This window comes from Zea mays, chromosome 6 (genome assembly GCF_902167145.1).
Source record: "Zea mays cultivar B73 chromosome 6, Zm-B73-REFERENCE-NAM-5.0, whole genome shotgun sequence".
NCBI classification, from domain to species: domain Eukaryota; kingdom Viridiplantae; phylum Streptophyta; class Magnoliopsida; order Poales; family Poaceae; genus Zea; species Zea mays.
Window position 1 is genome coordinate 161,054,228 of NC_050101.1, and position 70,977 is coordinate 161,125,204.

Here is a 70,977-nt window from a genome sequence, read left to right on the forward strand (position 1 = left end):
CACCAAATCGAACTCAGCAGTGGAGGCGACGAACTCAGCAGTGGAGGCAGAGGTCGAAGGGAGGGGGAGACGCCATCTAGCCATGGAGACGCCATCTAGCTTGACCTTCTCGACTTGTTCTTCGGAGGTGGCTTTTGCGAAGGAAGAAATTAGAACCATTAAGTAGATTGAAGGGCGAGGAAAACAATGAAGCAAGAAGAGACGGTCGTACAGTACCTGGGGGCGGAGACGGTGGCGGATTGGGGCTAGGGTTAGGGTTTTGGGCGGGGCGCTGGAGGCTGCGGGTGAAGCGGAGGAGGTGGTCGTTGAGGCCGTTCGACATAGGGGCGGCGGCAGGGAGACGACGATCCTTGGGGACGGGTTCATCGATGTCGTCGTCGTCGAGATCGCCGCAGAGGTCGAAGGGAGGGGAGACGCCATCTAGCCACGGAGACGCCAAAGAGGCAAGAGGCAAGGGGACAGAATCAAATCGAGGATGCACAGTGGGGATGGGTGCTCTTCCTCGTCAGTTCACACCTCTCTCACTTGCCGAGGAGAGGAAGGAGAGGGCGAGAGGCAGCAGCGAGCGTGTGTGACCCATGCTCCTTAGGCGCTAGACATGCGGGGGTGGCAGCGAGGATCCCGCATGGTTGTTGGGATGGAGGCGGCTACGCGCATGGAGGGGATGGGGGAGGCTGTGTGCATGGCGGTGATGGGGATGGCTGCGCGTATGGCGGGGAAGGGGGCGGCTGCGCGCATGGCGTGGAAGGAGGCGGTTGCACGCATGGCGCGGGTGGAAGGGGCTGCGGGAGCGGGAGCGGATTCGGCGCTGGGCGTGACTCGCAAGCGAGGATGGCATCGCAATCGGACGGTGGGGATGGACGCAATCGGACGGTCGGGATAGAGGCGGGGGCACGGTTGTGCCTGGTCTACACTATCGTCTTAAGGATTAGTAGAGATAAAATTTAGAGACCATTGTCACCCATATAGCTCGGTACTTAGAACCCCGTGGAAGGAATTTCGACTCTCGGCAACACTCGCAAAATCATGTGAAGAGTTTTAAAATCCGTACATGCTAGGGTAATATTAAATTTGTGCCCGCATTCGTCATCTACGACGTGCATAGTCGCACAGTATGACGTCTACATCCACATTAATGACGCACTTGTCATAAACTCATGGACACACCCATGTCCGAAAAATATACTCAGCCAAAACACTAAATCATATTTAACAAAGGCACACTTAACTACTTAAGCCAAATTCAACATTACACACTCATGCATTAATTCAACATAATACAATTAACAAGTGACAAGGCATGGTGCAAAAATAGTCCAAGAGATAAGGTTCCATATATGACAACAACTAAATTAAGAACAAGTTCAGTTTCTATGAAAATAATAAGTTGCGAATAACAAAGCTAGTCATCTGAGGTGATATAAGGTTCCTCCATTTCTTCAAGGCATGATGAGAAGCTATAAATATCCACATCATTTGCACAACAATAAATCATAATACATATTATTAACTAGCCTAGACTAGAGAACACATATTGTATATAACCATTTATTTACCTCTAAGAGAATGGTTAAACCAATTTTGATGCACTGTTCATTGTCTGGTGTGTGCCACATTAGCCGACCGTTGGGGTTTGGAGCTGTTGACCGTTGAAGTCGTTTGTCCTTGTGGTGCACCAGATAGTCCAGTGCGACCTGACATCGCAGACTGTCTCCGACCTTCTGACGCTTCAGACTGCGGTGCAGTCGACCGTTGCTTCGTGGGCTCACCGGACAGTCCGATGATTTTTAGCCGAGGATCGCTGAGAATTCCAGAGAGTGACCATTTCGCTGGGCGCGCCAGCCTGGGCACCGGACATTATCCGGTGCACACCGGACAGTCCGGTGTACCACAGGCTGGTGCAAATCTGTTTGCTCTAACGTTGTAGAATTGCCCCAAGGTCTTTTTCCTTGTATGTGTATATGAACTTTGTGCACCTGAGAAAAGAACAACTAGGCAAACTAGTTAGTCCATAAGGTTTGTGATGGTCGTCAAACACTAAAATCGATTATAGTAAATATTTGAGGTCATTTTTTGTTCAAGGTACGAAAGTATTATTTTTGAAGCATCGTTTGAGTACCTTCAAAACTTTCATAAAACTGGTCTCTAGTTTCATTTTTTTTTTTAAAAAAACTAGAGCTCGTGAAGCTCCTGTTTAGATAGAAAAAGCTATAACTAAGCTGAATTTTTTTGAAGTGAAGCCATGTCAAACATAGTCTTAATTCTAAAAATAATAAGTCTATGGTTGAAAGTAATTGTCTTTGACTCTTTAGGATAAACTCTTAAAATCACGATAGAAAATTACTTCACAGAATCAGAAAATGTTACTTTTTTAGTTCTGCCTCTTAGTTTATATCAAGATCACTTCACATAATCAGCAGAAAATTACTCCTCACTAGAAACCGTTTGCTTCTACCGGATTTAACAAAAGTCTGGATTTAACAAAAGCATATTTACTTAACTTTAATAAAATTTAATAAGTACTGGTTTCTACTGATTTTAGAATGTATGTTGCATCTTCAGGCCTCAGCAGTCCAAACAGCTGGTTTAAATCCAAAACGAATAGGTAGTTACCAGGTCGGCCAAACAGGAGTTATTGTCTCAAGGACCCCCTACCACTCGGGAGCCTATGGAGCACCACTAGAGGTGCCCTAAAGTTTTAAGTGTACAAATACAATATAAAATTGACTTATATATTACAGTGGTTTAGTTTAGTAATTTTTTTTAAAAAAAAATCTGCCTCTGTCCCTGTCTGGCTGCCCGTGACTTCCATCGTGCTTCTGCTAAAGGATCTGTGGTTTGCCAATGTTGGAACTTGCTCTCAGCAGCAAGAAGACCAACAAGGGTGAACAGTGGTGACAACAGGGTTACGTGCTCGGGGGCAATAGCTCTGTTAATCTAGCCTTTCACGGGCACTGTGCGGGGGTATTTATAGGTATCTGAGTGCCCAACGCCTTGTGTTAAGGACGCATGTGCCCTCAGACACCTAGTTTATCCCCAGAATATTCCCATAAAGCAGGGTTACAAGCTGTAATTACAAGTATGCCTTTACAAGTTAGGCCCGTAATACAGAGGCGGCCACGCGGGGCCCGTTACAATGGGCCAGATCACACGTGGGCCTTGGGACTGAACGAGGCCGCGCCGCGGGAAGACGTCGCCGCAGGCCTTCGTCAAAGTGCCGAGTCCTGCGAAGGGTGTCCCTGCCCGTTTTGTCTCTGTCAGACCAGCGGCTGCAGCGAAGGCCTCGAGCGAAGGGTGGCGTCTTTGCCTTCGCCCCAACATTTGCCCTCCGAGGGACCAGTTCGACAAAGTCACCTGGTGCCGAAGACGTCGCTAGATGGCGGAGACGCTGCCCTCGCTCGAAGTGGTTCCGCGGGGGTTTTTGATGTGACCGTTGATGGACGGCGTACTGTTGGATTGCGGGTTTCCCGAAGCGTCGCGGCCTGTCGGATTGCGGGTTTCCCGAAGAGCCGCGCCCTGCCTATAAAAGGGGGCGGGGGCGGCGCTGTTTGAACTTTGCCTTCCGCGCTCCGTAAAACCCTAGCCGCCCGCCGTCTTGCTGCTCCTCTTCCTCCGCTGCTCCTTTTGCTCGCCGGCGTTCTGGCTCGAGTGAAGCAGACCGCCCGCCGCCGCCGACGGTACGTAGCAATGCCATCCTCTTCTTCTTCCGCCGACGCCACGCCGCCGGCCGCCGCCTCGTCTGAGGAGACGTTGAGTAGCGTGATGGTGGAGGAGTTGCGCGCCGGCGACTCTGTTGATTTTGGTGTGTCACGGATGACGTCAGCCCGCATTGAAGATATGCAGCGGTTGGGCTACTTTGGCGGCGGAGTCGCTCGTGCTCCGGGGACGGAGGAAGTCCCCGAGCCGGAGGGCGAGTTGGTTGTTTTCGAGGCGTTCTTCGTCGCCGGACTCCGCTTGCCTGCGCACCAGTTTGTTGGCGAAGTCCTGCGTAGATTCAGCGTTCAAATACATCAGCTGACACCGAACGCCATAGTGGCGCTGGCGAAGTATGTCTGGGCGACGACTTCGTACGGCGGACAGCCGTCAGTTGAAGTTTTTGCGAAGAATTATTGTTTGCATTGGCAGAAAAGGATGGTTGAGGACGGAGTTGCCCAGTTCGGGTCATGCACATTCACGCCGAAGACCGGCAAGACCACAATGCCAGTAGTGGAGTTGGTCCCGTGCGCCCGCAACAAGTGGGGCAATTGGAATGAATTTTGGTTTTACGTTGCTGAGGCTACTGTCGAAGGCCATGAAGGACTACCCGTGTCTGAAATGTGCTCTCACTATTACTCTGCGTATCCGCCTTTTGAAGTGGCAGAAGAGGATGCAGACGAAGGGGCCCTTCGGTGCGCCGCCGGTCAGAGCAGCGGTCGCGATTTAGTTGAAGAGTTCGTGGCGTACGGGGTCTGGCCCTTGGCGCACGGCTGGGCGCTGGGCGAAGTATGCCCTCGCCAGATGCCTTTTCACGGAGGAAGGGTGGTGCGAAGTCCGGCCTTTGCACTGAATTTGCGAAACCGTGACCCGACCGCCTTTGTGCGTGATGCGGAGGACTTGGCGGTGCGGCTCGTGGGGCTCTACGTGCCGAGGACGGAAGGCCAGCGCAACTTTGATATCCGCGGGTCAAATGAACGTTTGAACAGGGTCTTCGAATTAAATAATTTGCCGTACGACGGCTACCCTGGCCAAGACGAAGCGGACCGCCGTGGGAAGAAACCGGCGGTGGAGACTGGAGGCGACCCTGCGCTGGTGGCCGCCGCCTCCTCGAAAAAGAGAAAATTAGGTACTGCGATGGGAGGACTTGGGGTATCTGATAGTTTTGCTAGAGAGTTAATGAGGACGTGTGCGGCCCCGGGGGAAAGGATGTCTTCGCCCGAGCTCCGGGAGTCTTCGGCTCGGATGCTGAGGGTTACCGGGGGTTGTTGGCCTAAAGACGTTCCTATCCCCTGCGCGGCTGAGGAGGACTGCTTTACATCTCGTATGGTTCATCGGTGGAGAGTTTTTCCTTACGGGCAAAATATCGGTGCTGCTGTGTGGGCAGTGATGGACAAGGATCGCCAAGGTGCGGCGCAAAAACGCCAGGCGACTGTCAGGGTTCACGAAGCTCGGCCGAAAAGGCAGCGGGGACCGGCGAAGGCTGCGGCCCCCGGCGGAGGCAAACCGCCGCTTCCGGCGAAGGCGGGCGCCTCTGCACCTGGCAAGGCGCCGGAGGCGACGGTGGGCGCCGGAGGCCCCAGACTGACGAAGGTGGTGTCGCCGGCCGGCGGAGTGGCGGAGGCTGCGAAGGCGGCTCGGGCGTTGCCACTGCCGGGCAAACGCGTTGCCGACTTCGGCACCGAGATTAATGTGGATGATTATCTTGGGGGTAAGCCTATATTGTTTTTTTTAATCTGTTGACGCGTTGCAGGGTCGGACGAGGGCCAGCTTGCTCTTGCTGCGCCTGGCGCGGCGATCGTGACAGCTGCGCTAGCGCCGAAGGCAAGGGTTGAGACCCTCGGCGCCGGAGGCGAGGTGTCGGCCCTCGCGCTGGTCAGGGACGAGGCGGGCGTAGCGACCCGCCGGCTGAAAGGAGTGACGGAGGCGCTGAGTCGGGCGACGGAGGCGCTGAGTCAGGTCCGCTGAGTTTTTTTTAAAACAACGGCCTTACGTGTGCTCTGCAGGTGGCTGACTTCACCAGCCGCACTGCGTCGGGGGCCCTTACGGCAGCTTTGTCTGTCGAGGTCGAGAGACTTCGGACGCAACATGCTGACGCTGTCCGTGAGAAGTCGGCCTCCGACAGCAAGTGCCGCAAACTGGCGGACAAGGTGGCCGCCCTGGAGAAGGAGAAGGCTGACCTCCGGCGCCAGCTGGCGGGGGAGAGGAGGGAGGCCAACGAAGCCATCGCCAAAGAGCAGGCTGCGCAGGCGGAGGCCAGGCTGGCGCGGGCGGAGGGCAATATCGCCAAGGAGCTCGCCGGAGAGCTGCAGGGGCGGCTTACTTCCCTGGAGAGCCGCGCGGAGGGGGCCGAGGCCGCGATGCGAGCGGAGGCTGAACGGACGCGCACGCAGCTCATGACTGCATATCGTGAGCTGGGTGTGCGGACCGGCGACTTCGAGGTGCCGGAGCGAGAGGCCGGGCTTCGCTGTCTGGAATGGGTGCAGGAGGAACTGCAGGAGCTCCCCACTGTCTTGGCGGGGTTAATGTCGTTCACCTCCCTGGTCACCTGCGAGGCAGCGATGAACGCACTCTCTCGCGAAGGGTGCTGGCACTTTGAGGCCCTCGACCAGGCAGATGAGGATTTTGGGCGAGATATCTTTGAGGTCGAAGACCCCGTGGTGAAGGAATCCGTCGGGGCCCTCTATGACCGGATGTGGGGTTCGCACGGTCGAGAGGTGGTCAGGGCGCGGGCCGAGGCTGCGAGGGCTCAGGTAACTGAGAGTACCTAGAGGGGGGGTGAATAGGTGATCCTGGGAAACTTAAACTTATAGCCACAAAACTTGGTTAAGAGTGTTAGCACAATTATTGCCAAGTGGCTAGAGAGGAGCCAGAACACAATAACCACAAGAATTCAAGCACAGAGATGACACGGTGGTTATCCCGTGGTTCGGCCAAGTACAAAACTTGCCTACTCCACGTTGTGGCGTCCCAACGGACGAGAGTTGCACTCAACTCCTCTCAAGTGATCCAATGATCAACTTGAATACCACGGTGTTCTTCTTTCCTTTGATCTTTTCCCGTTTGCGAGGAATCTCCACAACTTGGAGTCTCTCGCCCTTACAATTGAGTTTCACAAAGAAGCACGGAGTAAGGGAGGGAAGCAACACACACAAAACCACAGCAAAATGCGCACACACACGGCCAAGAATCGAGCTCAAAAGACTATCTCGAAGTTCTCACTAGAACAGAGCTCGAATCACTTAGAATGACAAACAAATGCGCAAAGACTGAGTGTGGATGATCAAGATTGCTCTAAGGTTGCTTGGTGTCATCCTCCATGCGCCAAGGGGTTCCTTTTATAGGCCCAAGGCAGCTAGGAGCCGTTGGGAACAAATCTGGAAGGCCATCTTTGCCTTCTGTCTCGTGGCGCACCGGACAGTCCGGTGCACACCGGACACTGTCCGGTGCCCGATTTGTTTCCATAAAAAACTCATCCGACCGTTGCTTTCTGATGCAGATCTGCGCACAGTTGGCGCACCGGACATGTCCGATGCACACCGGACAGTCCGGTGCCCCTTTCCGACCGTTGGCTCGGCCACGTGTCGCGCGCGGATCGCGCGGCCGACCGTTGGCCCGGCCGACCGTTGGCTCACCGGACAGTCCGGTGCACACCGGACAGTCCGGTGAATTTTAGCCGAAGTCGCCGGAGAAAACCCGAGAGCGGCTGGTTTGCCCCGCGCTGGTCTGGCGCACCGGACACTGTCCGGTGCACACCGGACAGTCCGGTGCCCCAGCCCGAAGCAGCCTTTGGCTGTACACAGCCACTCTCCACTTCTTTTTCTTTTTCCTGTTTCTAACACTTAGACAAGAATATTAGTATTCAAAACTAATGTACTAAGGCTTAGAAACATACCTTTACTTGTGATTTGCACTTTGTTCACCCATGAGCATATTTTCATATTTAAGCACTTGTGTTTGCACCCAATCACCAAAATACTTAGAAATGGCCCAAGGGCACATTTCCCTTTCAATCTCCCCCTTTTTGGTGATTTATGCCAACACAACATAAAGCAACTAGAACAAGTGCAAAATCACTTCAAATAAAAACTAACTTTGAGTTTTATTCAACTTTGGCATATATGGATCATTTTTTGCCACCACTTGGTTTGTTTTTGCAAATCAAACTCAAATCTCTATCTCTAAGTCAAACACACATGTTGAAGCATAAAGAGAGTCATTCCAAAAGAGATTGATCAAAGATTTCAAAAACTCCCCCTAATTCCCATAATCAATACTTCTCCCCACAAGAAGCCGACTTTTGACGAAAGAGACAATGCAAGAGTTTTGAACAAACCAAATACTCTATTATACTATTTTCAAAATCTCTCAAGTGGTAGCTGATCCATTTATTGCTTTGGCCTTTATTTTCTCCCCCTTTGGCATCAAGCACCAAAACGGGATCAATCTTGGCCCTTGAACCCCATTGCCTCACCAAAATCTTCAATTAAGAGCTAATGACAATAAGAGTTCATGAGATGAACTTGGAATAAGTTACCCTCTCATCGGAGTGCAGTGGAAGTCTTTCGTGGTCCAAGTCCACCTTTTCCCTTTCAATTCTCCTTCGAGACTAAATCAAGCAAACTCAAGCATATGGTTAGTCTCAAAGGGTCAAGTTGTAACACATCTCCCCCTAAACATGTGCATCACTTTGCAACGGACTTGTGAGGTCCAGGGAGTGTTTGTACAACTTGAGCACCACAATAAGCAACAAAATGCAGAATGAACATGATCAAAGGTATAAACACATGTATGCTACAATTCAATCCAAGTTCCGCGAATCTAAGACATTTAGCTCACTACGCAGCCTGCAAAAGGTCTTCTCATCTAGAGGCTTGGTAAAGATATCGGCTAGCTGGTTCTCGGTGCTAACATGAAACACTTCGATATCCCCCTTTTGCTGGTGGTCTCTCAAAAAGTGATGCCGGATGTCTATGTGCTTTGTGCGGCTGTGTTCAACAGGATTTTCCGCCATGCGGATAGCACTCTCATTATCACATAGGAGTGGGACTTTGCTCAGATTGTAGCCAAAGTCCCTGAGGGTTTGCCTCATCCAAAGTAGTTGCGCGCAACACTGTCCTGCGGCAACATACTCGGCCTCAGCGGTGGATAGGGCAACGGAAGTTTGTTTCTTAGAGTTCCACGACACCAGGGACCTTCCTAAGAATTGGCACGTCCCAGATGTACTCTTTCTATCGACCTTACATCCAGCATAGTCGGAGTCTGAGTAACCAACCAAGTCAAAGGTAGACCCCTTTGGATACCAGAGCCCGAAGCAAGGCGTAGCAACCAGATATCTAAGAATCCGCTTCACCGCCACTAAGTGACACTCCTTAGGATCGGATTGAAATCTAGCACACATGCATACGCTAAGCATAATATCCGGTCTACTAGCACATAAATAAAGTAAAGACCCTATCATTGACCGGTATGCTTTTTGATCAACGGACTTACCTCCTTTGTTGAGGTCGGTGTGTCCGTCGGTTCCCATCGGAGTCTTTGCGGGCTTGGCGTCCTTCATCCCAAACCGCTTCAGCAGATCTTGCGTGTACTTCGTTTGGGAGATGAAGGTGCCTTCCTTGAGTTGCTTCACTTGGAACCCAAGGAAGTAGTTCAACTCGCCCATCATCGACATCTCGAATTTCTGCGACATCACCCTGCTAAACTCTTCACAAGACTTTTGATTAGTAGAACCAAATATTATGTCATCGACATAAATTTGGCATACAAACAAATCACCATCACATGTCTTAGTGAAAAGAGTTGGATCGGCTTTCCCAACCTTGAACGCATTAGCAATTAAGAAATCTCTAAGGCATTCATACCATGCTCTTGGGGCTTGCTTAAGTCCATAGAGCGCCTTAGAGAGCTTACACACGTGGTCAGGGTACCGTTCATCCTCGAAGCCAGGGGGTTGCTCCACGTACACCTCCTCCTTTATAGGCCCGTTGAGGAAAGCGCTCTTCACATCCATTTGGTACAACCTGAAAGAATGGTGAGCGGCATATGCTAGCAAGATACGAATTGATTCTAACCTAGCCACAGGAGCAAAAGTCTCCTCGAAATCCAAACCTGCGACTTGGGCATAACCTTTTGCCACAAGTCGAGCCTTGTTTCTCGTCACCACCCCATGCTCGTCTTGTTTGTTGCGAAACACCCACTTGGTTCCCACAACATTTTGCTTCGGACGAGGCACCAGTGTCCAAACTTCATTCCTCTTGAAGTTGTTGAGCTCCTCCTGCATGGCCAACACCCAGTCCGGATCTAGCAAGGCCTCCTCTACCCTGAAAGGCTCAATAGAAGAGACAAAAGAGTAATGCTCACAAAAATTAACTAATCGAGATCGAGTTGTTACTCCCTTGCTGATGTCACCCAAAATTTGGTCGACGGGATGATCCCTTTGAATCATCGCTCGAACTTGGGTTGGAGGTGCCGGTTGCGCTTCTTCCTCCATCACATGATCATCTTGTGCTCCCCCTTGATCACACGCCTCCTGTTGATGAACCTGTTCATCGTCTTGTGTTGGGGGATGCACCATAGTTGAGGAAGAAGGTTGATCTTGCTCCAAGTGTTCCTGTGGTCGCACATCACCAATCGCCATGGTGCGCATAGCGGCCGTTGGAACATCTTCTTCATCTACATCATCAAGATCAACAGCTTGCTCGCTTGGAGAGCCATTAGTCTCATCAAATACAACGTCGCTAGAGACTTCAACCAAACCCGATGATTTGTTGAAGACTCTATACGCCTTTGTATTTGAGTCATAACCTAACAAAAACCCTTCTACTGCTTTGGGAGCAAACTTAGAATTTCTACCTTTCTTCACTAGAATGTAGCACTTGCTCCCAAATACACGAAAGTAAGATACATTGGGTTTGTTACCGGTTAGCAGCTCATACGAAGTCTTCTTGAGGAGGCGGTGAAGATAGACCCTGTTGATGGCATGGCAAGCCGTGTTCACAGCTTCCGACCAAAAACGCTCGGGGGTCTTGAATTCTCCAAGCATCGTCCTTGCCATGTCGATTAGCGTCCTGTTCTTCCTCTCTACCACACCATTTTGCTGTGGTGTGTAGGGAGCGGAGAACTCGTGCTTGATCCCTTCCTCCTCAAGGAACTCCTCCACTTGAAGGTTCTTGAACTCGGACCCGTTGTCGCTCCTTATCTTCTTCACCTTGAGCTCAAACTCATTTTGAGCTCTCCTGAGGAAGCGCTTGAGGGTCCCTTGGGTTTCAGACTTATCCTGCAGAAAGAACACCCAAGTGAAGCGGGAAAAGTCATCAACAATAACTAGACCATACTTACTCCCTCCTATGCTCAGATAGGTGACGGGTCCGAAGAGGTCCATATGCAGCATCTCCAGGGGTCTTGAAGTGGTCATCACATTCTTGCTGTGATGTGCTCCTCCCACTTGTTTACCTGCTTGACAAGCTGCACAAGGTCTATCTTTTTCGAATTGAACGTTAGTCAGACCTATCACGTGTTCTCCCTTTAGAAGCTTGTGAAGGTTCTTCATCCCCACATGTGCTAAGCGGCGATGCCACAACCAGCCCATGCTAGTCTTAGCAATTAAGCATGCATCTAGACCAGCCTCCTCTTTTGCAAAATCAACTAAGTAAAGTTTGCCGTCTAATACACCCTTAAATGCTAGTGAACCATCACACCTTCTAAAGACAGACACATCTATATTTGTGAATAGACAGTTATACCCCATATTGCATAATTGACTAACAGATAGCAAGTTATATCCAAGAGACTCTACTAAAAACACATTAGAAATAGAGTGCTCATTTGAAATTGCAATTTTACCTAAACCTTTTACCTTGCCTTGATTCCCATCACCGAATATAATTGAATCTTGGGAATCTTTATTCTTGACGTAGGAGGTGAACATCTTCTTCTCCCCCGTCATATGGTTTGTGCATCCGCTGTCGATAATCCAGCTTGAACCCCCGGATGCATAAACCTGCAAGGCAAATTTAGGCTTGGGTCTTAGGTACCCAACTCATGTTGGGTCCTACAAGGTTAGCACATATATTCTTAGGGACCCAAATGCAAGTTTTATCTCCCTTGCATCTTGCCCCTAACTTCCTTGCAATTACCTTCTTGCCCTTTCTACAAATAGCAAAGGGAGCATTGCAAGTATAATAAATGGTAGAAAGTTCATTTGCTACTTTCCTAGGAGCATGAATAACATTCTTTTTAGGAACAACATTTTTCCTAGTAACATTTCTATCATACACATAAGAAGAACTAGGAGCAAACATGTCATGAGAATCATAAACATATGAATCAAAAGCATCATAACTTCTATTTGCATTTCTAGTGTGTCTTCTATCATGATACAAAAAGGCATGGTTCCTTTTAGCACTAGTAGCCATAGGGGCCTTCCCTTTCTCCTTGGCGGGAATGGGAGCCTTATGGCTTGTTAAGTTCTTGGCTTCCTTCTTGAAGCCAAGTCCATCCTTAATTGAGGGGTGTCTACCAACCGTGTAGGCATCCCTAGCAAATTTTAGCTTTTCAAAATCACTTTTGCTAGTCTTAAGTTGAGCATTAAGACTAGCTACTTCATCATTTAGTTTTGAAATTGAAACTAGATGTTCATTACAAGCATTAATGTCAAAATCCTTACACCTAGTACAAATTGCGACGTGTTCTACACAAGAGTTAGATTTATTTGCTACTTCTAATTTAGCATTCAATTCATCATTAATGCTTCTTAATTTAGAAATTGTCTCATGGCAAGAAGATAATTCACAAGAAAGCATTTCATTTCTTTTAATTTCTAGAGCAAGAGAATTTTGTGCACTAACAAATTTATCATGTTCTTCATACAACAAATCCTCTTGCTTTTCTACAAGTATGTTCTTATCATTCAAGGCATCAATCAATTCATTAATTTTGTCTACCTTGGTTCTATCTAGACCTTTAAACAAGCATGAATAATCAATTTCATCTTCATCACTAGATTCATCATCACTAGAAGAAACATAAGTGGTATCTCGAGTACTCACCTTCTTCTCCCTTGCCATAAGGCAAGTATGACGCTCGTTGGGGAAGAGAGATGACTTGTTGAAGGCGGTGGCGGCGAGTCCTTCATTGTCGGAGTCGGAGGAGGAGCAGTCCGAATCCCACTCCTTTCCGATATGTGCTTCGCCCTTGGCTTTCTTGTAGTGCTTCTTCTTCTCTCTTTTGTTCCCCTTTTCCTGGTCACTTTCATTATCCGGACAGTTAGCAATAAAATGACCAAGCTTACCGCATTTGAAGCATGATCGCTTTCCCTTGGTCTTAGTCTTGCTTGGCTATCCATTGCGACTCTTTAGCACCGTCTTGAATCTTTTGATGATGAGGGCCATCTCTTCATCATTAAGACCGACCGCTTCAATTTGCGCCACCTTGCTGGGTAGCGCTTCCTTGCTCCTTGTTGCTTTGAGAGCAAGAGGTTGCGGCTCGTTGATCGGTCCATTCAATGCGTCATCCACATACCTTGCCTCCTTGATCATCATTCGCCCGCTGACGAATTTTCCTAGGACTTCTTCGGGCGACATTTTGGTGTACCTGGGATTCTCACGAATATTATTCACCAAATGAGGATCAAGAACGGTAAAGGACCTGAGCATTAGTCGGACGACGTCGTGGTCCGTCCATCGCGTGCTTCCGTAGCTCCTTATTTTGTTGATAAGGGTCTTGAGCCGGTTGTATGTCTGAGTTGGCTCCTCGCCCCTTATCATCGCGAACCGTCCAAGCTCGCCTTCCACCAACTCCATTTTGGTGAGCAAGGTAACGTCATTCCCCTCATGAGAAATCTTGAGGGTGTCCCAGATCTGCTTGGCGTTATCCAAGCCGCTCACTTTGTTATATTCATCCCTGCACAATGAAGCTAGAAGAACAGTGGTAGCTTGTGCATTCTTATGGATTTGCTCATTAATGAATGAAGGGCTATCCGAGCTATCAAATTTCATTCCACTTTCAACAATCTCCCAAATGCTTGGATGGAGAGAAAATAGGTGAGTACGCATTTTGTGACTCCAAAATCCGTAGTCCTCTCCATCAAAGTGAGGAGGCTTGCCAAGTGGAATGGGGAGCAAATGAGCATTTGAGCTATGTGGAATGCGTGAATAATCAAAAGAAAAGTTTGAGTTAACCGTCTTTTGTTTGTCGTGGTCGTCGTCCTTTTGGGAAGAAGAGGATTCGTCGCTGTCGTAGTAGACGATCTCCTTGATGCGCCTTGTCTTCTTCTTCTTCCCATCTTTGCGCCTGTGGCCCGAGCCCGAGTCGTTGGACTTGTCATCCCTTGGCTCGTTGACGAAGGACTCCTTCTCCTTGTCATTGATCACGATTCCCTTCCCCTTAGGATCCATCTCTTCGGGCGGTTAGTCCCTTTCTTGAAGAGAACGGCTCCGATACCAATTGAGAGTACCTAGAGGGGGGTGAATAGGTGATCCTGGGAAACTTAAACTTATAGCCACAAAACTTGGTTAAGAGTGTTAGCACAATTATTGCCAAGTGGCTAGAGAGGAGCCAGAACACAATAACCACAAGAATTCAAGCACAGAGATGACACAGTGGTTATCCCGTGGTTCGGCCAAGTACAAAACTTGCCTACTCCACGTTGTGGCGTCCCAACGGACGAGAGTTGCACTCAACTCCTCTCAAGTGATCCAATGATCAACTTGAATACCACGGTGTTCTTCTTTCCTTTGATCTTTTCCCGTTTGCGAGGAATCTCCACAACTTGGAGTCTCTCGCCCTTACAATTGAGTTTCACAAAGAAGCACGGAGTAAGGGAGGGAAGCAACACACACAAAACCACAGCAAAATGCGCACACACACGGCCAAGAATCGAGCTCAAAAGACTATCTCGAAGTTCTCACTAGAACAGAGCTCGAATCACTTAGAATGACAAACAAATGCGCAAAGACTGAGTGTGGATGATCAAGATTGCTCTAAGGTTGCTTGGTGTCATCCTCCATGCGCCAAGGGGTCCCTTTTATAGGCCCAAGGCAGCTAGGAGCCGTTGGGAACAAATCTGGAAGGCCATCTTTGCCTTCTGTCTCGTGGCGCACCGGACAGTCCGGTGCACACCGGACACTGTCCGGTGCCCGATTTGTTTCCATAAAAAACTCATCCGACCGTTGCTTTCTGATGCAGATCTGCGCACAGTTGGCGCACCGGACATGTCCGGTGCACACCGGACAGTCCGGTGCCCCTTTCCGACCGTTGGCTCGGCCACGTGTCGCGCGCGGATCGCGCGGCCGACCGTTGGCTCACCGGACAGTCCGGTGCACACCGGACAGTCCGGTGAATTTTAGCCGAAGTCGCCGGAGAAAACCCGAGAGCGGCTGGTTTGCCCCGCGCTGGTCTGGCGCACCGGACACTGTCCGGTGCACACCGGACAGTCCGGTGCCCCAGCCCGAAGCAGCCTTTGGCTGTACACAGCCACTCTCCACTTCTTTTTCTTTTTCCTGTTTCTAACACTTAGACAAGAATATTAGTATTCAAAACTAATGTACTAAGGCTTAGAAACATACCTTTACTTGTGATTTGCACTTTGTTCACCCATGAGCATATTTTCATATTTAAGCACTTGTGTTTGCACCCAATCACCAAAATACTTAGAAATGGCCCAAGGGCACATTTCCCTTTCAGTAACGTTGTCGTTTGCTCGACGTTTGCTGGATGCGGTCTGTGCGTGTGTTTGCTGAATTTTTGTGCGTTTTGTCTTAGGCGGAGCGCGGCGAGCGGGTGGACGACTTCGGGGCGCTGAACAGCGCGTTGCCTGACCCGGAGACGACCCCTGCGGAGGCCGCGACTGGAGTCGCCCCGGGATCGACCCCGGAGACTGCGGAAGACGCACCAGGCGCCCCCGCATCTGCTGCGGCCGGCGAAGTCCTGCCCCCAAAGGTGGCCGAAGGCACGCCCGATGCCCCCGTAGCTGCTGTGCCGAGCGCTGAAGATCCCGCGGCGGTGGGGGCGGAGGCAGCGGCGGAGGCTGCGGCGGAGGCTCCCGCAGCGGCAGGGCCTTCGCAGGTGGCGTAGTGGGTGATTAGGGTTGGGGAATTTTTGGATGTTGTACTGAATTTTGGTTGCTGCGCAGGTTCAAGATTTTGGGCCTGCGCACGCAACCGCTACTACTGAGTTTTTGGCGGCTTCGACCGCGGAAGATGGAAATGAATATGGTGGGTCTGTATCTGAGTTTTTTGATTTTACTGACTCTGGGAGCTCGGTTGAGTGGACTGAGGAGTCGTCGGAGGAGGACTTGGATTATTTTGCGGTCTTGGACGTGGCTGCGGCGGAGGCTGTGCCACATTTTGCGGACGCGCCAGACGTGCCAGGTCCTAGTACCGGGCGCCGACGACGAAGGGCGGTTGCAAAGCGTAGGGTTAGTGTGGAGGAAGGGGCTCGGCTTCGCGTGAGTAGGGCTGGTCGGCAGGAGCTGCTGTCTTTGCCGGCCGCCGCGGGTGCAGGGGAAGGGGAGCTGCGAAGTCTTTTTGCGGGTGAGGAGCTTAGGATAATGTTATTTAATTATAGGGAGATGGGAATTATTCCTAAGGTTGAGCCAATGTAGAGCGTGGTGCCCTCGCTTGTGTATGTGTAAGGGCTTGTAAAATGGAGTTGTGTGCCCTCGTGTGCCTGCGCCTGCGAGGGCGCTCTGTACTTTGTCTGGTATGGTTGATTATGCTGTTCCGGTGTGATTACAGTTGGTCTTGCTGTCGTTTCTGCTTTTGTTGTACTGGGTCGGCTGCGCCCTTGGGCGGCTCTTACGCGGAGTCTTTGCGATAGACATTGGAATTTTTCGCACTTGTTGTGCTGAGTCCGGCTGCACCCTTAGGCGACTTCTGCGCGGATAGTCTTCGCGATAGACATCGGAATTTTTCGCACTTGTTGTGCTAAGTCCGGCTGCACCCTTAGGCGACTTCTGCGCGGATAGTCTTCGCGATAGACATTGGAATTTTTCGCACTTGTTGTGCTAAGTTCGGCTGCACCCTTAGGCGACTTCTGCGCGGATAGTCTTCGCGATAGACATCAGAATTTTTCGCACTTGTTGTGCTAAGTCCGGCTGCACCCTTAGGCGACTTCTGCGCGGATAGTCTTCGCGATAGACATCGGAATTTTTCGCACTTGTTGTGCTAAGTCCGGCTGCACCCTTAGGCGACTTCTGCGCGGATAGTCTTCGCGATAGACATCGGAATTTTTCGCACTTGTTGTGCTAAGTCCGGCTGCACCCTTAGGCGACTTCTGCGCGGATTAGTCGCACGCGAGGGTGGCTAGCGCTTAGCCTCGCGGTGACTTCGAATTGGTCGAATGCCGAAGACCGTTGTCGCGGTCTTTTTTCGACACATGTTTTTGCGGGGGATTTTTCTCACATATATTACATGGCTCCGCCTCGTTAAAAACCTCACCCCCCGGGAGGAAAAGAGTGCGGGCCGGTACAAGATTGTTTGCGGTGAATTACAAGGGCGAAGTCAGCCCTAAATGGATTAAACAAAAAATTTGCGAAGGTTGTCGATGTTCCAGGAGTGCTCCAGGTCCTCGCCATTTGGCGTTGTGAGCCTGTAAGCGCTGGGGGAGGCTTTTGTTTTGACTATGAAGGGGCCTTCCCACTTGGGCTCCAACTTGCCCTTGGACTCCGTCCGAGCTGTTCGGATGAGTACGAGGTCCCCCGCGCTGAACTCCCTTGGGATGACTGCGCGGTCGCGCCATGCTTTGGTCTGGGCTTGGTATTTGTTTAGGGCCTGCAGGGCGAAGACCCGGTCTCCGTCAATGAGATCTTTTGAGGTTGGCTCATCCACGTCAGGGACGGCTGACGGAGCTGTACGCGGAGACCCATGCTTTATTTCTTGCGGGGTCATTGCCTCCGATCCGTATAGAAGGCGGAAAGGAGTGAACCCGGTCGCCCTGCATTCAGTTGTGTTTAGCGCCCAGACTGCCTCCGGTAACAAGTCAGTCCATCTGCCTTTTTTTCATCGAGGAGCATCTTCTTGACAGCTGTGAAGATTTTCCCATTGGCACGCTCCACGACCCCGTTGGGCTGCGGATGATAGACTGAAGCGAAGGCAAGCTTTGGTGCCGATGGAGAAACAAAAATCCTTGAAATCTTGGCTGTCAAACTGCTTGCCGTTGTCAACTGTTAGCTCGGACGGTACTCCGAAGCGGCAAACAATGTTCTGCCAAAAGAATTTTTGGGCAGTCTTTGATGTGATTGTGGAAACAGCCCTCGCTTCAATCCATTTGGTGAAGTATTCGACGGCTACGAAGGCGAACTTAAGGTTCCCCTGAGCGGTGGGCAGGGGCCCGACAATGTCCAGGCCCCAGCGCTGGAGAGGCCATGTATGGGCAATCAGCTTTGTATATTGCGAGGGGTTGCCTGACCGAGGAGAGAACTTCTGGCAGGCTTCGCAGGACCTTGTGACTCGATTTGCGGCGCAGATCATTGCAGGCCAGTAAAACCCTTGTCGGATCACCTTTGCAGCCAGGGCCCTTGGCCCCGCGTGCGAGCCGCACGTGCCACTGTGGACCTCGCGTAGGATTTGCATGCCTTCGGTTTCGGTGACGCATTTAAGCATTGGCTGACTGACCCCTTTCTTGTATAATTGGCCCTCGATCAGTGCGAAGTCCCGGCTTCGATGTCTGAGGCGCTTTGCCTCACTGACGTCGGTTGGATGATAGTATCCCTGTAGGAACAGGGTTATTGGTGCCCGCCAGTCTTCGGTCATGATTAGGTTGACTATACGGTGGCCCTCGCTATCATTAGTTATTTGGAGCCCTTCGGGGCTCCGGACGGCCGGCGTGCCGATGGTGTGAAAGAATACGTCGGAGGGCAGGGGCTCGCCCCTGGCGGCGGCCTTGGCTAATGCATCGGCCTCCTCGTTCTTGGCCCTGTCCACATGCTGTAGGGTGAATCCCTTGAACTGTCTCTCGAGACTTCGGATAGCCGCGAGGTATTGCATGAGCGCGGGGTCTTTTGCTGCATAGTCTTTCTCGACCTGGCCGGCAACTATCTTGGAGTCTGTTTTGATGATACATGTGGTGACTCCGAGGGCCCTTAGCTTGCGGAGGCCGAGGATAACTGCTTCATACTCTGCTATGTTGTTTGTACATTTGTCGGATTCCAGAGCGAAGCTGAGGCGTGCTGCATATCTGTGTTTGACTCCGGCTGGTGAGGTGACGACTGCAGCGACGCCTGCCCCCGCATGACACCATGCACCGTCGCAATGGATAGTCCAGACCTTTTCTGTGGACGGGTCCGGCTGTGTTACTGGCCCAGTCCAGTCGACGACGAAGTCTGCGAGGACTTGCGACTTGATAGCTGTCCTGGGTTCGAAGCTGATGTGGTAGCCGGAGAGTTCGGCTGCCCACTTGGCAATCCTCACTGATGCCTCCGGGTTTCTGAATAGTTCGCCGAGCCCCCTGTCTGAGGTGACTCGGACCTTGAATGCTTCGAAGTAATGGCACAGCTTGCGCGAGGACATAACAACTGCGTAGGCAATCTTCTCCAGCTCTGTCATGTTGCATTTGGACGGTGTCAGGACTTCGGAGACATAGTAGACAGGGCACTGTCTGACTGCGCCCTCGACTGTCTGCTCCTGTACCAGTGCCGCGCTGACCGCGTGCGGCGAAGCCGCGACATAGAGCAATAAGGGGAGCGAGGAGTCGGGGCTTGTGAGGATGGCCAGCTCCGACAGGTACTGTTTTAGTGAGGCGAAGGCCGCTGGTTGCTCCGGTCCCCAGGCGAAGTCCTTCGCGCCGCGGAGTGTTTTGAGGAAGGGGAGACTTCGCTCGGCGGACCTGGAGATGAATCTGTTGAGAGCAGCCAACCTGCCTGTCAGGCGCTGGACGTCCCTGGCGGACTGCGGAGGCGACATATCGACGATGGCCTGGATCTTGGTTGGGTTGGCCTCGATGCCGCGGCGGGACACCAGGTAGCCCAATATCTTGCCCTGGCGAACACCGAAGACGCACTTTTCCGGGTTTAGGCGGAGTCGCGCATCTCGCATGTTCGCGAATGTCTCTGCCAGGTCGGCGAGATGGTCCTCCTTATTCTTGCTGGCGACGACGATGTCGTCCACATATGTAAATATATTTCTGCCGACCTGCCCTTCGAGTACTGTTTTGGTGAGTCTGGAGAAGGTGGACCCGGCATTCTTGAGACCCTCCGGCATTCTGACAAAGCAATAAGTGCCGAAGGGTGTTATAAAGCTGGTGCTAGCCTTGTCTTCCTCCTTCATGTATATCTGGTGATAGCCGGAGAAGCAGTCGAGGAGGGACATGACCTCGCATCCGGCCGCGCTATCGACTATTTTGTCGATCCGCGGCAACGGGAAATTGTCCTTTGGGCAGGCCTTATTGAGACTGGTGAAGTCTATGCACATGCGCCATTTCCCGCTTTTTTCTGCACCATCACAACATTGGAGAGCCACGTGGGGTAAGCCACTAGCTCGATGAATTTAGCCTCCAGGAGGCGGTGCACCTCTGCCTTGGCGGCCTCTGTCTTTTCGTCTGACATTTTGCGAAGTCTCTGCTTTTTGGGTCGCACCGAAGGGTCAATTCCCAAGCTGTGCTCAATTATGGATCGGCTGACTCCGACCAGGTCGAGGGCGGACCAGGCGAAGACATCTTTATTCTTGGCCAGGCAGCAGAGAAGTTTCCCTTCTTCAAGTGAGGTGAGGTCTTCGCTGATAGTGACTGTCTGCTTGGGCGTGGCCTGATCGAGGGGGACGGTCTTGGTCCCGTCCTGGCACTGCAACTGTGCCTTGTCGTGCTGCTTGTCGGTTGGGCTGGCCGGCGCAGGGACTTCGCGCTGGGTCGTGAGACAGTGTACGTTCCTCTGACCAGGCACGAAGTCCCGCTCTATGTTGCGCGCCGTCTGCTGGTTGCCGTAGATTGTGATGGCGCCTAGCGGACCTGGTATCTTCATACATAGGTACAACCCGTGAATGGCAGCTTCGAACTTATTGATGGAGCCCCAGCCCATGATGGCGTTGTATGGATATACCATATCGACAATGTCGAAGGTTACTTGCTCACTTCGGGCATTGGGTGCTACACCGAAGGAGAGGGGCAACTCTATCTTGCCAACTGGAAAGGTGCCCTTGCCGCCGAAACCATACAAAGGGTTGTCCGAAGGCTTCAGCAAGCTGTGGCTTATACCCATGCGATCGAAGGCGTGCAGGAAGATGATGTTCGCCTGACTGCCGTTGTCGACTAGGACTTTGTGTAAGTCCCAGCCTGCCACGCTGCAATTGATGACCATAGCGTCAATGTGGGGGGCGCTGCGCAGATCGACGTCTCGTGCATCGAAGGTTAACGGTATGTGGGACCACTTCGTCTGCACGACTGGGCCAGTGACCGCGACATGGTTGATGCTGCGGTAGTGGTCCCGCTTCTGCCGCTTGGTGTCGAAGTCAGTGCTGGACCCCCCTGTTATCATGTGAATGACTCCGCGATATGGCTGATCGGCGAAGTCTTCCTGCTTTGGGGCATGGGGGATGTTTTGGTGTTGCTGGTGTGGTTAGGGATGAAAACGATCAGGAAAAACACCGTCCCATCCCGTACCATATTCCCGTTTTGAACCGTTCGTTTTCGTTTTTCCGGGAAAATAAGAAAACGGTACGGGAACCGGGATAGGTATGTCCGGGAACGGATCCGAAAACGGTTGAGGGTGTTTCCCGCCCGTATTTACGGTATCCCGTATTGTACCGGGAATTTCCTATATTTTCCCATATTGGCAAATTGGCCCACGCTAGCTGCAGCCTACATCCTACAGGCCCTTGCGGCCTTGCCCCTTGTCCACCACCCACGGCCCACCAATCCAGCACGAGTGGTCCACGACACTAGCTAACCATTTAGCCTGTTCGTCCAGACGTCCACTAGAAGCCGCCAGCCAGCCTGTTTGGCACTGCCTAAGCCTAATCCATTAGCAGTTCGGCACTGCGGGTCTGCGGCGGCCGGCGACAGCGGCACTACGGAGCCCCCAGCCAGCCTCAGGTTGTGGCAGCCGCAACAGCCAGCAGGTGGTCAGGTTCGTGTGCACGTGTTCAGGCGTTCAACGCATTGTTCAGATTCGTGTGCACGTGTTCGGGCGTTCAGCGCAGTGTTCAGGTTCGTGTGGCAACAACCAACTGTTCTATGCGACAACAACTTTGTCATTGTGTGTGCTTAAATATGTGTGCAACTGCAGTGTGTCTGTGTCATTGTTATTGTCATTGCATGAGACATATCTGAAAAAAAGATGGCCGACAACTGCAGTGCGCCTGTGTGCTGTGTGCATCCGGCTGCTGTCCGGCTACCGTCCGTTTTCGTTGAATATTCGTTCGTATGTGTTCGTTTTCGTATACTCATATATTCCGCAACCGTTTTCGCTACCGCCTTTCCCGCTCCCGCTCCCGTTTTCGGTAAAAAAATATGGTAACGGAAACGGGAGAGGTAGTTTCCCGCCCGTTCCCGTTCGTTTTCATCCCTAGGTGTGGTGGTGGGGGTGGAGGAGGTACGATTTGTACTTCCTGATGGTGTTGGTAAGCGTGGTGCGGTGGATGCGGAGCGGGAGCGTGGATATATCGTGGAGGGGGTGGCTGGTAATTATGCGCGACAATTCTGGGATTGTCGGCTGGCTGTGCCCGCGCCATTCTGTCTCTGGTGGCCTTCGTCTCGGGGCAGTCTTTGGTTTGGTGGGCGCAGTCTTCGCCGTGGAAAAGGCAGTAGAACCGGCGCGGCGGCTGCGCTCGCCCTCGGCCCCTGCCACGAGCTCCATTTCCGCGGCCCTGGGGGGATATTCCTGGCGACGAGGGGGGTCAGCAGCAGGCTGCTGGTTGGCGATGTTGTGCACTTGCTGTTGACTGCGGCCATCTCGACCGGAGTCTGGCTGCGGAGTCCTTGTCCACGTGCGGCTGGACTGCGGGGCATCTTTGGGCTTCCGCTGTGACTCAACCTTGCGCTGGTGGAGCTCTTCGGATTTGGCATATTTTTCGAAGAGCTGATATAGCTCCTCGAGGTTCCTGGGTGGATCTCTGATACAGTGGCTGTAGAGGACGCCAGCCCGAAGGCCACTGATGGTGTAGTGGATAGCAATCTGATCATCGACGGAGGGCAGTTGTGATTTGAGCGTTAAAAATTTGCGGTAATACTCCCGCAGAGTCTCCTTTTCCAGCTGTTTGCAAAGCGAGAGCTCGGCCAAAGCGTCGGTGTCTGGACGGTACCCTTGGAAGTTGAGAAGGAACTTGTCCCTGAGACTTCTCCACGAATCAATGGACAGCGGAGGCAATCTGGTGAACCAGGTGAGTGCTGGGCCCTCTAGAGCGATGATGAAAGACTTCGCCATTGTGGCGTCGTCCCCTCCGGCGGATGCAACGGCGACTTGATAACTCATTATGTACTGTGCGGGGTCGGTGCTGCCGTTGTACTTGGGATATGCCCCTGCCCGGAAGTTAGCTGGCCAAGGTGTCACTTGCAGGTGTGGCGCCAGGGGACTTCGCTCGTCGAGGTAGTTGACCCCTTGGAATGGCGCGCTGTGCTGGAAGGCGTAGTCATGCTGGGGGAAACACGGGCTCTCCGGCTGCGCCCGGTGTTGCGGGGGTGGGCCACGCTGCAGGCCGAGGTGGCCTTCGCGCGTGTCCTCTGGTTGTGCGCGCTGCTGGAGGGGTGGCTCTTGCTGTGGACCGAGGTGGCCTTCGCGCTGCATCAGCGCGATCTCGCGCTCGAGGTCTTGGGCCTTCTGCTCCTCGTCGCGTATCATTTGCCGCACCTTGGCTAGTGCGGACACACGCTGGCGCTTGGCCTCCAGTATCTCTTTCTGCCTCTGAAGGTTGCGGTTCTTGAGGCGCAGGGCGCGCAGCTGTAGCTGTTCTTCTGTTGAGACGCCGAGGACCTCGCCGTCCTCGGTGAGATCCGCGCCCTCCAGTGGAGCGAAGCCTGGGGGTGGCTGCGACTGTCTTTCGGGCCCGCAGGTGCGGAGGGTGTCGTCTTCGCAGGTGCGGGGAATATTGTCTTCGGTGAGCTCTTGGTGGGTGGATTGGGTGAGGGCGAGGGCCTTGCCCTTCCTTGCGGCAAGCAGTGCTGCCTTCGCAGCCTCGTCAGCTTTCGGGTTAGCTCTCTTGGGTGCCATCGCGGGTGGTTTGGTCGTAGCACGAACGGTGGACGCCAAATGTTGGAACTTGCTCTCAGCAGCAAGAAGACCAACAAGGGTGAACAGTGGTGACAACAGGGTTACATGCTCGGGGGCAATAGCTCTGTTAATCTAGCCTTTCACGGGCACTGTGCGGGGGTATTTATAGGTATCTGAGTGCTCAACGCCTTGTGTTAAGGACGCATGTGCCCTCAGACACCTAGTTTATCCCCAGAATATTCCCATAAAGCAGGGTTACAAGCTGTAATTACAAGTATGCCTTTACAAGTTAGGCCCGTAATACAGAGGCGGCCACGCGGGGTCCGTTACAATGGGCCAGATCACACGTGGGCCTTGGGACTGAACGAGGCCGCGCCGCGGGAAGACGTCGCCGCAGGCCTTCGTCAAAGTGCCGAGTCCTGCGAAGGGTGTCCCTGCCCGTTTTGTCTCTGTCAGACCAGCGGCTGCAGCGAAGGCCTCGAGCGATGGGTGGCGTCTTTGCCTTCGCCCCAACAGCCAAATCGCAGTTTTAGCCTCGTAGGTTAAGCAAACACGGTAAACCAAGTAGTACGTTCTACGGAGTGCCGTACGACAGGTTCCGAACCCGGGCTACGACGAGCGGACGCGCAACCTCACGACTCACGAGAGTCACGAGGCGTGCGACGGCACGTGTCGTGGTGGGCCTGTCCTCGTCCGGAAACCGGCGGAATCTCTTTGGGATGCCACTGCGCCACTTCATGACCACGCAGGTGAGGCAGGCTGAGCGCCGGTGCGGTACGGCCTTTTTGCAGTGGACGTACGACGAGAATCTGTACTAGTCACGAGCGGTCGCTGTGCCTGCCCCTACTGCACGGAACATTGCAGTTTCGACAGAGGCCCATTCCCTGCATTTTTCCTTTAGTTTTAGCCCATCGAGCCTTACGGAATCGCCACTTTTCCTCTTCAGCGTAAAGCCATTCAAGAAGTTAGACTTCAGTGCCAATACACACACATAACACGCTCGACCGGACATTGTGCTATGTGGGCTGACAATGGTCTGTAAATTTTGCACTATAAGATTTAAGGATCAAGTCGGATTAGGATCGGGCTTTATTTATAGTCATTTTTGAACTATAATTTATTTAGGGCTTTGACATTTTGTGAAGAACCATGTGGATCACAATCCATTACCACCCTTAGCTATGTGAGCCTCCCACTCGTACCTTGTACAACCAAAAACAGAAGCATAGATTTGCAGCAATATAACAGAGCTAGGACCTTTCTTTCTGAACGAAACTAGTTACCTCATGTGCACCTTTCATCGTAGTAGAACTGAGCTCTCGGACCGGCTGCATCTGCATGTCAAGAAAGACAAATACACCACCCATTCGATCAGATAGCTCCTTCCTTCCCGACAACCTTGACGTATGCTTTCAATGGTCCAAACTTTTAACCAGATGAAAACATAAAAACATTGTCTGAAGGAGAGCTAACCAATAATTTCACTAATAAAAACTTTCAATGCTCTACTCAGACCACCTAACCAAGTCAGCTAGAGGCTCTTTACCAATAAAAACATAAAAATAACTAACCAATAATTTCAATGGTCCAAACTTTTAACCAGATGAAAGTATGCTTTCAACGTTTCACTAATCCATTGTCTGAAGGCAGCGACAACATCAGTCTCCTAAAAATTTACTACTCCAGAACAACAAGCAATAACATTGTTAAATGAAAACACCTTGAACTTTTTTTTTCTTGAATACACAGGAGAGCTGCGTATTTTTGTATTAAGAAGAAGAAGAAAGGGGGAGAAAACCCCGGTACAAAGTTGTTACATTTGCCTAAAAACATCTTAAACCGTCCATTTTAACCACGTTAGGGCTTGTTCATTTTACTCTCAATCCATATGGATTAGGTGCGATTGGGTGGGTTTAAATCGTAAGCAAGTCGAAATTTTTCATAATTTTTTCTAATCTCATACAATCCATATGAGATAGCGAACAAGGCCTTAGTAAGCATACGAGAACATAACTTAGTGTGCCTCCTTTAACTTCAACGTGTAAAGTTTGACTATTATTACGTTTAGGCGTTCACATTATACAAGGTTATGTATTGTGAAATATATAGTGTCAGGGCGAAAAAAAAATACTCATAATGGACTGGACATAAAAGTTCTGATGGTTGATATGCAGCTTTGTATCTCATTTTATTGCAAGAATGTATACAGTAACCGAGGTAGTAGTACTGAAGGCTGGGACGGTGCTCCTGTGTCTTCTTGACCCAATCTATCTCCTTCAGAGCTGTATACTTTCCAAGAGACAGGAAAGAATGATCAGGATCCCAGAACAAGTACTTGCTTGACAAACATTTAGGGCTTGTTTAGGAGTAAAGGTAATGGAGTGGATTGGAGGGCCTATAATCCTCCACTATTCAATTTTAGATAGCAAAGGATTATAGTCCTATCAATACTTATCGCTAAATCTGGTAAACTAAAGAGAGCCTGCGCAGAGTCGCGTTGGGCAAATCATGAAGGCAGCTTAACATTTCTTCTGACGCCGCCCGCCGCCGCCAGCCGGAACGCAACACCGCAGCGGTTACCTGCAGCGGACGGCAGGAACCTAGTCCTCCAGCGCCATCAGCGTCCGCGGTGGGCCATGATCGTTGGGGCCAAGGTAAGTTTCTTTACACCTTTTTTTTTTTTTAGTTTTCTTCATTCTAAATGCAAAAGAAATTGAGGATTCGGCGTTTAACGCTGGCTCCAAAGCCTTTATCTGCTATTGCGGTTTCAAATGACAATCTCATGATTGAGGCTGATCGCATACTGGATTACGAACGCCACCATCGAGATATGGAACTTGTGGTAGCTTCGTCCAGCCGATCAAAACCTCATGTGCATGGAAAGGAAATTGGCAGAAATAATCGGTTGTGGGCTGGTTCATACGCTTCTGACAGCGATTCAGAGATTGATGGACCTGTCATTGTGCCTGATAACGATATGCTGCTTACCGTTCCTTCAGTATCTTCAGCGGAGAAGGACGTGAAGGGGGAATTGGGCACATATCCTGTTAAGGCATTCGCTCATCACAATGATGTGAAACAGGTTAACTCAAATGATTCTCATATGAAGCCTTGGGAGGGTCCTTTGCCGAGTCGTAGAGTGTCTCCTCAATTAGCATTTCATCATGTTCTCGAAAAAGCTTTGACTTGTCGAGATTCATCCAGATCGGTACCATCTGTTCATCGGGAGAAATGCGTACAGGATGGGTGCACTCTATCAGGGGCGTCAGTTTCAGCCAAAATTGGTAACATTATTCAAAAAAAGCGTATTCAGCGGGAGGTCCCGTGCTGGGCTCGGCCGGCTGCAACGTTTCTTGGTCCACTGCCGAATAAAGTTCCACCTCTGCAGGTTGGGCCGCACGTTCCCTTTAGGCCCACTCCCGGACTGGTTACTTTGTTTGCTCGCACCGGTACCAAGCCCTGCAGCTCTAGGGCTCCATTTGTTCGTAAGGGGTGCGTCCCGTTTGGTTCCTTTGCCGAGGTTCTGAAGGCGGCGACGGCTATGGAGGGGAACAATGGCATCCGTGGGCGGGGAGCTGGCCAAGGTTCGGGCTTGGGGAACGGCAGCTTTCGGGGTCGTGGAGCTGGCCAGGGACCATTCTCGGGACGCAATGGAAATGGGATGGGTCGCGGCTTCGTCGGTGGACATGCGTCGGTCCCTGGGCATGGTGGAGACAGGTGGGATCTTGGCCGAGGTCGTCAATTTCACAGAGGAGGCGAGCACTTCAACAACGTTGGACCCAACAGGTTTCCAGGTAACAATCGTGGGGGCGGCTGGAGTCATGCCAATAATAGGGCTAGGTGGGGGGATGATTTGCGTGCTGGGCAACGCTCTCTCCAGGGGGATGTAGCCAGTTTCAGTTCAGGACAGGGGTACGGTTCTGCTGTCAGCAAGGTGGAGGGTTCATCGTCGGGGCCACCAATGGCAGGTCCATCGGCTGAAGCTCTTGCACAAGCTGTCGCCCTGATTAATCATGCTCTTGCCAAACCTGCACCTGAAACCGCTCCTGATGTAAAACCAGTGCCTTTGGGGTCTCAGTTTCTGTCTGATGCAAAGGGTAAGAATGTTATGCAAGGAAAGGGGGATGGGGATCAAGGAGTAGTTGGTGATCTGTTTGGTAAAGGCGGCGGAAAAGAGAAAGCGCCATATTGCTGGAGGTGTTTGACGAAGGGCCATACCATGCAGGTTTGCACCGCTGATCTGTGGTGTGACATTTGTCAGGCTCCCTCTCACAACACTGAACGCTGTCAGAAGTTCCGGGGTACCAAACCAGCAGCTCTCACGGCTGGCTATGCAGTGGATGGGCTGGGGTTCTTTTATATACCCCATACTTCTTCTACCAAGCAGCCTGCAGACTCCAGGTTGGCTAGTATAAAAATTGATGGAGGGTGCTTATCAGTTCCTCAAGTGGTGGCTGAATTGGAGAGACTTGAATCATATGATTGAGTGGGGGGTGGTGCAGACGAAGTTCAAAGCTTCGATGACAATAGAAGAGAAGTCGGGGCCTAAAGAGGTTAAGGCTACTTTACCAAAAGTCTGGATCCAATTCACAGGCATTCCAAATGACATGATGGAATTCTTGCTAATTTGGGCGGTTGGATCTATTTTGGGGGTAACAAAAACTGTTGATATGAAGTTTACCAACCAATATGGTATTTGTCGTCTTCAAGTGATGGTGTTGGACCCTTTGCTGATCCCGCAGTTCATTGAGGTGGTGATTGGTGAATGTTTATTTGAGCTGCAATTTCGGGTTGAAGAAAACATGGATGGTGACAGCCCAGTTCCAGTGGATATGGATGACTTTAGCTGTGGGGAAGACGAAAATAAGTCGGATCAATTAGAGGATGTGGTTCGTGGGGGTAATTCTCTGCCCCCTAATAATAGTGCTCCAGATAGTGGCAAATCTGTTTCAAAGGGTGCTGGTAATGATGGTAATACTGGTAAAAAGGGAGCGGCGCATGATGTTATTAGCTCGGTAGTCCAGTATGCTGATTTGGGTTTGGGTATGCAAGGTGTTGATCATGCTGGTAATCCCACTCAAGCTGTTGTGCCAGCAACCTCGTCGTGTATGGCTGTTTCGGTGCCGTGTACTCCGGATGTGGCAGCTATGGCTGCTGTTCCAGAAGCAACTATGGGGCTAACCGAGTCAGGCAGGAGCAAAAGAAGAAACAGGAGCGGGAATGGGGACAGCATGCAAAGAGCTTCAAAGTTGAAGGCTGCTCGCAATTTAGATGCGGTCCTCTCTACAGGTAATTCCATACGCAGCCTACCTTATGTTCTTATTCCTGATGAAGTAGTGCAGCGGTTAACTTCTTTAGGTTTTGTTTGTGGGAATAATGATAAATCTTGGGACAAATTCCTAGAGTTGTTAACCAATAAGCTGAGTGGTGAGTCTGGTAGTTTCGTAGATGCCAAGTCAGTTGCTTTAGAGAGAGAGGAAAAAGAGAGGTTAGAGGATCAGGAGCTTGATAACTTCATTTTGGGCTCTTTACGCAATGACATGTTGGAAGAAGTGATGGACTTTACTAGTGAGCATATAATTATGTCTCATACTAGTAGGCCTGAAGTCACAAAAAGCTCTAAGAAAAAGAGCAGGAATAGAAATAAAATAAAATCGGTTGCCCAATGAGAGGGGTTTTCTGGAATAGTGATGGGTTCAGAGACCCTATGAAACATAGATTTGTGTCTGACTTGTCTAAAGAACACACTTTGTCTTTTATAGCTATTTCGGAAACAGTGAGAAAATCTTTCTCTGACTCTTTCCTGAGGAATCTTAGTGGGGGAAGGAATTTTATTTGGCACACAAAAGAACCTACAGGCCGTTCGGGGGGTATTCTGTTGGGTGTTGATTTAGATGTATTTGATATTGGTGCTATTGATGAAGGGGAGTTTTATGTCAAGTTCAAGGTGTGTAACAAAAGCGATAGCTTCAAGTGGGCTTTAACAGTCGTCTACGGTCCAGCCCAATTTGAGAGGAAGGAGGCATTCCTGACGGAGCTAGTCCAAATGGCGAACCATGAAACCTTACCTATCTTAATAGGTGGTGATTTTAACATCCTTAGACACCCTCATGAAAAAAATAAGGACAACTTTGATCAAAGATGGCCTTTTTTGTTCAATGCCGTTATTGACGGGTTAAACCTTAAGGAGCTTAACATGACAGGGAGACAATTCACTTGGGCCAATAACCTTCCACACCCAACTTTCGAAAAGTTGGATCGTATTTTGGTTACTACAGATTGGGAAGCTAAATATCCTTTATCCTCTGTAGTGGCGTTGAGTAGAGATATATCTGATCATACGCCTATACTCTTGAATACTGGTGAACCAGTAACAGGTAACCAATACCCTTTTAAATTTGAGATTGGATGGTTATTACGTGATGGATTCTTTGACATGGTAAAGGATATTTGGACTTCAGTGGTGGAGGGCGATACACCATTGGAAAGATGGCAGTCCAGAATTAGGAGAGTCAGACAATACCTCAGGGGTTGGGCTAAAAATACTAGTGGTCATTATAAAAAGCAAAAGAAAGATCTGCTAGATAAATTAGATGATTTGGACAAAAAGGCAGAAGTGGCTCCATTGTCTAATCAGGAAATAGATCAAAAAACTTGTTTGCATTCTAAGTTGGCACAAATACTAAGAGACGAGGAAATGAAGTGGTACCAGAGAGCTAAGTCTAATGAGCTGTTGCAAGGTGACTCTAATACGAAATATTTTCAGCTGGTTGCGACTGGTAAACACAGAAAGGCTAGAATCTTCCAACTTAAAGATGGGGTACATACTATTCAAGGGGAGGAGGCCCTTAAGAAACATATTACTGCTTATTATAAGGTTTTGTTCGGGCCACCAGATCCCTCTGCAGTTGAACTTGATGAGAATCAAGTTTCGGATATACCCCAAGTATCGGATTTAGAGAATTCGTTTTTAACTTGTCAGTTCACGGAAGAAGAGATCCGTCGGGCACTCTTCCAGATGGAGCACAATAGGGCGCCTGGTCCGGACGGTTTCCCTGCGGAGTTCTTTCAAGTGTTCTGGTCGGTTATTAAGAACGATTTGCTGGCTTTATTTGAGGACTTTCATAAAGGAGATTTATCCCTCTATAGTCTTAATTTTGGTACAATCATTCTTCTGCCAAAGTGCAGGGATGCTGAGATAATTCAACAGTACAGACCCATCTGTCTACTGAATGTAAGCTTTAAGATTTTTACTAAAGTTCTTACAAATAGAATCTCAACTGTTGCTTCAAAGACTGTTGGCCCTACTCAATCTGCTTTCATTCCTGGTAGAAATATTATGGAAGGGGTGGTTGTTTTGCATGAGACCATACATGAATTGCATAGAAACAAGCAGAGCGGGGTAATTTTCAAGATTGATTTCGAAAAAGCCTATGATAAGGTTAAATGGTCATTTATCCAACAAACCTTAAGGATGAAGGGCTTTTCTAATACGTGGTGTGAGTGGATAGACTATATTATGACTGGGGGTCATGTGGGTATCAAGGTAAATGACCAAATTGGGCCTTACTTTCAGACTCACAAGGGGTTGAGGCAAGGAGACCCGCTCTCTCCCATTCTTTTTAATGTGGTAGTGGATATGCTTGCTATTCTGATTAATAGAGCTAAAGCAGATGGTCAAGTTGACGGTCTAGTGCCACATTTAGTAGATGGAGGGCTCTCTATCTTGCAATACGCGGATGACACCTTGTTGTTTTTTGATAATGATGTAGAGAAAGCAGCAAATCTGAAGTCGCTTCTTGTAGCCTTTGAGCAAGTCTCAGGTTTGAAAATTAATTACCATAAAAGTGAGTTATTTTGTTTCGGTAAGGCAATAGAGGAGGAACATCAATATCAACAGATTTTTGGCTGTAAGAAAGGGGGGGTATCCGTTTAAATACCTAGGTATTCCGATGCACTACAAGAGGTTAAGAAATAATGATTGGAAAATGATAGAGGAAAAGTTTGAAAAGAAACTCAGTGGTTGGAAAGGAAAGCTGATGTCTGTAGGGGGGCGTCTTGTTCTAATTAATTCGGTACTTACCAGCTTGGCTATGTTTATGTTGTCTTTCTTTGAGGTTCCTAGGGGTGTACTTGAGAGATTGGATTATTTTCGATCTAGATTTTTCTGGCAAGGTGAAAATCATAAGAAGAAATACAGGCTTGCTAGATGGAATATCCTTTGCCAACCTAAGGATCAAGGGGGGTTAGGTATTAAGAACTTAGATCTACAAAATAAATGCTTGCTGAGTAAGTGGCTTTTCAAGCTAGTAAATGAGGATGGAATTTGGCAAAGTATGTTGCGGAATAAATACCTTAAGAGGCACACCTTGTCAAAAGTATCCTTCAGGCCAGGTGATTCTCATTTCTGGTCGGGAATTATGAAAGTGAAAGATTTGTTTTTTAACCTAGGATCTTTTGTTTTAGGTAATGGAGAACAAATAAGATTCTGGGAGGATGTGTGGTTGGGAGACCAACCACTCATGAGGCAATATCCTTCACTATATCATATTGTGAGACAGAAAAGTGATACAGTTGCGTCTATCTTGAGGTCAACCCCCCTCAATGTTTCGTTTCGTAGGACGTTGCGGGGTCATAACTTATCTTTGTGGTATGACCTTATTAATCGGGTGGTGCTCACTCCGCTGAGCTCTAATAGAGATGTCTTTAAGTGGAGGGAAACATCTTCTGGTCAGTTCACGGTGCAATCAATGTATCAGGCTCTGATTAATAACGGTCAAATGTTTAATCACAAGCTGATTTGGAAACTGAATTTACCCCTAAAGATTAAAATCTTTTTGTGGTATTTGGTTAAAGGGATTATTCTAACTAAGGATAACCTCATCAAAAGAAATTGGAATGGGAACAAAAAATGTGGGTTTTGTAATACTGATGAGTCTATTCAACATTTGTTTATAGAATGTCATGTTGCTCGCCATATGTGGAGGTTGTTTCACTTCTGTTTTGGTATGAGTGCACCGAGGTCTGTTCGTCATATTTTTAGTACGTGGATCACCGGTATTGATTTAAAAACTAAGCGTCTTGTTATTACAGGTGTCTCAGTGTTTTGCTGGGCTATTTGGATAAGTAGGAATGACTTAGTTTTTAATAATGTTTCAAGTTTTACTTATCTGCAGGTTCTTTTTAGAGGTACACACTGGCTTAGATTCTGGGCCCAGCTACAAAAGGATGAAGCTGATGGAGTTTTAATAAAGAATGTCTGTCGTCGCCTGGAATCGGTGGCCATGCAATTTTGTGTTAATTTTGGTTGGAGGTTTTCTAATAGGATTGCCTTGTAATCATCTCACTGGTTTTATTAAGTTTAAAGAACCTTTAGTGTGTTAGTGTGTGGCTGTGTGGAGGGGTATGTCCCTTCATTGAGCAGTGTGATATAACAATTTGTGTTGGCTCTAACCTCTTTTGAGGGGAAAGCCGGAACTTTCTCTCCATTATCAAAAAAAAAAAATCAATACCCTTCATTCCACTTGCTCCCAAACAAGCCCTTAGGGAGTATACCAACTACACCAACAACCACAAGTTTTCCATCAATTCTGTCTTGCTGATGAAAAGACCCAAACCCGCATGGTGGAACTGTATTATCACCACTCTTTGGGGGGACAAACACGATTGGTGTGTCTACCAGAAATCTCTTGTATGAGCTTTCCGTAACTGTCTTCTTCTTATGCACCTTTGTCTGATACCTAAGGTACATAGCAAACTCCTCAAGATCAAAGTGAGACGTGCTCAACCTAATCTCCAAGATTTTTTCTTTTCAGAGGATATTTCACATTAGTTTTGTTCACAGAGCTTTGCTTTGAACCACTAGACTTGTCTGAAACTTGCACATGTACAAGTACAACAATGCCGGTGTGGTTCTGCATTGCCTGATTGGTGCTCAATTAGAAATTAAGATGCCCATTACAAGCTTTTACTTCAAAACCAGCTAGTTCTCCAAGATGTTCCATTGCCATGGATAGCTTTTCTGCAACAGAGTTTGGAGAAAGATCTACTAGCACTTCAGTTTGACTAGCACCATTTCCACGTGTAACTGCTGCCACTATTTGAAAACTTATATTGCACGTATAAACCAAATCTTGCACTGCTTCTCCGGTTTTTTTTTTCTTGCACTGCTTCTACGACTTTCCTTTTGACTTGAGGTCTAACAGTCTCCACAACAGCTTTGGCAAGCAAAATCAATGAGGCCACAAATATTTGCTTTCAGGGGGGGGGGGGGGGGGGGGGGGGGGGGGGGTTATACGTGATGTCATCTTCTTTCGATACACTTGGACACATGCCTGCTCGAAACTCTTTTACTGATACCTTTGATACTTTCGAGGTTGGTGAATTCAGAGGTTCAGAGGGCTTTGTTGCACTTGCCTTACACTGGGGATTCCCAATCTGTGGATCGAGCTCACCATCAAGGAAAACCTGCACATGGATGGGTTGAAAACACGACACAGGACAGTTTAAGGAGTCCATTATAAACTTAGCAGGGCATATGGATCAAAATGAACATCTTTTTAAGTGCATGAGCTTGCTGTTTGGAACAAATGAAATCATTGGCCTTCAAGCGTATCGTATATGAGGGACAGCATGTCCGTTCCTTCCATCTCAGGTTTGTAAAGAAAACAACCAGATCTCCAACCACGATCAAGAAGAGCTGTAAAATTTGCAATTATGATCACAAGTCAGAGTCATGCCATCCATTCTAAAGTGTTTTTCATTCCGTTAGGGGAAAATATGAAACAGCAGATATTATGGGTTGGAACCTGTACTTACTATACTTCAGCACCAACAAGTTATCTTGTTCCATTTCAGTTAAACTCACTCTTTCTGTTAACCACCTAGTTAAATGTATATCCCCGAAGTGCACACATACTTGTTCTCAATAAACTTATTTTTCAGGATGCAGATTTTTCACTGTTCCGAATTGCTAGATGTGGCAGTTTTCCTCGAATGTGCTGCAATGTGGCAATTTATTTGTTTGTCATACCTTTGTTTTTAATCAATCCAATTTATCCCAAACTATTGTCTTGCATGTTAAGTTGAGTTTAATTTAGGGGTGCAAATGGTTACCCAATGAGTGGACCTGATGACCCAGCGCAAGTGGACCTTGCATCTCTAGTTACATTTGTCTTCTCAGTATGTGAACCAAAATAGTCGAAAGCGAACGACCAGGTACATCAATTTGATTAGTTTGCCTAGTTAATCGGTCAGTTAACTACTCATGATTAGTCAGCTCTTTCTAGTTGAACTAGTTGCTGCTGACAGGCTGACGGTAACTTGGGCTTCAGCCCAGTAGTATTCAAGGCCCATCCCATACCACCACATCCTATCCTATATACTAAAACACAGGCTCCTCTGGCTTTGACCTAGCTGCCAGCTGAAAGGAGCATGAGCAGGAAACAGGAAAATCATTCGACCGTGATATGAAGCCTACTGGGATAGCCAATAGGCTAGGCAATTGGGCAATACGCTTCCCTGAGTCGACTAGTCGATGCCTAGTCACAATATACCATTAACTGCAATTGCCTTCCACTGGGTGAACATTATATTGCAGTATGTTCCACCTTGAAACCTGCACCATGCAACAAGAAAATAGCAGACTTGATCTATGCACATCCTGGATCTAGCAAGAAACCAAGACCCCAATTGAAGTTGAATTTTTTTGCTATCTTGTTGGAAAGCCATATTTCAATCAACAAGTTAGCATGAAACTCGTAAGCTTATACTAGGCCCCAAATCCCACCACAGGAACTGGAAAATCCCTGTGGCTAACAGAACATGTTGGAAATTGGGGCCGGTTGACTGCAGAAAATAACTAATGAGAATAGCTGTCTCACTCTACCTACGAAGTTGTATTCTTCTTACCTTCGTATTGTAATTCTCAATAATAGCCGAAGGTACATTTGTGATCCTTTGTTAAATAATAAGAGTAGAAGAAAGAAATGTCTAATAGGGTTGAATTATATGCTTCATTCTTGAGTTGTATATGATTTACCCTTAACGTCCTTCATTTATCTTCTGTTAGTTTTCTACATCTTCATCCTTTAATCAATTTCCCTCGAAGGAAATTGATTCAAAGAATGAAGATGAAACTTAATTTGACTGTGTTGTCTTATTTTTTATATCCTGAAGGAGTCAAAAATGAGTAACCAACTGTATATATAAAAAATCTACCTTCCAATCACATTATAAGAGCTTAAATCTCAAGCATACGCAGTATATAAAAAAACCCGCACCTTCTTGTAAGAGCTCAAATCGCATATGTAGTATATAAAAAACTCGATTAACCAGGTGTTGGCCTCCCAAGGTATTTCTTAAGAGATAGAAGAACTCACCTCATTGGCCAAAACATCCCTAAACCTTAGCGACAGGATTGGGAATTTTTTATCCAACCTATATATGATCTTGAGAGTTAAACTTAGGATCTGAAGTTGCTACTAAAGCACCTCCAACCACTAGGCTATAGAATAATAATACTTGACTGTTTTGTGAAAGGATTGTCGCCGCTTCTAATCTATCAGAGCCGTTGTCGCCATCAACACTATACTCCGACCTTCACATGGTGACCTCCCAAAACTCCGAAGCTAGACTCTCTGTTTTACGGTTTCTAATGGCTAGGGTTATGAGCTAAAGTTAAAGATCTTTAACAGTGATATCAAAGTCATGGTTTTGGGCTCGGTCTCTAACTAGTCAAATAAGACCAACCTAACCTAAGAGCTGTGCTAATACACGGAACAACTGAGACAACTACATTCCAAGGAGAAATAGAACCTACTATCATATTGTCCACATTTGTCAAAGACATTTTTCTCACCACACGTATATACAGTTCCCATGCAGCGTCTGCAGACCATAACATCTTCACGGAGATGAGATAGGATAAGTTTCGAGCACAGATGATAGTAAAACTGATGGTTGATTATTTATAATAACAGGTTCTCATTCCTGCTAAGATACAGCACGCCTGGAAAACGAACATATTATATACATACAATACCACAATGCCAGCAGCTTTCTAGAGTGCAAAGCCTTTTCCGTGAACATCCACAAGGCAGTCTCCTCAGGGGTCAAAACAAATTATCCTGGAAAGCAACACCATTGCATCCGAATTGCGACATACGAACATTAGATATATGGCAATAGATTATGCCTTTTTCATGTTGTATCCATTTTGAAACCCAGGCTCATCAGCAGCTGCTGCAGGGCCTTCCAACCCCAAAGCAAATCATGTTCATAAGCAGTGGCTAACCCATTCTCAATCAGAACGCCATCCTCAAACAAGATATCATCTCCAGTTTTTTCAGCATAATTCTCATCAGTGCTCGAAATACCGCTGTTCTCCATGTTTTCTTTTCCAAGAAGTTCGTCTAGAACTTCCATTTCCTCATGCAACTTGGACTGATCAAGAAAAAGAAAAGGCTCATCGAATGAGTACACTTAACATGGATAATTGAACAATCAAACATAGCTATTGGATTGCGGGCTTTTTCCCACTTCAGGAAACCCCTTCCTCCTATTCAAATGAATACTAACACCAGATAAATTTTCAGTTCCCATTATTTTTCCCTAAAACACTTAGCAAGGAACTACCAAACTCTTTTGTGCTCTGGTGAATTAAAATAGTGTGCAGTTGTTAATACCCCTCAACTGTTATCAGCGTGGTCACTTGTAAACGCATTAAGACTCACTCTACAAGCTGTTAAATATTTCAGATAGCGTGCATAGAACGTACACTGAACTACTTATAGACAGCATAATAGACTAACAGGTATATAAAAGGCTTATGGAATTAAACTGTGTTTGCTCTATGTCATGTGCGACAGGTGTTGATTAAACAGGTTACCTTTTGAGGGTTAGCTTCGTCTGTCTTCACCCAATCTACTTGAACAGAAGCATCTGTGGCAACCGCTGGCTTCTTGTCCTCCTTGGCAACAACGAATTCATCTTCTTGGACCAGATTATCATCTACTTGGAGCTCAGCTTCTAAAACAGTACCCTTTCTGCTTTCGCTGTCATTTGAAACAACAGTTTGTTCTATCCCAGCAGACGCCACTCCCCCCTCTTCTACTATTTTCTGATTCTTCACATCACCCCAATCTTCAAACACAACCAATGTGTTTGCGGCGGTTTCACCTGTCTGAAAGCTTCTGTTTGGCCCACCCTGCCAATGCAACTTTCCTGTGGAATCTTGGAGCAAGAACTTGAACTCAATCAGCTTGTTGGCCGGCAAATCCTGGTCAAAACAGGATAGACAGAAAGGGTGACGTCGTCACTTCAGAAGCACGCAGATCATAGCACACAATGCGCATGCGCACAAAACAAAGGCTCACTTTCTCTAAGGTCCAGTCGTGGCTTTCCGCCCACTTCAAAGGAAACGCGTTCGACAGATCCCAGAGGCCGAGCGCAGGGTCGTCGCCGACAAGGCAGACGCTCTGCCCGAACGTGCACTGCCTTTTCAGCACAAATCGAACACGCACTGTCTTGCCAGCAGCTGGGAGGGAAGGCAAAGGCGCAGTAAAAAGTAAGGATCCATCATTCGGGATCAAACAGATTTAGAAGTTTCGCACCATCCATCGTCTCCGACTTACCCAGTTGGGAAGACGAGGTTTCAGCAGCAGCCGCCGGAGCGTCAATCGCATGGACCTCCGCCTCGTCAGCCTGCATTAAAAAAAAACTCCTCAAAACATCAGGGCATCACAGTACGCCGAGAAGAAGGCGCGCGCACGATTCCGGATCGCCGCGACTCACCTGCGTCGCCACAGCCACGGCGCCGCCCTCCTGCGCGCGCGGCGGGAGCGGCTCGTGGTGCTCCTGGTGGGAGGCTACGGCGACGAGCGCCCTCCGCCGGGCGCGCGCGGCGAGGCCAGCGCCCACGACGCGACCCGCCCCGCGCGCGCGCCCGTGGACGAGCGGCGCGGGCCGGGCCCGGGCTAGCGACGCGCTGCGGACGGCCGCCGTTGCGGATTCCATGGCTGGCGAATGGCGATACCGGTGTCGCCCCCTTCCTAAAACCCTGTGCGCACTGCGCGGCACTGGAGGGAGAGCAATTAACAGGCGCTTCCGCACTTCGCAGCGCACGGCTCCCGCCTCTTGGCCGCGCCCGTGATGTGCGATGCCGTGCTCGCCGGCTGCGCGGTCCCGTGTGTCTGGGTGGCGTTCACCGGTAGGCCACGGCCGCGCGGGGGCCCCGTGGGGGCATGGTCTGCGGTGACGAGGTGGTGGGGAGATGGCGACGAGACGACTGCCGTGCCGAGTGCGAGCGCGGCACAGTGAGACAGACAATCAGCGTGGGGCGGGGGTGGGCTCGTCGGTCGTCTGCCGTAGGATCTCGCGCGTGGGCAGGAGGGCGTTTCGGGTTTCGTGACTCCGGGAGGTCTCGGTCCTGCCGCCACGTTGCGTGGCCGGTGGTGCCCCCTTGCGCTACGGATCTCGCGGGCCGCGGCGCCACCGTGCTTGCTGGACTGGATCGCTGGACTCGCTTTGCCGTGCCGTTACGTGGCTCTCAGCGTTTTTCGCACGGCAGGCCAGCCGTCTTTTGGGCTTTGGCCCAAAGGCCCACTGCCGTGTTATATATGATTGGACGAGCTGTGAAACCAGCAGCTGTATTTTGTACAGTATGTACTACTGGATACGATAAAGACCGTCCTTTTCATGCCTTGAAGCGACCTATGCAGGGTGCACATCACTTTCGGCCTCAACGAAGGCTTGAATGGTGGGTGATTATAGAGTAAAGGCAAACGGATATGGCTCTATTTAGCACGCATAGGCAGTGGCCGAGCTTGCACAAGAAAAAAGAGACGGGGCCAACTGATGGGAAAGGCAAAGGGACGGGGGCATACCTGTTATTTTTATAGTAATTTGAAGTAGCAAAATCATGTATTTAATTAAGAAATATTCTAAGGTCCCGTTTAGTTTGAGAGACTAAAGATTAGTTCCTTTATTTTAGTTCTATTTAGTTCCTAAATTATCAAACGGTGAGACTAAAATAAGAACTAAATTGTTTTAGTTTCTAGTCTCTCAGTAGGTGACAAAAAAGGACTAAATCATGTAAATTCCACTTTTGTCTCTTCTTTATTTCAGTTGCACTAGTGACGTGAAAATGTTAAGGAATATTTTAGTCCTCTTATGATTTATTTAATGTGTTTTGAATAGTTTTAGTCATAGAACTAAAACGGGTCTAAGCCTATTTGGGGCATGACCCACTTTAGCCCTTACCCAGCTCTACTACATACAGGTAAAATGCATTTAGGTCATTTGAGTCTCGAATCCTTTGAGTTTTGGTGTATAGATCATCGAACATGTACGATAATAGCAGCATCTAGATTTCTAAACTTACTCCGAGCACCAACTTTAGTTAAAATAGGCTATGATCCGCTCCATTTGTATTATGTTGATATAATATATAGGATGTGTAAAAGACTGATTGAAGGGTTGTAGTACCCAAAAATTCAAATCTTGAAAATTTTCTCAAACTCGCTCTAAATTCAAAATGAATTTTAAATTTCATTTCAAAAAGCTTGTTTGTAAGTTGATATCAACAAATAAAATATAGTGGTCTATATTTTTCTCCAAAATCCTCCTCAAAATATCATACAAATATTTCACCAATAATCCTCTCAAATTCTTTTCAGAAACACTGACCAAATATTCCACCGATAATTCTTCAAATATTTTCCTCATGAGAAATACATTCAGAATCATTTTTAAAGTCCCTACAAATATTTTCTTCATAATTTTCTCCATGCTCATACGTATACGTACGCCTCTGGTGTCATACAGTGAGCTCAACAAGCTAATTTCACTTATACATGACTAATACATGCTTATCTCTCACTAATCCTTGCATCCTGAAAGGGAATTAGGCTTACACTTTTTTCCTAATTGATTTTGGTGGTTGAATTGTCCAACACAAATAATTGGACTAACTAGTTTGCTCTAGTCTATAAGTTTTACAGGTGCCAAAGGTTCACAATAAGCCAATAAAAAGACCAAGAAATGGTTCAAACAAAGAGAGCAAAAGACAACCCAAAGGCACCCTGGTCTGGCGCACCGGACAGTGTCCGGTGCACCAGGGCACTCGACGCTGAACTAGCTACCTTCGGGAAATTCAGAGGGCGCTCCGCTATAATTCACCGGACTGTCCGGTGTGCCAGCAGAGCAACGGCTACTTCGCGCGTAACGGTCGACTGCAACCGCATTCAATGCGCTACAGTGCGCGCAGAGGTCAGAGCACGCGCGGGAGGCACATCGGACAGTCTATAGGACCTGTCCGGTGCACCACCGGACAGCCCAGAGGGCCCACAAGTCAGAGCTCCAATGGTCGAACCCCAACGGTCTACTGACGTGGCTGGCGCACCGGACAGTGTCCGGTGGCGCACCGGACTGTCCGGTGCGCCATGCGACTGCAGCCTTCCAACAGCCATATTTTGGTGGTTGGGGCTATAAATACCCCAACCACCCCACATTCAAGGCATCCAAGTTTTCCACCTTCAACACATTACAAGAGTTATAGCATTCAATTCTATACACTCCAAAGAGATCAAATCCTCTCCCAAGTCCAAAGACAACTCAAATCAATAGTGGCTAGTGAGAGAGTGATATTTGTGTTCATTTGAGCTCTTGCGCTTGGATTGCTTCTTTTCTTTCTCATTCTTCTTGTGATCAAACTCATTTGTAATCGAGGCAAGAGACACCAATTGTGTGGTGGTCCTTGCGGGAACTTTGTGTTCCGTTTGATTGAGAAGAGAAGCTCACTCGGTCTAAGTGACCGTTTGAGAGAGGGAAAGGGTTGGAAGAGACCCGGTCTTCGTGACCACCTCAACGGGGAGTAGGTTTGCAAGAACCGAACCTCGGTAAAACAAATCACCGTGTCTCACTCTTTATTCGCTCACGATTTGTTTTGCGCCCTCTCTCTCGGACTCGTTTCTATTTCTAACGCTAACCCGGCTTATAGTTGTGCTTAAGTTTATAAATTTCATATTCGCCCTATTCACCCCCCCCTCTAGGCGACTTTCAATTGGTATCGGAGCCCGATGCTTCATTAGAGCCTAACCGCTCGAAGTGATGTCGGGAGCATCCGCCAAGAGGGAGACCGGGACCGGCGAGAAGCCCGCCACAAGCCATGGGAAGGCTCCATCCGGGGAGTCCGCCAACAAGGTGAAGGGATCCCCTTCACACAACAAGTCGGGTCGGAGCGGTGACAAGAAGAAGAAGATGAGGAAGGTGGTCTACTACGAGACTGACTCTTCATCGCCATGCACCTCCGGCTCCGACACGCCGTCCGTAACTTCTAAGCACCATGAGCGCAAGAAGTTTAGTAAGATTCCCCTACGCTATCCTCGCATTTCCAAACGTACTCCTTTACTTTCCGTCCCATTAGGCAAACCACCTATGTTTGATGGTGAAGATTATAATATGTGGAGTGATAAAATGAGGCATCATCTAACCTCACTCCACACTAGCATTTGGGATGTTGTTGAGATTGGAGTACAGGTACCATCACCGGGGGATGAAGACTATGATTCGGACGAGGTCGCCCAAATCCGGCACTTCAACTCCCAAGCCACCACTATACTCCTCGCCTCTCTAAGTCGAGAGGAGTATAACAAGGTGCAAGGATTATAGAGCGCAAAGGAGATTTGGGACGTACTCAAGACCGCACACGAAGGAGATGAGGTGACCAAAATCACCAAGCGGGAGACGATCGAGGGGGAGCTCGATCGGTTCTGACTCAACTAAGGCGAGGACCCTCAAGCCATGTACAACCGCTTGAAGACCTTGGTGAACCAAGTGCGCAACCTCGGGAGCACAAAATGGGATGACCATGAAATGGTTAAGGTTATTCTTGGATCACTTGTTTTCCTTAATCCTACGCAAGTTCAATTAATTCGTGGTAATCCTAGATATACACTAATGTCTCCCGAGGAAGTGATAGGAAATTTTGTGAGCTTTGAGTTGATGATCAAAGACTCAAAGAAAATCATCGAGTTAGATGGCCCCTCCGCGCCCGAAGCACAACCGGTTGCATTCAAAGCAACGGAGGAGAAAAGGGAGGAGTCTACATCAAGTAGACAACCCATCGACGCCTCTAAGCTTGACAATGAGGAGATGGCGCTCATCATTAAGAGCTTCCGCCAAATCCTCAAGCAAAGGAATGGGAAAGATTACAAGCCCTGTTCCAAGAAGGTGTGCTACAAATCTGGTAAGCCCGGTCATTTCATTGCTAAATGTCCGTTATCTAGTGATAGTGACAGGGGCGACGACAAGAAGGGCAAGAGGAGAGAAAAGAAGAGGTATCACAAGAAGAGGGGCGACGATGCCCATGTGTACCGCGAGTGGGACTCTGAGGAGAGCTCCTCCGACGAGGACGCCGCCAACATCGCCGTCACCAAGGGCCTCCTCTTCCCCAACGTCGGCCACAAGTGCCTCATGGCAAAAGACGGCAAAAGGAAGAAGGTAAAATCAAAGTCCTCCACTAAATATGAAACCTCTAGTGATGAGGATAATGTTAGTGATGAGGAGGATAATTTGCGCACCCTTTTTGCCAACCTAAACATGCAACAAAAGGAAAAACTAAATGAATTAATTAGTGCTATTCATGAGAAGGATGATCTCTTGGACTCTCAAGAGGACTTCCTAATTAAGGAAAATAAGAAGCATGTTAAGGTTGAGAATGCTTATGCTCTAGAAGTGGAACAATGTGAAAAATTATCTAGTGAGCTAAGCACATGCCATGATATTATTACCAACCTTAGAAATGAAATGCTAGTTTAAATGCTAAGGTTGATTCAAATGTTTATGATGCTTCAATTCCCAATCTTAGAGATAATAATATTGAATTAGTTGCTAAGATTGAAGAATTAAATGTTTCTCTTGCTAGCCTTAGAAATGATAATGAAAAATTAATTGCTAAGGCTAAAGATTTAGATGTTTGCAATGTTACAATTTCCAATCTTAGAAGTGAGAATGACATTTAACATGCTAAGATTGTTGAACTAAAATCTTGCAAACCCTCTACATCTATCGTTGAGCATGTTTCCATTTGCACTAGATGTAGAGACATTAATGTTGATGCTATCCATGACCACTTAGCTTTAATTAAGAAACAAAATGATCACATAGCTCAACTTAATGCTAAGATTAATGAGCATGACTTAGAAAATGAAAATTTTAAATTTGCTAGAAGCATGCTCTATAGTGGGAGACGCCCTGGCATCAAGGATGGCATTGGCTTCCAAAAGGGGACAATGTCAAACTTAATTCCCCTCCTAAAAGATTGTCCAACTTTGTTAAGGGCAAGGCTCCCATGCCTCACGATAACGAGGGTTACATTTTGTACCCTGCCGGTTACCCGGAGAGCAAAAATAGGAGAATTCATTCTAGGAAGTCTCACTCTGGCCCTAATCATGCTTTTATGTATAAGGGTGAGACATCTAGCTCTAGGCAATCAACCCGTGCTAAATTGCCTAAGAAGAAAACTCTAATTGCATCAAATGATTCTAAAATTTCATTTAAAACTTTTGATGCATCTTATGTTTTAACTAACAAATCCGGCAAGGTAGTTGCCAAATATGTTGGGTGCAAGCACAAGGGGTCAAAGACTTGTGTTTGGTTACCCAAAGTTTTTGTATCTAATGTCAAAGGACCCAAAACCATTTGGGTACCTAAAATCAAGAACTAAACTTGTTTTGTAGGTTTATGCATCCGTGGGCTCAAGTTGGATCATTGATAGTGGGTGCACAAACCACATGACAGGGGAGAAAAAGATGTTCTCCTCCTATGAGAAAAACCAAGATCCCCAACGAGCTATCACATTCGGGGATGGAAATCAAGGTTTGGTCAAAGGATTGGGTAAAATTGCTATATCACCTGACCATTCCATTTCCAATGTTTTTCTTGTAGACTCTTTAGATTACAACTTGCTTTCAGTTTCACAATTATGTAAAATGGGCTACAATTGTCTTTTTACAGATGTAGGTGTTACTGTCTTTAGAAGAAGTGATGATTCAATAGCATTTAAGGGAGTGTTAGAGGGTCAGCTATACTTAGTAGATTTTGATAGAGCTGAACTCGACACTTGCTTAATTGCTAAGACTAACATGGGCTGGCTCTGGCATCGCCGACTAGCACATGTTTGAATGAAGAATCTTCACAAAATTCTAAAGGGAGAACACATTCTGGGACTAACAGATGTTCATTTTGAGAAAGACGGGGTTTGTAGCGCATGTCAGGCAGGGAAGCAAGTTGGTGCTCATCATCCACACAAGAACATCATGATGACTGACATGCCTCTCGAGCTCCTACACATGGACCTATTCGGCCCGATAGCTTACATAAGCATCGGCGGGAGTAAGTACTGTCTAGTTATTGTGGATGATTATTCTCGCTTCACTTGGGTGTTCTTTTTGCAGGAAAAATCTCATACTCAAGAAACCTTAAAGGGATTCCTGAGACGGGCTCAAAATGAGTTCGGCTTAAGGATCAAGAAAATTAGAAGCGACAACAGGACGGAGTTCAAGAACTCTCAAATTGAAGGCTTCCTTGAGGAGGGCATCAAGCATGAGTTCTCTTCTCCCTACATCCCACAACAAAATGTGTAGTGGAGAGGAAGAATCGAACTCTATTGGACATGGCAAGAACCATGCTTGATGAGTACAAGACTTCGGATCGGTTTTGGGCCGAGGTGGTCAACACCGCTTGCTACGCCATCAACCGGTTATATCTACACCGAATCCTCAAGAAGACATCATACGAACTCCTAACCGGTAAAAAGCCCAATGTTTCACATTTTAGAGTCTTTGGTAGCAAATGCTTTATACTTGTTAAAAGAGGTCGAAAATCCAAATTTGCTCCTAAGGTTGTAGAAGGCTTTTTACTAGGATATGATTCAAACACAAGGGCATATAGAGTCTTTAACAAGTCCTCTGGACTAGTTGAAGTTTCTTGTGACGTTGTGTTTGATGAGACTAATGGCTCTCAAGTAGAGCAAGTTGATCTTGATGAGATAGGTGATGAAGAGGCTCCGTGCGTCGCACTAAGGAACATGTCCATTGGGGATGTGTGTCCTAAGGAATCCGAAGAGCCACCACATGCACAAGATCAACCGTCTTCCTCCACACAAGCATCTCCACCAACTCAAGATGAGGATAAGGCTCAAAATGATGAAGGAGAAGATCAAGAAATTGAGCCACCTCAAGAGGAGAGCAATGATCAAGGGGGAGATGCCCGTGATCAAGATGAGGAAGATGAACAAGTTCCAAGACCGCCACACCCAAGAGTCCACCAAGCAATCCAACGAGATCACCCCGTGAACACCATTCTCGGCGATATTCAAAAGGGGGTAACTACTCGATCTCGTGTTGCTCATTTTTGTGAACATTACTCTTTTGTTTCCTCTATTGAGCCACACAGGGTAGAGGAAGCTCTACAAGATTCGGATTGGGTGGTGGCGATGCAAGAGGAGCTCAACAACTTCACTAGAAATGAGGTATGGCATTTAGTTCCACGTCCTAATCAAAATGTTGTAGGAACCAAGTGGGTCTTCCGCAACAAGCAAGATGAGCATTGTGTGGTGACAAGGAACAAAGCCCGACTTGTGGCCAAGGGGTATTCACAAGTCGAAGGTTTGGATTTCGGTGAAACCTATGCACCCGTAGCTAGGCTTGAGTCAATTCGCATTTTACTTGCCTATGCTACTTACCATGGCTTTAAGCTTTATCAAATGGACGTGAAAAGTGCCTTCCTCAATGGACCGATCAAGGAAGAGGTCTATGTTGAGCAATGTCGGGGACCATAATTAGGGGTACCCTCAAGACGCCTAATTCTCAGCTGGTAACCCCCATCAGCATAAAACTGCAAAGGCCTGATGGGTACGATTAAGTTAGGGATCAGTCCACACGAGTGACTCGATCACGCTTCACCCGAGCCCAGCCTCGGCCAAGGGCAGCCGACCTCAAGAGACTTCCGTCTCGCCCGAGGCCCCCCTTTTTACGGCGGACACATCACCGGCTCGCCCGAGGCCTTGGCTTCGCTCAGAAGCAACCCTGACTAAATCGCCACACCGTCTGACCAAGTCGCAGGAGCATTTAACGCAAAGGTGGCCTGACACCTTTATCCTGACACGCGCCCCCCCGGCAGAGCCGAAGTGACCGCCGTCACTCCACCGCTCCACTGACCAGTCTGACAGAAGGACAGCGTCGCCTGCGCCACTCCGACTGCGGTGCCACTCGACAGAGTGAGTCTGACAGGCAGTCAGGCCTTGCCAAAGGCGCCACGGCGAACTCCGCTCCGCCCGACCCCAGGGCTCGGACTCGGGCTAAGACCCGGAAGACGGCGAACTCCGCTCCGCCCGACCCCAGGGCTCGGACTCGGGCTAAGACCCGGAAGACGGCGAACTCCGCTCCGCCCGACCCCAGGGCTCGGACTCGGGCTAAGACCCGGAAGACGGCGAACTCCGCTCCGCCCGACCCCAGGGCTCGGACTCGGGCTAAGACCCGGAAGACGGCGAACTCCGCTCCGCCCGACCCCAGGGCTCGGACTCGGGCTAAGACCCGGAAGACGACGAACTCCGCTCCGCCCGACCCCAGGGCTCGGACTCGGGCTAAGACCCGGAAGACGACGAACTCCGCTCCGCCCGACCCCAGGGCTCGGACTCGGGCTAAGACCCGGAAGACGACGAAACTCCGCCTCGCCCGATCCTAGGGCTCGGACTCCGCCCTGGCCTCGGCCAAACGGCCTCCGCCTCGCCCGACCCCATGGCTCGGACTCGGCCTCGGCGACAGAAGACAGACTCAACCTCGACTTCGGAGGAGCCCCCACGTCACCCCGCCTAGGGCACAGACCCGCCACGTCAACAGGAAGCGTCATCATCGTCCTACCCCGAATCGACTCGGGTCACGGAGAACAAGACCGGCGTCCCATCCGGCCAGCTCCGCCGGATGGGCAATGATGGCGCTCCACAAGCTCTGTGACGACGGCGGCCCCCAGCTCTCTTACGGAAGCAGGGCGACGTCAGCAAGGACTCGACCGCTCCAACAGTTGTCCCTCCGCCAGGCTCCGTCGCACCTCCGACAGCCACGACATCACGCCAGCAAGGTGCCAAGACCTCTCCGGCTGCCACATTGGCATGTACCTAGGGCGCTAGCTCTCTCTCCGCTAGACACGTAGCACTCTGCTACACCCCCCATTGTACACCTGGATCCTCTCCTTACGACTATAAAAGGGAGGACCAGGGCCTTCTTAGAGAAGGTTGGCCGCGCGGGACCGAGGACGGGACAGGCGCTCTCTTGGGGCCGCTCGCTTCCCTCACCCGCGTGGACGCTTGTAACCCCCCTACTGCAAGCGCACCCGACCTGGGCGCGGGACGAACACGAAGGCCGCGGGACTTCCACCTCTCTCACGCTCGACTCCGGCCACCTCGCCTCTCCCCCCTTCGCGCTCGCTCACGCGCTCGACCCATCTGGGCTGGGGCACGCAGCACACTCACTCATCGGCTTTGGGACCCCCCTGTCTCGAAACGCCGACAAGCAACCTCCCGGCTTTGAAGATAGTGAGTACCCTAATCACGTATATAAACTCTCTAAGACGCTTTATGGGCTCAAGCAAGCCCCAAGAGCATGGTATGAATGCCTAAGAGATTTTCTTGTCACTAATGGCTTCAAAGTCGGAAAGGCCGATCCTACTTTATTTACTAAAACTCTTGACAATGATTTGTTTGTATGCCAAATTTATGTTGATGATATTATATTTGGGTCTACTAATGAATCTACATGTGAGGAATTTAGTAGGATCATGTCGGCGTTTCGAGACCGGGGGCCCATAGGGGGTCCCTGGGCCGATGAGTGAATGTCGCCGCGTGCCCCAGCCCAGATGGGTCGAGCGCGAGGGCGAGCGCGAAGGGGGGGAGAGCGAGGCGGCCGGAGACCGGCGTGAGAGAGGTGGGAATCCCGCGGCCTTCGTGTTCGTCCCGCGCCCAGGTCGGGTGCGCTTGCAGTAGGGGGTTACAAGCGTCCACGCGGGAGAGGGAGCGAGCGGCCCCAAGCGAGCGCCTGTCTCGTCCTCGTCCCCGCGCGGCCAACCTTCTCTAAGAGGGCCCTGGTCCTTCCTTTTATAGGCGCAAGGAGAGGATCCAGGTGTACAATGGGGGGTGTAGCAGAGTGCTACGTGTCTAGCGGAGGAGAGCTAGCGCCCTAAGTACATGTCGTTGTGGCAGCCGGAGAGATTTTGGCACCCAGCTGGTGTGATGTCGTGGCCGTCGGAGGAGCGATGGAGCCTGGCGGAGGGACAGCTGTCGGAGCGGTTGAGTCCTTGCTGACGTCCTCTTGCTTCCGTAAGGGGGCTGAGAGCCGCTGCCGTCACAGGGTACGCGGGGCGCCATCATTGCCTATCCGGCGGAGCTAGCCAGATGGGACGCCGGTCTCGTTCCCTGCGGCCCGAGTCAGCTCGGGGTAGGGTGATGATGGCGCCTCCTGTTGACGTGGCTGGTCTACGCCCTAGGTTGGGCGATGTGGAAGTTCCTCCGAGGCTGAGGTCGAGTCTGTCTTCCGTGGTCGAGGTCGAGTCCGAGCCCCTGGGTCGGGCGAGGCGGAGTTCGTCGTCTTCTAGGGCTGAGCCCAAGTCCGAGCGCTGGGTCGGGCGGAGCGGAGTTCATCGTCTTCCGGGGCTAAGCCCGAGTCCGAGCCCTGGGTCGGGCGGAGCGGAGTTCGCCGTCTTCCGGGACTTAGCCCGAGTCCGAGCCCTGGTTTGGGGCGGAGCGGAGTTCGTCGTCTTCCGGGACTTAGCCCGTGTCCGAGCCCTGGTTTGGGCGGAGCGGAGTTCGTCGTCTTCCGGGACTTAGCCCGTGTCCGAGCCCTGGGTCGGGCGGAGCGGAGTTCGCCGTCTTCCGGGACTTAGCCCGAGTCCGAGCCCTGGGTCGGGCGGAGCGGAGCTTCCTATGATGCCTTCGGCAGGGCCTGACTGTCTGTCAGTCTCACTCTGTCAAGTGGCACCGCAGTCGGAGTGGCGCAGGCGGCGCTGTCCTCCTGCCAGATCGGTCAGTGGAGCGGCGAAGTGACGGCGGTCACTTCGGCTCTGCCGGCTGGGGGGCGCGCGTCAGGATAAAGGTGTCAGGCCACCTTTGCATTAAATGCTCGATTTGGTCGGCTGGTGCGGCGATTTGGTCAGGGTTGCTTCTTAGCGAAGGCAGGGCCTCGGGCGAGCCGGAAATATGTTCGCCGTTGGAGGGGGGCCTCGGGCGAGACGGAAATCCTCCAGGGTCGGCTGCCCTTGTCCGAGGCTAGGCTCGGGCGAGGCGTGATCGAGTCGCTCGAATGGATTGATCCCTGACTTAATCGCACCCATCAGGCCTTTGCAGCTTTATGCTGATGGGGGTTACCAGTTGAGAATTAGGAGCCTTGAGGGTACCCCTAATTATGGTCCCCGACAGTAGCCCCCGAGCCTCGAAGGGAGTGTTAGCACTCGCTTGGAGGCTGTCGTTGCACTTTTTTGCAAGGGGACCAGCCTTTCTCGGTTGCGTTTTGTTCCGGTGGGTGCGCGCGAGCGCACCCGCCGGGTGTAGCCCTCGAGGCCTCGGAGGAGTGGTTTCACTCCTTCGAGGTCTTAATGCCTTGCGTAATGCTTTGGCTGGTCTGGTTGTTCCCTCATGCGAGCTGGCCGTAGCCCGGGTGTACGGTCGGGTCCCAAGTTCTCGGGCTGGTATGTTGATGCTGTAACGGTTCGGCCGGAGCCGGGATTGCGAGAGCAGCCCCCGAGCCTCTGCACAGGGCGAGAGGGTGATCAGGGACAGACTCGGCTTTTTTACATACGCCCCTGCGTCGCCTTTCCGCAAGGAGGAGGGGGGAAAGCGCCATGTTGCCCTCGATGGGCGCCGAACATGGTGTCTCCGGTGAGCTGCAAGCGGGTAATCCGAGTGGACGTCCATGCCCCGTTCGTTAGGGATCGGCTAGGGGCCCAGAGGCACGCCCAAAAGTACCTGCGGGTGATCTGCCGGACCCGGTCCCCTGGCGACGGGGTTCGAGGGCTCGATGCCTCCCTCTGATGGGATTCCGTTACAAGATCGTTCCCGCTGGTCTCGGAAATGTCCTAGCGTACCTCGGGAGCGCAGCCCGAGCCTTGGTTATGTATCGAACGTACCCATGGCCATCCCTCGCTCGGCGTCTGAGGCGGCTGTGAACCCTTCGGGGGTCAGCCTTCGAACCCCTGATCAGTAATGGGCGCGGAGCCCGAATAGCCTGAGGCGGCCGTGGAACCCTTCCGAGGGGCCGGCCTTCGAACCTCTGACCAGTAGTGGGGGTAGGGCCCACGCAATCTGAGGCGGCTGTCGAACCCTTCCGGGGGGCCAGCCTTCGAACCTCTGATCAGTAGGGAGGCTCGGAGCCTGGTTCCTTCACGGGGAAGGATCCTTTTCGGGGTATCCCCCTTTCCCGGTCCCTGTTGCAAGAGAGAGAAAGAGGAAAAAGGAAAAGGATACGAAATCGAACGACGCGGCGTACCTTTTTTGAGGCGGTTATTATGGCGAAGGCGAAGCGTCGCCTGCTTCTCCTGCCAGAGGCGCCGCCTGTTCCGCCGCGGAGTTAATGCGACGGGGTGAGTGGTTGGCGGGGCGGCCGTTGCGCATGCGCGAGCCGTTCGAGGACGGAACACGGGCGCGTTGTCTTCACGTCGTGAGAGAGGGTTCTCTCGCTGCCCCCGGATGGGACGTGAGCTTGGCTGACGACGTGACTGCTGCTCCTGTCCGCCTGCCACCGTCATTGCTGCCAGCCCACTTTTGGTCGCGCTGTCCGCCGCGCCAGGCTGGCGCTACTGGGTCGTGCGCTAGGTCGCCTCGAGTCGCGGTATTGGTTCCACAGTCGAGGAGGCGCGGTGGTGGCACAAGTGGCGGTGCAGTTGCATGCACGAAGCATCCGGCGCACTGGTAGCATGACGCGTGGGCCTGGGCCTCCATGCTGGGCGTGTTGGGAGTCGGAGAAGCGCGCCCGCTTGGCGCGGTTGCATGCCGCCTGCATGGCTGCCCGCCCCTTTCGCCCGTTGGTCTGGGCAAAAGTGGAGGGTCACTTGTAACCGCGGGGCGGTCGTGCACACCGCGCACGGCGGTTTGGCTTCTTCTGTTCTGAGCCGGTTTGCATGACGTGTGGGACCCAGCCCCCGCGCCGCAGGGGAGGACCTTGGAGTGTGTTGGCGAAGACTCAGCCTGCGACGGTTGGGGGAGCAAGTAGGGAGAGTCGCCTTTAAAAGGAGGGTGACCCCCTTTGGAAGGCGACCATGTCTTCGCGCTCCCTTATGCATCGTGTCTTTCCACCTTCCAAGCCCCCGGATGCGGGATACCCGCCGTCTTTCCGCCTCATCGTTGGAGGAACGCAACTCCATGGGAGTTGGTACCTTTCAGCCATCGGCCTTGTGGTCCGAGGCTTCTCTAGCTTAGTTAAAGGGACCCCTTGGCCGCTCTTCGATGAGCCGAGGCCAGGGGTAGCGATATCAGCATGAACAGGGGCAGAGTTGGCTCGAAAAGGAAACCTGGTTGGCCGAAGCCCAGCCGGGTCGTCCGTTAGCGGGACCGACTCCGGAGTTGACCAGCCGAGGCCTCGGGTCGGGCTGACGTCCTTGGAGGACGGTTGGCCGAGGCCCCGGGGTGACCGGCCGAGCCGCCTGCTCGAGCCGAATTCCCGGAGAAGACCCTGGCAGTGATTGCTCGGGCGTGGCGACGACGTCGTCCTTTAGAGTGGAGGACCTCGGATCGCGTCGCCGTCCGAGGCTAGGTCGGACCTCACCGAAGGTGTCGTCGATGCCGAGGGTGTTGCCGCCCCCTTCCAGCGTCAAGACCTGAGCCTACAGGATCGGATCGTCTTGTAGCGTGTGTTTCCTGCGGCCGCCGAGGCCAAAACACACCCTAGTTGTATTTTAAAGCTGCGTCTCTTTTCCTCTTGTTTCGAGTATCCGGACTTTTTTGTCGGTAACAGGGATGTTTGTGCGAGCGAGAGTTGCTTCTCGCGGAAGGTGACGAGTGAGGTATCCGTATCCCGGAGGCGTAGGAGTCCCTCGACTCGGTCGGCCTCGCCGCTTACACGCACTCTTACCCGTCCATGGGGCTCTGTCACCGACGCAGTCGAGAGGGCTCGAAGGATCGCTTCGGCAGAAGAGCTTCCGAACGTGAAGACTTGTTCGGTCCGCGGAATCACTTATCCGAACGCGAGTTACTTATCGCAGAAGGTGATGAGTGAGGTATCCGTATCCCGGAGGCGTAGGAGTTCCTCGGCTCGGTCAGCCTTGGCTGCTTACGTGTACTCCGTCGTTTTCAGGATCCACTTTTCGAAGTAGTCAAAAAGCACGAAAGATATTCTGGCAGAAAAGATCTTTCTTCGAGGAAAATTTCGACGCAGAGGGGGTTCCCCCCTTTTAGCCCTCGAGGGAGGGTCGGGCTTTGCCGGGGCGAGGCCGACCCTTCCTTGATGACTAAACTTTGCGTGGGTGCGAGGTATATGAACAACTTGAAAACATCTTAAGGGTAGAAGCGACGTAGCTGTTGGATGTTCCAAGCGTTGCCGTAGACCTCGCCTTGACTGTTGGCCAGCTTGTACGTTCCGGGCTTCAGAACTTTGGCGATGACGAAGGGCCCCTCCCAGGGGGGCGTGAGCTTGTGCCGCCCTCGGGCGTCTTGTCGCAGCCGAAGCACCAGGTCGCCCACCTAGAGGTCTCGGGACCGGACCCCTCGGGCGTGGTAGCGTCGCAGGGACTGCTGGTACCGCGCCGAGTGTAGTAAGGCCTTGTCCCGAGCCTCCTCCAGCTGGTCCAGTGAGTCTTCTCGGCTAGCTTAGTTGCTTTGATCTCTGTAGGCCCTTGTCCTCGGGGAGCCGTATTCCAGGTCTGTGGGCAAGACGGCCTCGGCCCCGTAGACTAGGAAGAACGGGGTGAAGCCCGTGGCTCGGCTCGGCGTTGTCCTCAGGCTCTAGACCACCGAGGGGAGTTCCTTCATCCATCGCTTGCCGAACTTGTTGAGGTCGTTGTAGATCCGAGGCTTGAGCCCTTGTAGAATCATGCCGTTGGCACGCTCTACTTGCCCATTTGACATGGGATGAGCCACGGCGGCCCAGTCCACCCGGATATGGTGATCCTCGCAGAAGTCCAAGAACTTTCTGCCGGTGAACTGGGTGCCGTTGTCGGTGATGATGGAGTTCGGGACCCCGAAGCGATGGATGATGTTGGTGAAGAACGCCACCGCCTGCTCGGACCTGATGCTGTTCAGAGGTCGGACCTCGATCCACTTGGAGAATTTGTCGATGGCGACCAGCAGGTGCGTGTAGCCCCCGGGTGCCTTCTGCAAGGGGCCAACGAGATCCAGACCCCACACAACGAAAGGCCAGGTGATGGGTATCGTCTGCAGAGCCTGAGCGGGCAGGTGGGTCTGCCTCACGCAGAATTGACACCCTTCGCAGGTGCGGATAATTCTAGTGGCGTCGGCCACCGCCGTCGGCCAGTAGAAGCCTTGTCGGAAAGCATTCCCGACAAGGGCTCGAGGCGCTGCGTGATGGCCGCAAGCCCCCGAGTGTATCTCTCGCAGGAGTTCCTGACCTTCGGCGGCGGAGATGCATCGCTGGAGGATGCCAAAGGGGCTGCGGTGGTAGAGCTCCTTCTCATCGCCCAGCAAGACGAACGACTTGGCGTGCCGCGCCACCCGCCGAGCCTCGGTTCGGTCGAGGGGTAGCTCTCCTTGGTGGAGATATTGCAGGTACGGGGTCTGCCAGTTTCGATCAGGCGTGGCCCCGCTTCGCTCCTCCTCGACGCGCAGCGCCTCACCCTCGGGGGCCGAGAATACCTCGGGCTGAACCGAGGGCGCCTCGGGCCGAGCTGAGGGTGCCTCGGGCTGTGCCGAGGGTACCTCGGGCTGGGCCGAGGGCGCCTCAGGCTCAGGCGTGTCGTCGATCTTGACGGAGGGTTGATGCAGATCCCGAGAGAAGACGTCCGGGGGAACCGTTGTTCGCCCCGAGGCTATTTTAGCCAGCTCGTCCGCAGTCTCGTTGTAACACCGAGCAATGCGGTTGAGCTCGAGCCCGTAGAACTTGTCCTCCAAGCGCCGAACCTCATCGCAGTAGGCCTCCATCTTCGGGTCGCGGCAGTGGGAGTTCTTCATGACTGGGTCGATGACGAGCTACGAGTCACCGCGGGCGTCGAGGCGCCAGACCCCTAGCTCGATGGCGATCCGCAACCCGTTGACCAGAGCCTCGTACTCAGCCACATTGTTGGACGCCGGGAAATGGAGGCGCAGCACATAGCGTAGGTGTTTCCCGAGGGGCGAGATGAAGAGCAGGCCTGCGCCGGCCCCTGTCTTCATCAACGACCCGTCGAAAAACATGGTCCAGAGCTCCGGTTGGATCGGATCCGTCGGTAATTGGGTGTCGACCCATTCGGCCACGAAGTCCGCCAAAACCTGGGACTTGATGGCCTTCCGAGGGGCGAACGAGATTGTCTCGCCCATGATTTCCACTGCCCACTTTGCAATCCTACCCAAGGCCTCTCGGCACTGGATGATCTCCCCAGGGGGAAGGATGACACCACAGTTACCGGATGAGACTCGAAGTAGTGTCACAACTTCCGCCGTGTCAGGATCACTGCGTACAGTAGCTTCTGAACTTGTGGGTAGCAGATCTTGGTTTCGGACAGTACCTCGCTGACGAAGTAAACTGGCCTCTGAACGGGCAATGCATTCCCCTCTTCTTGCCTCTCGACCACAATCGCGGCGCTAACCACCTGAGTGGTCGCGGCGACGTAGACCAAGAGGGCTTCTCCGGCAGCTGGAGGCACCAAGATAGGCGCCTTTGTGAGGAGCGCCTTCAGGTTCCCGAGAGCTTCCTCGGCCTCAGGGGTCCAAGTGAAGCACTCGGCCTTCCTTAAGAGACGGTACAGTGGTAGACCTCTTTCGCCGAGGCGTGAGATGAAGCGGCTCAGAGCCGCGAGACATCCCATAACCCTCTGTACGCCTTTCAAGTCCTTGATGGGCCCCATGCTGGTGATGGCTGCGATCTTCTCCGGGTTGGCTTCGATGCCCCGCTCGGAGACGATGAACCCCAAGAGCATGCCTCGGGGCACCCCGAAGACACACTTCTCGGGATTGAGCTTGACGCCTTTCGCCTTGAGACATCGGAATGTCACTCCAAGGTCGGAAAGGAGGTCGGAAGCTTTCCTCGTCTTGACTACGATGTCATCGACGTAGGCCTCGACCGTGCGGCCAATGTGTTCGCCGAACACATGGTTCATGCACCGCTGGTACGCCGCGCCCGCATTCCTCAAGCCGAACGGCATGGTGACATAGCAGTACATGCCGAAGGGTGTGATGAAAGAAGTCGCGAGCTGGTCGGACTCTTTCATCCTGATTTGATGATACCCTGAGTAGGCATCGAGGAAAGACAGGGTTTCGCACCTAGCAGTGGAATCCACGATTTGATCGATGCGAGGCAGAGGGTAGGGAACCTTCGGACATGCTTTGTTGAGACCTGTGTAGTCTACACACATCCGCCATTTCCCCCCCCCCCTTTCTTTCTCACGAGCACAGGGTTGGCAAGCCATTCGGGATGGAATACCTCTTTGATGAACCCTGCCGCCATTAGCTTGTGGATCTCCTCGCCTATCGCTCTGCGCTTCTCCTCGTCGAATCGGCGCAGAGGCTGCTTGACGGGTCGGGCTCCGGCTCGAATATCCAGCGAGTGCTCGGCGACATCCCTCGGTATGCCGGGCATGTCCGAGGGACTCCATGCGAAGACGTCGACGTTCGCGCGGAGAAAGTCGACGAGCACTGCTTCCTATTTGGGATCGAGCCCGGAGCCGATCCGGATCCGCTTGGAGGCGTCGCCACTGGGGTCGAGGGGGACGGCCTTAACCGTCTCCACTGGCTCGAAGTTACCGGCGTGACGTTTCACGTCTGGCACCTCCTTAGAGAGGCTTTCCAGGTCGGCGATGAGGGCCTCGGACTCGGCGAGGGCCTCGGCGTACTCCACGCACTCCACGTCGCATTCGAACGCGTGTTTGTACGTGGGGCCGACGGTGATGACCCCGTTGGGACCCGGCATCTTGAGCTTCAGTTAGGTGTAGTTGGGGACGGCCATGAACTTCGCGTAGCATGGTCTTCCCATTACCGCGTGGTAGGTTCCTCGGAACCCGACCACCTCGAACGTCAGGGTCTCCCTTCGGAAGTTGGAGGGTGTTCCGAAGCAGACGGGAAGGTCGAGTTGTCCGAGGGGCTGGACGCCCTTCCCGGGAATGATCCCATGGAAGGGCGCAGCGCCTGCTCGGACGGAGGACAGATCGACACGCAGGAGCCTGAGGGTCTCGACGTAGATGATGTTGAGGCTGCTGCCTCCGTCCATGAGGACCTTGGTGAGCCTGACGTCGCCGATGACGGGGTCGACGACGAGCGGGTATTTCCCCGGGCTTGACACGTGGTCGGGGTGGTCGGCTTGGTCGAAGGTGATGGGCTTGTCGGACCAGTCTTGGTAGACTGGCGCCGCCACCTTCACCGCGCAGACCTCCCGGCGCTCTTGCTTGCGGTGCCGAGCCGAGGTATTCGCCGCTTGCCCACCGTAGATCATGAAGCAGTCGCGGACCTCGGGGAACTCCCCTGCTTGGTGATCTTCCTTCTTATCGTCGTCGCGGGCCCTGCCACCCTCCGCGAGTGGCCCGACCCTGTGGAAGTGGCACCGAAGCATGACACACTCCTCAAGGGTGTGCTTGACGGGCCCCTGGTGATAGGGGCACGGCTCCTTGAGCATCTTGTCGAAGAGGTTGGCACCTCCGGGGGGTTTCCGAGGGTTCTTGTACTCGGCGGCGGCGATAAGGTCCGCGTCGGCGGCGTCGCGTTTCGCTTGCGACTTCTTCTTGCCTTTCTTCTTGGCGCCGCGCTGAGTCGACGCCTCGGGAGCATCTTCCGGTGGGCGGCCCTAGGGCTGCTTGTCCTTCCGGAAGATAGCCTCGACCGCTTCCTGGCCGGAGGCGAACTTGGTGGCGATGTCCATCAGCTCGCTCGCCCTGGTGGGGGTCTTGCGACCCAACTTGCTCAACAGGTCGCGGCAGGTGGTGCCGGCGAGGAACGCGCCGATGACATCCGAGTTGGTGATGTTGGGCAGCTCGGTGCGCTGCTTCGAGAATCGTCGGATGTAGTCCCGGAGAGACTCTCCTGGCTGCTGCCGGCAGCTTCGGAGGTCCCAGGAATTCCCGGGGCGCACGTACGTGCCCTGGAAATTGCTGGCGAAAGCTTGGACCAGGTCGTCCCAGTTGGAGATCTGCCCCGGAGGCAGGTGCTCCAACCAGGCGCGAGCGGTGTCGGAGAGGAACAGGGGGAGGTTGCGGATGATGAGGTTGTCATCGTCCGTTCCACCCAGTTGGCAGGCCATACGGTAGTCCGCGAGCCACAGTTCCGGTCTCGTCTCCCCCGAGTACTTTGTGATAGTAGTCGGGGGTCGGAACCGGGTCGGGAACGGTGCCCGTCGGATGGCCCGGCTGAAGGCCTGCGGACCGGGTGGTTCGGGCGAGGGACTCCGATCCTCCCCGCTGTCGTAGCGTCCCCCACGCCTGGGGTGGTAGCCTCGGCGCACCCTCTCGTCGAGGTGGGCCTGACGGTCGCGACGATGGTGCTCGTTGCCGAGGCGGCCCGGGGCCGCAGGCGCGGTGTTGCGCGTGCGTCCGGTGCAGACCGAGGCTTCCCGCATGAATCGGGAAGTCGCGGCATGAGGTTCTGAGGGGTATCCCTGCCTTCGGGAGGCAGAGCTCTCGGCCCGTCGAACCGCGGCGCCTTCCAGGAGATTCTTGAGCTCCCCCTGGATTCGCCGACCCTCGGTGGTTGATGGCTCCGGCATCGCGCGGAGAAGCATCGCTGCTGCAGCCAGGTTCTGGCCGACCCCACTAGATGCGGGTGGCGGCCTGACCCTGACGTCATCGGCGACGCGGTGCTGGAAACCCTGGGGCAGATGACGTATTTCTCCGGCCGGGGGTTGGCCTGCCCATGCCTGCCCGACGTCCCGGCGGATCGGCTCAAGCGCCCCTGCTCCCTCGTCGAGCCTGGCCTGCGCCCCGCGGATTTGCTCGAGCTGTGGGTCATGGCCCGCCGCCTGAACGGGGACCACAGCTAGCTCACGTGGGATGTCAACGCGGGGCACCGGCCTAGGAAGATCACCGTCCTCCGGCATGCCGAGATGATTGCCTTCGGAGGGACCCCCTAGATCGACGTGGAAACATTCGCGGCTTGGGCCACAGTCTTCGTCGCCAAGGCTGCGGCTACCGTCAGAACAGTCGGAGAGGCAGTAGTCACATGCGGTCATGAAGTCCCGCATGGCACTGGGGTTGCCAAGTCCAGAGAAATCCCAACAGATGCTGGGCTCGTCGTCTTCCTCGGACCCAGAGGGCCCGTAGGTCGAGACGTCCGTCAGCCGGTCCCAAGGCGACCGCATGCGAAACCCCAGAGGGTTTGGACTCGCCTCTATGAGAGCGCCCGCCAAAGCGAGGTCGCTAGGCGGGTTGAGGCTGAATCCAAATGACGTGGGATGGGAATCGGTCGGTACCTCTTGGTCGACGAGCGGCGATAAAGTCACGTCGGGGACTGACTGCACCGTCGTCTCAGGTACGAGGGTGACGTCCAGCAAGCTTTCTGTGAGCGTGCTGGCGTCGTCCGCTTGCTCGTGAAAGTCGCCTAGAGGGGGGGTGAATAGGGCGAAACTGAAATTCTCAAAAATAATCACAACTACAAGCCGGGTTAGCGTTAGAAATATAAACGAGTCCGCGAGAGAGGGAGCAAAACAAATCGCAAGCAAATGAAGAGTGTGACACGCGGATTTGTTTTACCGAGGTTCGGTTCTTGCAAACCTACTCCCCGTTGAGGAGGCCACAAAGGCCGGGTCTCTTTCAACCCTTCCCTCTCTCAATCGATCCCTCGGACCGAGTGAGCTTCTCTTCTTAAATCACTTGGGAATCAAACTTCCCGCAAGGGCCACCACACAATTGGTGCCTCTTGCCTCAATTACAAGTGAGTGTTTGATCACAAGAAAGTATCAAGAAAGAAGGAAGCAATCCAAGCGCAAGAGCTCAAAAGAACACAAGCAAATCACTCTCTCTAGTCACTATGGCGTTGTGTGGAATTTGGAGAGGATTTGATCTCTTTGGTGTGTCTAGAATTGAATACTAGAGCTCTTGTAGTAGTTGGGAAGTAGAGAACTTGGATGCCATGAATGGTGGGGTGGTTGGGGTATTTATAGCCCCAACCACCAAACTTGGCCGTTGGCTGGGCTGTCTGTTCGATGGCGCACCGGACAGTCCGGTGCCCCCGCCACGTCACCAGTGCCGTTGGAAATCGACCGTTGGAGTTCTGACTTCTGGGCCCGCCTTGATGTCCGGTGGCGCACCGGACAGGTACTGTAGAGTGTCCGGTGCGCCAGCATGGGCGACTCTGACTCTGCGCGCGCTGCGCGCGCATTGAATGCCGTCGCAGGTAGCCGTTGGCGCCTGTCGTAGCCGTTGCTCCGCAGATGCACCGGACAGTCCGGTGCACACCGGACAGTCCGGTGAATTATAGCGGAGCGGCTGGAATGAAAACCCGAGGCTGGCGAGTGCCTGAGGCCGCCCTTCCTTGGAGCACCGGACATGTCCGGTGCACACCGGACAGTCCGGTGAATTATAGCGCGAGTGCCTCTGGAAATTCCCGAAGGTGGCGAGTTTGCGTTGGAGTCCTCTGGTGCACCGGACACTGTCCGGTGGTGCACCGTGAAAGCATCTAGGCCCCTGGTTGGTTTTAGTGATTAATGACAACGTATTATTATATGTGACTAACGTGTGTTTTGCAGAGACAAATGGTAAGTTAGGTCGCATGACAGGTAGAAGTACTACAACGGAGAAAACAATCCCGGAGATAAGAACTCGAAGCGACGGCTAAAACGACGAAACAAAAGGTGAAGGTCTACGGAGTCCGAGTGTCAAGGAGATGTGGACACTCGCATTTTAATTAGGCTTTTTATTCTCTTTTAGCCGTACTATAAAGAGGGGTTGTCGATGAGTAGTTTGACCAAGAGAGTTCTAGTGTAGTGTTGGTGCACAATCACACTCATACACAGTGCTAGGTGTCACTCTAGAACTCACACACAAGTTAGAGCGAAAACCGATTTGAAAATCAGCTGAAAAACAAGACTTAGGGTTTCTGGCTTTGGGGCACCGGACTGTCCGGTGTGCACCAGACTGTCCGGTGCACCCTCTGCCAGGTGGGACCAGGCTGGTTCACAGCAGAGCCTTCCCAGTCGCAGAAACCCGAGAGCGCTGTCTTCGGAGATGAATTTTAGTGGCACACCGGACATCGCACCGGACTGTCCGGTGTGCACCGGACAGTGGACTGTTCACTGTCCGGTGCGCCATGAGTCCAACGGCTCTGTGTCAGAACTAGCCGTTGGAAGTGACCGTTGGCGCACCGGTGGCGCACCGGTGGCGCACCGGACTGTCCGGTGCGCCATCGCGCAGCAAGTTTCCTGTAACGGCTAGTTGGTGATTGAGGGCTATTTATACCCCTTCCACCCACCATATTCAATGGCTTGCACTCCACATTTATTCCAGCACCTTGGTAGAGTATTGCAAGCACCAAAAGCCTAGTGAGGAGATTAGAGAATCATAATCCGCGCTTGTTCCTCATTAGCGCTAGTGAGAGCCACCTAGAGCACACACCACTTGCATTAGGCTTCTCTTGGTCAAGCGAAAGTCTATGGCTTGTTACTCTTGGTGATCGGCATCACCTAGACGGCTTGGTGGCGTTGGGAGCTCGGTGATCACCGTGAAGATCTTGTTGGTGACCCGACTCAAGTTTGTAAGCGGTCTCGAGGGATCCACCGCGCCGGAGTGGCAAAGGATCATCTCGTAGTGAGCACTTGGTTCTTGCGAGGACCAAGGGGGAGCGATACCCTTGCGCGGGTGCTCCAACGAGGACTAGTGGAGAGTGCCGACTCTTCGATACCTCGAGAAAAAATTGGAGGAGTCTTCTAAACTTTGCTTTACATTCCGCACTTAATTCAAGCTATTTACTTTGTGTATTTGTTTAGCAAGTATTTGAAGCATTGTTTTAGCCTTGTTACATTTCTAGTATTATTTTCTTAGTGCTAGTTGTTGGGGTGAAGTTGGGCTCTTGTTTAGCTCTTGCTTAGGTTTTAATTAGTGTTGATTTTTAGAAAAGCCCAATTCACCCCCCCTCTTGGGCATCGTGATCCTTTCAATTGGTATCAGAGCCTTGTTGCTCATAGATTAGCTTAACCGCTAGAGTTACGATGTCCGGTGGGGATGGACCTCCTCCCGTTTTTGATGGTGACGATTTTCCTTATTGGAAAATTCGTATGGAAGCATACTTAGAGGCTATAGACATTGGTGTCTATAAAGCCGCCACACAAGGGTTTCCCCAACCTAGAGATCCCACAAATCTTGTAGGTGATGAGTTCAATTATGAGAAATGGAATGCGAAGGCCAAAAACACCCTTTTTAGAGGCCTTTGCAAAGATGTGTTCAATAGAGTTCGGAATCATAAAAATGCTCATGATTTGTGGATGGACATTTGTGCTCTACACGAAGGAACTAGAAGTGAACGTGAGGAAAGATATCACATAGCTATGCGAAAGTTAAATTCTTTTGAAATGCTTGCTAATGAAAATGCAAACGCTATGTACTCACGACTTAATATTCTTGTAGAGGAAGTCAATGGATTGGGGCTTACTCAAATCTCACAACCGGATGTTGTGAGGAAGATTCTCAGTGTCCTCCCAATAGACAAATATGGACACATTGTCACTGTGCTACATCAAATGGATCTTTCGGTTACCACACCCACACAAATTTTGGGAAAGATCAATGCCCATGAAATGTACATGCACATCAACGACAAAGAAGAATCATCTTCCAAAAGAAAGGATTTGGCCCTCAAAGCAAATCATGAAAGAAAAGGAAAAGCAAAAATACAAGTTGAGGAAGAATCCTCAAGTGATGATGACCTTGATGCAAACATTGCCTTGATGGTAAGGAAGACCACCAAGATGTTGAAGAAGCTAAATAGAGAAGGCATCAAATTTGATTCAAGGAAGAAGAAGTTCTTTTCCAACAAAAGAAAGCCCATCTCTGAGATGGACTGCTACAACTGTGGTGAGCTTGGTCATCTTGCTCATCAATGCAACAAGCCCAAGAAGAACAAGTTCAAGGGCAAGAAAGAAGATGACAGTGATGATGAAAAGAAGGAAAAGAAATTCTTCAAGAGGAAGGATGGGAAGCAAAAGAGGTTCCACAAGAAGAAGAATGGAAAGGCCTATATTGTTGGTGACTGGCTCACCGACGTCGAATCATCAAGTGGATCTTCTTCAAGTGAAGAAGAGGATGATGAAAAAGTTGCGGCCATCGCCGGGGACTTCTCTTCACCACCACCATCGCCATCATCCACTTCTCACCTGTGCCTTATGGCTAAGGGTGAACGAAAGGTACAAAATGATATTGATGATGATAGTGATAGTGATAGTGATGAAGAATTTGCTTCACCTTCATATGATGAGTTAGCTGACTTACTTAAAGAATATACTCAAATCATTAGAAAGTCAAAAGCTAAATGTGATAGGTTGAAAAATGAAAATGAATCTTTAAATGCCAAGTATGACATAGTTATAAAGGCTAGTGATGAAATAAAAGAAGAAAATAAAACTATGTCATCAACTGTAAATGAGCTCACAATCTCCCTAAAAGATGCTAAGGAAAAATATGACAAATTAAATGAAGCTAATAGGGAGTTGCAAAATAGACTAGTTAAGATCAAGGAAGACTATACTCAAATTAAATTTGATCATGACAATCTTCTTGTTGAAAATGAACTTTTATCTTGCAAAACACATGAGGCTATTAACCCTGTTGTTAAGCTTGATGTAGCAACCTCATGTGATGATTTGATTCAAGAAGAGCAAACTAGTCTACATGCTGAATTGACTGAAAAAGTTGAAGTCCTGACTTTAGACAACCAAAAATTGAAGAATTATTTGACTGATGCAACTACTAGAGGAAAAGTTGCTATTGAGAACAATGATTTCAACAATGAGTTGGCAGTGGATAATCAAAGGCTTAAGAATGAGGTCAAGAAACTAAAAAGTGAAAATGAACATCTTGCAACAAGTGTGCAAAAGTTCAACAAGGGTCAATACCTCCAAAATGAGCTGCTTATGAACACTGTTATGAAAAATAACAAGAGTGGTATTGGATACAATGCTTTTGTGCAAAAGAAATCTATCACTCAATACAAGCCAAAGCAGACTCACAAGCCTATCAAATGCTTTGAGTGTGGAAATGAAGGTCATTTTGCCCACAACTGCAAAGCTAAACCACCAACTCCCTTGCCTAAGCACTCAAGACCATTTGCTTTCAATGCTCACTATGTTCTAAGAAAGGTTGCAAATGGAAAGATTAAGGTTACATTCCTAGGTCCACCAAATAAGAGTAGACCTAGACAAATCTGGGTGGCAAAGTCCTTAATTGAGAGAGTCACTGGTCCTATGCAATATAGGGCTCTCAAAACTCAAGCTTGAATTGTCTGTGAATGTAGGTGAACTACAAGACCGGTGGGAGCCATTGGGTTATTGACAGTGGATGCACACAACATATGACAGGCAACCCACGGATGTTCACCTCATTAGATGAGAATGTTGATGGTCAAGATAAAATCACATTTGGAGACAACTCAAAAGGAAAAGTACAAGGACTTGGCAAGGTGGCAATCTCAAACGACTTATCAATATCAAATGTTCTCTTAGTTGCACCTTTGAGCTTCAATTTATTATCAGTGGGACAACTCTGTGATCTTGGACTTCAATGCTTATTCACTCCATCAGAGGTTATTGTAACAAAAATGGATGATGAATCAATGGTATTCAAGGGTTTTAGATACAACAACCTCTACTTAGTGGATTTCACTTCAGAAGATGCAGACCTAAGAACTTGCCTCTTCACCAAAGCTTCTCTTGGATGGCTTTGGCATAGGAGGCTTGCACATGTTGGGATGAGCACACTCAAGAAGGTATTAAAGAAAGATATGGTTAGAGGATTAAAGGATGTGGTATTTGAAAAGGACAAGCCATGCAGTGCATGTCAAGCTGGAAAGCAGGTTGCTAATACACATCCCACTAAAGCTTTCATGTCAACATCAAGGCCACTGGAACTACTTCATATGGATTTATTTGGACCTACAAATTATGTCAGTGCCGGTGGCAACCTCTACTGTCTAGTGATTGTTGATGACTTCTCAAGATACACTTGGGTGTTCTTTCTCCATGACAAATCTGAAGTTGCATCTATATTCAAGAAGTTTGCCAAGAAAGCTCAAAATGAATTTGATTGCAAGATTAAGAAGATTAGAAGTGACAATGGCAAAGAATTTGACAACACCAACATTCATGAGTACTGTGATGAAATTGGGATCAAGCATGAAGTATCTGCCACATATACACCTCAACAAAATGGAGTTGTTGAAAGGAAAAATAGGACTTTGATCACTCTTGCAAGAACAATGATTGATGAGTATAACACACCGGAGAGGTTTTGGGCTGAAGCTGTCAACACTGCTTGCTATGCATCAAACAGACTATTTCCTCACCGGCTACTTGCGAAGACTCCCTATGAACTGCTAAATGGGAAAAAGCCAGACGTCTCTTTCTTCCGGGTGTTTGGGTGCAAATGCTACATCTACAAAAAACGCCATCATTTAGGGAAGTTTCAAAGACGTTGTGATATTGGTTTTCTTTTGGGTTATTCATTAAAGTCCAAAGCATATCGAGTATTCAACCATGCCACTGGCGTGGTAGAAGAAACATATGATGTGGAATTTGATGAGACTAATGGCTCCCAAGGAGCACTTGAAAATCTTGATGATGTAGGTGATGAGCCACTTAGGGAAGCAATGAAGAACATGCCTATTGGAGCTATCAAACCAAAAGAAGATGAAGAAGAGGTGCGAATCATTGACAGGCCTTCTTCATCAAATGTACCACAAGATGATGAAAAAGATGAGAGGCATGCAAATGAAGATACATTTGTCTCTCATGAACAAGCAAGGGTACAAGCCGAAGATGTTGATGCTCCAGGATCTTCTTCCCAAGTGGTTAACAGGAGAAACTCATCACTACTTCAAGCTCATCCTCAAAACCAAATCATCGGGAGTCCTTCACAAGGGGTTATTACTCGATCACATAGACATGCTAATTTTATTGAACATCACTCTTTTGTTTCTTGTGTTGAGCCTACTTGTATAGATGAGGCGCTACAGGATCCGGACTGGGTGAATGCCATGCATGAAGAACTTAACAACTTCACCCGTAACGAAGTTTGGACCCTGGAGAAACCCCCACAAGATGCAAGAATCATTGGAACAAAGTGGGTGTTCAGAAACAAACAAGATGATCAAGGTGTGATCGTAAGAAACAAGGCAAGACTTGTCGCAAAGGGATTCTCTCAAGTTGAAGGCTTAGATTTTGGAGAGACCTTTGCACCGGTTGCTCGACTGGAAGCCATCCGTATCCTACTTGCATATGCATCATGTTATGATATAAAACTTTATCAAATGGATGTAAAAAGTGCATTTTTAAATGGCTTCATAAATGAACTTGTATATGTTGAGCAACCGCCTGGATTTGAAGACCCTAGATATCCTAACCATGCTTACAGGTTGTCCAAGGCGCTATATGGACTAAAGCAAGCTCCAAGGGCTTGGTATGAGCGTCTTCGCGACTTCCTCATCGAAAAGGGCTTCAAAATCGGGACCGTCGACACAACTCTCTTCACCAAGAAACATAACGGTGATATTTTCATTTGTCAAGTATATGTTGATGATATAATCTTTGGCTCGACAAATGACTGTCATTGCAAGGAATTTGGTGAGTTGATGTCGAAGGAGTTCGAGATGTCAATGATTGGTGAGCTAACATACTTCCTCGGCTTTCAAGTCAAGCAAATGAAAGATGGTAACTTTCTCTCTCAAGAGAAGTATACCAAAGACTTGTTGAAAAGATTCAACATGGAGAAGTGCAAACCAATCAAGACCCCCATGCCTACAAATGGACATCTCGACTTAGATGAGGGAGGTAACCCGGTTAATCAAACTCTCTACCGTTCTATGATTGGTAGTTTATTATACCTTACCGCATCTAGGCCCGATATCATGTTTAGTGTCTGCATGTGTGCTAGATTTCAATCTAATCCTAAGAAAGCTCATCTTCGCGCTGTTAAGAGAATTCTTAGGTATCTCAAGCACACCACAAGCGTTGGTCTGTGGTATCCCAAAGGAGCTACTTTTGATTTAATTGGCTATTCCGATTCGGATTATGCCGGTTGCAAAATTGATAGGAAAAGTACTTCTGGGGGATGCCATTTGCTTGGTAGATCACTAGTTTCATGGACATCCAAAAAGCAAAATAGTGTTGCCTTGTCAACTGCCGAAGCGGAATACATTGCCGCAGGTGCTTGTTGCACACAGATTTTATATATGAAACAAACTCTTCTAGACTATGGTGTAGTTCTAGAAAAAGTACCTTTGTTGTGTGATAATGAGAGTGCTGTTAAAATTGCTAATAATCCTGTACAACACTCTCGCACCAAGCACATTGATATCCGTCATCACTTCCTTAGAGATCATGTTGCTAAAGGAGATATTATTTTAGAAGGAGTGAGGTCGGAAGATCAATTAGCGGATATTTTCACTAAGCCACTTGATAAGACCCGCTTTTGCATGTTGAGGAATGAACTAAATATCCTTGATCTCAGAAATTTTATGTGAAATGTCAAATGGTGTTGTCACTTGCATTGCATATTTAAATTCCTTGTATTGCATCTAGGGCTTGTCTAACCTAGTTGAGATAACCGCCAATAAAGCGAGTGAAAAAGCTTAACTCGGGTCAAACTTGACAAGTCTTAGTTTTAAGCTTTTAGCACTTAAATTCTTACTTTCAAGCAATTATTGATTCTTGAAATATGCATGAGGTACTGCACTTAGGGGGAGTATTCAAAACTCAAATCACTCATGAAAAACCCCTAGTGCAAACCAAAATGCAAATTTCACCATTTGCCTATTTTCTCTAAAAAATTATCTAGCCTATGGCAAAATATTTTGAAAAGTATATGAGGGTGCCAATACCTGTCCCAACAAGTGTTCTTTTGTGTGATTATAAGTTGGGATTTGGTTTGGTTAGGAGTTAGATAGAAAAATTCAAAATTTTCCAAACTCCCCTCTGTCTGGGCTCACCGGACAGTCCGGTGTGCACCGGACACTGCACTGTGCAATGTCCGGTGCACCGGCAGCCGCGCGCGAAGTTCCTTTTTTCTGTGCGCTGTCCGGTGGTTCACCGGACATCTACTGTGCGCTGTCCGGTGTGCACCGGACAGCCACTGTAGACTGTCCGGTGTGCCCATCTCGCGTTTTAAAAAACAGCCTCCAGCCCGAGCCGAGCCAGAGGCCCTCTGGTTGTTCTTTTCTCCCAGCCGCCCAGCCTCTGCGTCTGGCGTTTTCCTCCTCCCGGCGACCTCTCCGGCGGCCACCATCTCCGGCCATCATCGCCGGCGACCTCGCCTCTCTCCATCCCTCCCTCGGTGAGCAAGTCTCTCTCCCATCTCCTGTTCTTCTTCCTCTCAGTCCTCTGTGACAAGTCTGCCCCCTCTCCACCCTTTCTCCCACCTTTTGCAAATCTTCAAATTCCTGTGAATCCAATTGTTGAAATGTGTTCATGTACCTCCATTGTGTATCCCTGCAAACCTTTAGCTCCTTCGGGAGGGCATTCCCACCTCACATGGCCATATACCTAAAACCCTAAATCCCCGCCCACCAAGTGCTCGGTGAAATGCCCAAACCAGCCAAACTTGCTCCAATTGAACCCAAATTTTTAAGGCACCTTCACCACACTTCCAGTAACCTACTTGCCAAATTTCACGCCAATCCGAGATCCCAGGCTTAAATTTAACCAAAATTCTCGTTTTGCACGATCGTTTCCGAGCCGAGTGCCCAAAATCCTATTTCTTCGCCTAAATTCAAACCATGCACACACTTCACTCATATTGACCTATATAAACCTATTCGTGAAGTATCGGCTCAATCCCATATCGTTTTGTGCCTCAATTTGAATTCCAATCATTCTATGTCTCTATTTGTCCGTCAAACGTCGTTTTCACGGCTTTTGACTTATCGATCGTCCCATCTCGTGCCATATCTCTTTGTGTATGTATTTATTCACATTTCATATGCTTATGACTATGTGACTAATACGTGCTCACCTCTTCTGTCATTTCAGTGACCTTGTGTGACCGTGTGCCGTCTCCCGTCCTGCCTGGATCGTCACCTCTCGTGTGACCCTTCCAGGTAGACATCTCACTCTTTGCTAAATATATCGGTCACTTTTGCTCTGTGCTTAGTCTCTCTATCTCGTTTGCAGACTTTAGTTCAGGATGCCGCGCACGAAGAATGCGTCGGCATCAGGGGGTGGCGACGATGAGGACCCTCGTCGCCCCTTCAGGCAGGTGAAGGGAAAGACTGTGTATCTGGAGCAGCAGGAAGGCCGCAAGAAGCGGCGTTCAGACAGAGAGGCTCGCGCAGCAGCAGCAGCTGCCGCAGCCGCTGCACAGGCAGCACTTGGAGATCAGCCGGATATTCCATCAGATCAGATTGCTTTCCGTGCTCGTCGTCTCGCCTCCCGGTCTCGCTCCTCCACTCACACCTCCGCTTCCACTCCGCCACCCACTCTGCCTGCTCCAGTCACTCCTATTGCTCCATCCACCTCCACCGCCATACCCACTACCAGCACCACGCCAGCTTCCACTGCTTCCCCTGCCCCCGCTCCCGCTTCAGCTCCACCTGTCCCTCCACCTCGCTTCCGGGAGCGCGATGAGACTGAGGTCCGTCCACTGGGTTCGGATCCTCGTCTATTTGATCTTCAGCGTGCCACTGCAGCCCGGGTACGTCGGTTCAGGTACGTACCCGTGGAGTCTTGGCTGCCAGCTCAGAGAGACCCAGCAGCAGGAGTTCTTTTCAGCACTCGGATTCAGGAGTCTTTCTTCAGGGCACAGATGTCAGCTCAGATTGCGCTGCGAGTGCACCGCCTATTGGATCTTCCAGCTTTCTTGCTAGCAGCCGGTGCTGAGTCTGAGGCTCATCTCACCTATTTGTCAGGGCTTCTGTCCTTTCTGACTATCAGCGGCAGATACGTTGAGGAGTGGGTCCGCGTCTTCTATGCCTCTGTTTGGATTGACCCGGATCATCATTGGATGAGGTTCCGCTTTGAGCGCGAGGATGTCACAATCACTGCCGATCAGATCCGACAGCTATTTGGCTTCCCTGTGTCGACGACTCGCCTGCACAGTCTCTGCTATGGCACTTCAGATCCTCCACGTCGCCCTCACGGCGGTGTGGCTCCCGGGACAGCTCACGTCGCGGCTCTGTTCCGCCCGCCTTTCACAGATGGGTCGCGACGTTCTCCAGCAGACTTCACTACTACAGCAAAGTACTTATATGAGCTCGTCAGACGGACACTCCTGCCTAGGATGGGATACAGGGAGGCTACCACTCATATTCAGCTTTGGCTCCTTGGTGCCCTGGTATCCCACTCTGAGTTTGATGTTGTGGACTTTCTGATCTGTGAGATTGAGGACACTGTTCTGGATGGGATTCGTGCTCGACGACAGCTGCCCTATGCTCACTACTTGTGCCACATCTTTGCGCAGCTAATCCAGCCACCTCGTTTTCAGAGTACCCTTGAGGCCTCACGCCTTGTGTTTGGATCTTACCGTCCTGCTCCTGAGATTCCAGTGCCAGCTTATGCTCCTGTGTTTGACACTCAGGCCGAGGATGCTGCACTTCGACAGTTTGACTCCCAGGGTGCAGCAGCTGATGATGATGATGATGATGATGATGATGATGATTTTGGGGTTCCTCTTCCGCCTCCGCCTCCTATGCCTCCACGCTCACATGATCATGAGGCTGGGAGTTCCCGTGCTGCCCCTGCTCCTCCAGCTTTGGACCCTGCTCTTGCTTCGATTCTTCAGACTCTCACCCAGCAGCAGCAGACTCTCACCCAGCAGCAGCAGACTCTCACCCAGCAGCAGGC

The 70,977-nt window shown here is 50.5% G+C and overlaps 2 protein-coding genes and 1 pseudogene across 3 annotated transcripts; 1 reads left to right on the forward strand and 2 right to left on the reverse strand.

Annotated features, from left to right (window-relative positions):
- Positions 1–27,164: 27,164 nt before the first annotated feature.
- On the forward strand, positions 27,165–33,348 carry LOC103630410 (uncharacterized). 2 transcript variants are annotated; one of them, XM_008651463.4, is made up of 2 exons: positions 27,165–29,119; positions 33,007–33,348. In XM_008651463.4, exons 1-2 carry the CDS (start codon positions 28,252–28,254, stop codon positions 33,015–33,017), a joined length of 879 nt encoding a protein of 292 aa, XP_008649685.1. In that variant the 5' UTR covers positions 27,165–28,251; the 3' UTR covers positions 33,018–33,348. The 2 variants fall into 2 exon arrangements, with proteins under 2 accessions (XP_008649685.1, XP_008649686.1); XM_008651464.4 differs by having other exon boundaries at positions 27,277–27,624.
- LOC103631539 (arginyl-tRNA--protein transferase 1-like) lies at positions 33,313–34,919 on the reverse strand (annotated as a pseudogene).
- A 1,857-nt stretch (positions 34,920–36,776) lies between these two features.
- On the reverse strand, positions 36,777–39,117 carry LOC100279613 (uncharacterized). The gene is made up of 5 exons (NM_001152609.1): positions 38,624–39,117; positions 38,464–38,533; positions 38,206–38,366; positions 37,719–38,108; positions 36,777–37,273 (listed from the first exon to the last, which is right to left on the reverse strand). The coding sequence occupies exons 1-5, from the start codon at positions 38,843–38,845 to the stop codon at positions 37,031–37,033; spliced, it is 1,086 nt and encodes a 361-aa protein (NP_001146081.1). The 5' UTR covers positions 38,846–39,117; the 3' UTR covers positions 36,777–37,030.
- Positions 39,118–70,977: the final 31,860 nt, after the last annotated feature.

What these genes read in the sequence shown, in the direction of transcription:
- LOC103630410 (XM_008651463.4), top strand. Translation starts at nt 28,252, where the DNA reads ATGGAGGGTGCTTATCAGTTCCTCAAGTGGTGGCTGAATTGGAGAGAC.
- LOC100279613 (NM_001152609.1), bottom strand. Translation starts at nt 38,845, where the DNA reads ATGGAATCCGCAACGGCGGCCGTCCGCAGCGCGTCGCTAGCCCGGGCC. An exon ending in CCGTGGCTGTGGCGACGCAG is followed by an intron (nt 38,534 to 38,623) that starts GTGAGTCGCGGC and finishes TTTTTAATGCAG; the next exon opens with GCTGACGAGGCGGAGGTCCA. An exon ending in ACGACTGGACCTTAGAGAAA is followed by an intron (nt 38,109 to 38,205) that starts GTGAGCCTTTGT and finishes TGTTTTGACCAG; the next exon opens with GATTTGCCGGCCAACAAGCT.